This window comes from Nicotiana sylvestris, chromosome 7 (assembly GCF_000393655.2).
Source record: "Nicotiana sylvestris chromosome 7, ASM39365v2, whole genome shotgun sequence".
NCBI lineage: Eukaryota > Viridiplantae > Streptophyta > Magnoliopsida > Solanales > Solanaceae > Nicotiana > Nicotiana sylvestris.
Window position 1 is genome coordinate 80,091,717 of NC_091063.1, and position 72,089 is coordinate 80,163,805.

The window sequence follows — 72,089 nt, forward strand, 5'->3', positions numbered from 1 at the left end:
AAATCGGAAGCTGATAGTGTTAAATGGTGTGCATAATTTACACTTTTTTATTTTATGTTTAATTGTATTAAATTATAGTAGCCTAGTCGATGACAAATAAACCTGCATGATGCAACAAAATGCTTTTGCATGATACCCTTTGGCATATTTTATATTTAGCAAGTAATATACTCTTTAGGATAGCAGCATACATTTAATATTGGAAAATATTTGTCATATTATTAGTATACTATTTAGTATCCTGGTATACCATTGATTTAGGTTTATGCTATAAAATAACATACTATTTAGTATTCCAGTATACTATTTAATCATGAGATTCTCATATTTTTTGTATATTACACATTAGTTATACCATAAATACTGTTAAATCATGGTATTCTTATATTTTTGATATAATATATATTGGTATCTCATGATTAGTGTTAAATCATGGTATGCTTTGTTTGAGTATACTAAATGATATACCTAATATTATTGGTATACTATATATTGGCATACTATAATTACAGTTGAATCATAGTATTCTCATATTCTTGGTATACTGTATATTCTACTATAATTAGTGTTGAATCATGGTATATTTTGTTTGAGTATGTAAAATAGTATAACTAATATTCTTGATATATTACACATGGGTATACCATGATTAGTTGATTACTGTTGAATCATGTTATTCTTATATCTACACATTTGATATACTATGATTAGTGTAGTATACCAAATTCTAGGATTTACCGATTTAACTATAAAAAACAAAACAAAAAATGAGAAGAGACAAAAAAAATTAGTATAAAAAAACCTAATTTTTTTAGAAAATTGAAAATATTCATCTACAAATATAAAATAAAAAAATCAAAAATAATAAAATTCAAAAAGGCTGATACGATATATCTCTGTAATTATAACGAATAATAACTATGAAAAAGGCACTAATACTAATTTTAAAAGTCAGTTATTTATCTAGAAAGAACAGAAATAAACAGGTGATAGAAAGCGACAATAGTTTTCGCTAAAGAATTTTACTTACCAAAATAATAGAAAAACTAAAATAATAATAATAATAATAATAAGGAGAAAAAGTGACAAATATTATGGATGAAGAGATTTTACTAAAAATAAAATTAAGAAAAATAAAGAATATCGAAAAAATAAAAAATCGAGACAAAAAAAGTAAAAAAGAGTGAGAGAATATTAATAGATAGAACAAAAACGAATAAAAATAAAAGAAATAATAATTACTAAAAAAAGGCTAAAAAGAGTGCTGAATTTTATTATAAAGAAAAAATAAAATGAAATAATAATAATAATAATATAGAACAAAATTAAAAAAAAAAAAAGTGAAAAAGTAACAAAGATTTTGGACGAGGAGGTTTTACTAAAAGGAACAAAATGAAAAAAATGAAAAATACATTTACAAGACATAAAAATTTTAAGATAAGAAAAAAATAAAGTGAAAAAAATACGAGGTTGTCACTAGAAAGAACAAAAGTGAATAAAAAAAGAAAAAATAATTACAAAAAAAAACCTAAAAAAGAAGGCAATATTGTATTAGAAAAAAAAGCAAAAAAATAAAAGAAAGGCAAGAAGATAAATAAAATAAAGTTATAAAACAAAAAAAAAATAAGGAAAAGAAAGAAAAAAGGGAGGGCCTTTTTGGAGCTTAGACAGAAGAAGAAAGGTAGAAATGACACCAGATAGCCACTTTAAAGGGATGCTATTTAGGAATTAATCAGTGCGTCCTGAATTTCAGTTTTTCAGCTCAATTTTTCAGGACAAAAATATCATGAATTGTCATGAAGTTAAAATTTTTAATTTAAAATTTCAAGGCAAAACAAGTATTGGCTAATCTCTAAATAACGTCCATGAAAATGACTATCTGTGCACTTACCCCAGAAAAAAGGGGTATCTAGATAATAAAATTTTCAAAATAGGTATATTTTGTTATTTTTCTAAAAAAAAAACATTTTGGTCATAAAGTCTTTAAAAGGGTTCTTTAGTGCCTTTTTCTCTTTATTAGAGACCCCAAAAATGGCTACTGGTGAACTTCGGGGCGAAGTGCAGCAATAGTTACTTTTAAGCCCGTTATTTAAAATATATTTACAATTTATAACGTATTTAAAGATTAATCAATTCACCCAAACTTTAGGACTAAGTATCCTAAATTTTCAAATTCAGGGATTAGTGTCCTGAATTTTTGACATGCTAATTTGAAATTCAAGACTAAGTGTATTGAATTTCAGAACAACTAATTTAAAATTTAGGACATAATTTTTGAACTTTAGGACACACTCTCCTGAAGTTTGAATTTTGAGGTTTAAACTCTAGGATTCTGTGTCCTGCGGTTTAAGTGAAATTGGTTGATCTTTAAATACATTGTAAACAACATACTTAAAAGTGACTTTCTGGTGTCATTTCCACTGAACTTCACCGGTTCAAGATGAAAACTTGGTATTATATTGTCACGACCCAAAAATCCCTCCGACGGAGTCGTGATGCACCTAGTCTCTAAACTAGGTAAGCCTAACATAAACTGAAATAATATTGATATTTACTAACTTTAAATTAAATTACTCTGAACAAATTACAATTCCCAAAACCGGTGGTACAAGTCACAAGCCTTTCTAAGCGTAGTTATACAAAATAGATACATCACTGCTCTGAAACAAAAGGAACAAATGGAAATAATGAAGGTGACTCCAAGGCCTGCGAACGTTGTAGCAGGTTTACCTTGAGTCTCCACGACAACGACCTGCACAGCTACTACCGATCAAATACCTGGATCTGTACACAAAAATGTACAGAAGTGTAGTATGAGCACTCCACGGCGGTGCCCAGTAAGTATCAAGACTAACCTCGGTGGGGTAGTGACGAGGAACTGTCCAGACACCTACTAGTCAAATAAATTGAACAGGATTTGATAATAAACTATCAACCTAAAAATTACATAGTAATATCAACAGTAGGGAAAGAACAAACTACAATCCGTAGGAACAATAAAGAGAAATACGGATGGAAACAAAGATAACCAAATAATTTAACACCAACATAGCTGGGACACAGACGAGTAAAAATATACTTAAACAAGGAAGGTGATGTCAACTCAATAAATCATATCATTTCAGATGCACAATTCCCAGTCATCTCAAACTCGATGTCTCATATCTCAACCTTAATTGCCAAACTTTTAGCACACCCGACACCTTATGCCCACATATTTGTATCTCTCTTTACACAACAATGTTCTCATGTTACTCAGTACACATGGTCCATAATCAATGCAGTTAAGATGTTCAAAGAGTCTTGTTTACATAACATAAAGTAGAGTACAACTTCTAAGCTATTTAGGAACTCAACAAGAAAAGATGAAATTATTTTTAGAAATTATTTGAATAAAGAAAGTACCATTTTCAATTAAAATACAACATCAAAAGAATTATTACCTTTATCATGAGAGTTAAATAATTTAAAACTTAGTAGAAATTTCTTTTTAAGTAAAATACAACCTCAGACGGTTTAAGGGGATATAATTGAGAAACTATTTGAATTAAAGATGTAATAATTATTGAAGATTGAAGTATATATATATATACGGTGAGGTATTGAAAACACTATAGGTTCTAACACAAAGGATCACAACAATAAAGGAATTGAAACAGTTAAAACAATTGAATTGATAACAACAAACAAATAAAGCAGCAGAAAGTGCGCGACATCACCCTTCGTGCTTTTACTCTCGTTCTCACCATACGAATCAATATTCACTTTTATTCTTTCTTGTTGTGGCATGTAACCCGATTCCAATCATATAATATTGTTGCAGCGTGCAACCCGATCCAAATCATATAATGATGTTGCGGCGTGGAACCCGATCCAAATCATATAATATTGTTGCGGCATATAACCCGATCCAAATCATATAATATTGTTGAGGCGTGCAACCCGATCCAATATGATATTGTTGCGGCGTGCAATCTGATCCAATATGATATTGTTGCGGCGTGTAACCCGATCCCATATAATATTGTTGCGGCATGCAATCCGATCCCAATATACAAATCAACACCAATCACAAAAGAATCCCAAGCAATAACATCCCGACAAGGGAACAATAGAATAACAATAATATCCCGACAAGGGAAATAATATCGTAAGCAATAACATCCCGGCAAGGGAATCAACAAGTACATAATAAGGATCACTGAAAAACCAAGAAGTACGATAACCTCAACAAAACAACAAGACATAATAAGTACGTGATAACTACACCGGTAACCACAACAATTGGACATGTAACCTATTTGCACGAAGTCATAGAGGAACTCACAATCAAGAAGTATCAAAACAATAAGGAAGACAATCACTTCAATTAAGGCAATTAAGGGCCAATGTAACACGTACGAATTAAAGGAAAGCTAACAACATCATATGGAGCACATAAAAGCAATTTAAGCAATTATTAAACCCAATCATAACAGGATACTTTCCACATAATGAACATAAGGACCTAAGAACCCTAGAGCAAAATTCCCACAAATAAGTCCGAGCACACACTTGTCACCTCACATGCACAAACTACAATTAACATAGAAGACTCAAATCCTAAGGGTAAGTTCCCCACACAAGGTTAGGCAAGATACTTACCTCAATCCGGCCAATTCAATACTCAATTTAGCTTTCCTTTACCAATTCATCAATGCTCGGCTCAATCTAGCAAAAAACGACTTGAATACATCTAACAATGCAAGAGAAAATAATTCCAATTAACAAAACTATGATTCTTATACAATTTACAAAAAGTCAACTCTCCGGGCCCACACCTCAGAACCCAACAAAATTTACAAAAATCGAATACCCATTCTGATACGAGTTCACCCATACAAAAATATTCCAATTCCGATACCATTTGGTCCTTCAAATCATCATTTTACATTTTTGAAAGATTTCACAATTTTCCCAAATTCCATCCCAAATCACGAATCAAATAATGAATTCAATGATAGATTCATGTATTCACTTACCCCGATGAATTTCTTGACAAACCTTCGAAAAATCGTCAAGATCCGAGCTCTCTAGGTCAGAATATGAAATAAAACCTTAAACCTCATATTTATAGTGCACCTCCCAGATTTTCATCACTGCTGACCGCGGTCCATCACCGCTGACCGCGGTAAATCCACCGCTACCGCGGAGAATGTTGACTGCAGTGACATAATTTAGTATTTTGACCATAACTTTCTCTACAGATGTCCAAATTATGATTTCTTCACCTTTCTAGAAACTAGATACGGAGGGTTACAACTTTAGTTTTTGAATCATCTCAAAATTCCTTGTAGATCAAAAGATATAGGCTTCCGAAGTCAGACCAATGCACCTGCAGATTCTTCCTCACCGTGGACCGCGGACCATTTTCTGCTACCGCAAAAATTCCACTGCTGTAGCAAAATATCACTGTTGACCGCGGTCCTCTCATGATCCGTAACAACTTCCGAGTGCCGAAATATCCGAACTCGCTCAAAACTCACCTCGAAACTCATCCGAGGCCCCCGGAACCTTAACCAAATGTACTAACACATCCCATAACATCATACGAACTTAGCTCCACTTTCAAATAACTTCAAACATCGCTAAGACCACGAATTAGATGCCCAAATGCATGAATATCACTATGAACTTCAAGAACCTCTAGAATTGCAACCAAGCATCCGAACCATATCAAATCAACTCCAAACGATACCAAATTTTGCAGGCAAGTCCCAAATGACATAACAGAGCTGTTCCAACTTTCGAAATCGCATTCCGACCTCGATAACATAAAATTCAACTACGGGTCAAACCTCTCCATTTTTCAAACTTCAACTTTTCCAACTTTCACCAAAAATGCCTCAAATTACCCTACGGGCCTCCAAACCCAAATCCGAACACACGCCCAAGTCCAAAATCACCATACGAAGCTACTGACATCATCCAAAACTCATTCCGGATCCGTTTACTCAAAAGTCAAATTCCGGTCAAATTCTCTCCGCTTAAACTTCCAGGACTATATTCCTTTTTTCCAATTCGACTCCGATTCATCCGAAAACTGAATTCAACCCTGCACACAAGTCGATATATATAATGTGAAGCTGCTCTTGAACTCAAGCTGCCGAACCGGATGCAGTTGTTCAAAACGACTAATCGAGTCGTTACACTTATAACAACATATAATATGAATTGGCAAATTTTTAGCCTTATATTAGGTTTGACAAAGATAGCCCCAAACAATTGGTATTACATATCCAAATCCTAAAAAAACTATTCTCTTATATATTATCTCTCAAACAATTGGCCCCGAACCGTCTGCTTACCACCTTCTTCGCCACTCACTTCTCTTCTTGTTCACTGCTTCCCTCCTCATTTCTCTCCTTATATTTATTCTTCTATCTCCTCTTTCTCTCTCATAGTCTAGAAAAAATTCTTGAAAATTATGCAAAAAATCAGTAGGATGAAAAGGTAAGATTGATCTCACATAAGAGAAAATCAGAAGCAAAAACTAAAAGAGAAAAAATACATTTCAACTTTATTTTTCTTCTCTCTCTCTCTCTCTCTCTCTCTCTCTCTCTTGTTGGATTGAACAAGTGAATGTGATTGAAATTGATTGAAAATACCTAAACGAGGATATACAAAAAATTTGAGCAAGATTAGAAGTGATTTAGACTGGTTTCAGGTAAAAAAATCAGACCTAAAAATCCAACCGCGACATGTGTATATCACATTATATATCTTGTACGTCAGTGTATATCACACACACAATTTTAAGGACCTCTGTGTATAGCGTGTATACAACACAATTTTTTTATGGGCGCCCGTGTATATCACATTGAATATCGTATATATTACACAAATTTTCATGGATATACATAGATACACATGATATACATGAGATATCACTGATGTTCATAGAGATATACACGGGATACAATAGGGAATACACACGTGGAGTCGTTTTGAACTTGAGTTTTCAATCTGAAATGTGTTATACAAATAAGAAAAAATAAAACTTTAATATACTTTTTTTATATACATATTATTATTATGTTATACACCATGATATACAAATAATATAATTATTAATGTGTTATATATATATATATATATATATATATATATGGATGTTTTAAATAAAAACTAGAAAATAATTTAAAAATATTTGGGAGTTTTTTCGGATACTACTATGAGAGAAGAGAGATAAGATTTTAAATATTTCTTTTGCTATTTTTAAGGAAAATAATTTTGATGGGACTTATTTTTAGGAGTGGCCATTAGAAGAGAGAGAATAACTATAGGCTACCATATGCCAAATCCTAAAACGTTAGCTTTTTATGCCAATTGTTGGACTTAGTTGTCATGCCATGCAGGGAGAAATTCAAAATTAGCCAGATTTATATGTGGTCATTCAAAAATAGCTACAGTTTCAAAAGTAATCGAAATTTAGCCACTTTTCATGTAAAGATAAATCTGAATAAAATTACTGTTCAAAATTCGGAAAATACTTCAGCATAATATATTGGAAATCCAATATAATATACTGGAATTTCAGTATAAGTTCCAATATAATATACTGGAGTTCTAGTATAATATAATGGTCCAACATAAAATGGTGAAAGTTCATACAAGGGTGCTCCAATCTCCAGTATATTATGCTAGAACTTTCCGTATGTTGGAGTTCCAGCATAATATACTAGAAGTTCATACACAGGTATACCGATATTCAGTATATTATGCCGGAACTTTCCGTGTTATAGTAAAATAATGACTAGTTTTTAGTGACTTTGTAAATACTGGCTATTTTTAAATGACCAATCCAAAAACTGCTATTTTTAACAAATCCCCGTTCAAGATTATGAGTATGCCCAAAACACCATACACGACCGCCAATACTGAAAGATGGACTCGAAGCCCAGGAGCGTGTCGGGGGGCCTATGTCGACCACCAATCGAATCAATTGTCAGAGTAGCCGTTTATTGAATTCCAGCTACATAACAGTAAACCAGAAATAGAGCTTGCGGAAGAGAAATGGAGGCGGCGAGTTTCACTTCAACTTCACAGTTCTTAACAGCTAAATCTTCTTCTTCTTCTTCCTCTTCGTCGACAGCATCGTATTCGTCCTATTCCTCAACTTCTCAATCTCTTTGTTCCCTACGTTACAAGCCCAATGCTAAAGCTCTGAATTGCAAATCTTCCAGAAGCTTCTCAGTCCGCGCTTCTGCCGGCGGCGCCGATGATTCTGGTATTCTCTCACTTTCTCTTTCTAATATTGACAATTAAACAATGCGCAAAATCACATACGCTGTTAATTATATCTGGAATGATATTTTTCAATTCTATGCTGGCATCGTGACGCCCCTTGTTTTATAATCATATTTTGACTGTTAAGGTTGAGTGTTTTTTTTTTTTTTTTTTTTTTTTTTTTTTGCAGTGGTAACTCTACTTGACTATGGTGCTGGCAATGTGCGAAGTCTCAGGAATGCAATTAAATATCTCGGTTTTGACATCAAAGATGTACTCTCTTCACTTTTAATTTCCTGTTACTACTTTTGTGACTTTTAGTTATTTTGAAGTACTTAAATTAGGTCTATTTGTAGGAGATTAAGAGAAATACTATTAAAAAAAGAATGTATATATGGCACTAAATACTTCCATATGCACATCACTAACATAGTTCAGAGGTACTCTTATGTTCAACCTTAACTGTTTATACGTTGAGAATCTGAGGATAAGCATGCCCCTTAATAGCTGTGTAGTCAACCGATGAATCATGAAGTAACAAGGCATGAGGAGTGATTATATAGCCAAGGCATATGGGTAACAAAACCGATGCTATTGTACCCCTTATTTGTACACTTCCTAATTGTTGTATTTTTCTTTTCTTTTATTAATAAAAACTAGCCCTAGGCGATTGCCTAGCGGATTGCCAAAAAAAAAAAAAAAAAAAAAGAATCATGAAGTAATTCTTAGGCTTTATTTTTATTTTGAGGAGGTGTGGAAAGTTTTTTACAAGAGCAAGCCAGAGCCAGAAAGGAGAAATTATCCATGTATCTTGAGGTTTTGTTGCTCTTTTCTTACCTTTATTATTTCAATGTCTTCCAGGTCCAAACACCAGAAGACATTTTGAAAGCAAAACGGCTCATTTTTCCTGGAGTTGGTGCATTTGCTCCTGCTATGGATGTGCTTAATAAGAAGGGGTAAAATTCTCACACATAATCCATAGGGATGGAATTGTTTATATGTTCAGTTGTTTTCGTTGTAAATAAACAAGTAAATTATTTTATCAATAATTTTACCCATATGAGAACTTCATAACTTGAGCATGGTTATGGGATAATACAGTCTCTCGCTCCATATATGTGCAAAATATAAGTTGTTTATTTGCTCGAGAGTAATCAAACCAGTAAATACTTACTGCAAGACGTTTTCCTCAAAAAGGTACTAATAAAGGCACAAACAAAAATATTAGAACACCAATTAAAAATATATTGTACTAATCTATTTTGGTTAAAGCTTTTGCAAAGATAAGAACATGTTTATGGAAAGTTCGTCCCTCTTTTTTGGTAATTGGTTCTCGTGTTTTATTTTTCTCGCTCCATATAAATTAGGTTTTTTTCCCTTCTCTGAAAATTACGGGGAAGAATTGTTATGCAGAATGGCTGAAGCACTTTGTGCTTATATTGAGCAAGATCGCCCATTCCTAGGCATTTGTCTTGGGCTGCAACTACTTTTTGAGTCAAGTGAAGAAAATGGACCAGGTCAGCTACTAACATTGACCTCCTAAGTTTATCGGCTTTAGACATTTCATATCAACTAGTTCTAGTGAAGTCGCTTTTATCTAACTGTAAAAAGAAACCTCATGCAGTGAGATGCTTAACTTATGGACTATGAGTTTATTGTATATTTGTAGCTATAAGAATTTATCTATGGTAAAATGAAGTTGGGCCTTCCACCGGCTTTACATTGTTACCTTGTTGATGTTATACGTGAGTCCTTTGGTTTCACTTTTCCAGTTGCAAGTAAATTTGGATGTCAATTTCTATTGCATAATCTATCTTCCAAATTCATGTCATTGTTACGTCTCCATGGCAAGAGTATAGATTTGTTTGTTTGCCTGCAATTTCATACATTGTTTTAACAGATAGCTCCTTCATTCGAGGAACTGACTCTCCAACATGTTTATCAGTAAAGGGTCTTGGTTTGATTCCTGGAGTAGTTGGACGTTTTGACTCTTCTAAAGGGATCAGAGTACCTCATATTGGCTGGAATGCACTTGATATAGCAAAAGATACTCAGATATTGGATGACATTGGAAAGTCCCATGTCTATTTCGTACATTCTTATCGGGCAACGCCGGTACTACTTTTCATTGCATAAATATATATTGATGGTGACTCCATCCTCTTTTTTCTCAGTTGCTTTTTCATTTAGTAAATTGCCAAGCAACTTAATTCAGACATTTCTCCTATTTTAGTCAGATGATAATAGAGAATGGATATCATCAACTTGCAAGTATGGTGACAATTTCATAGCATCCATTCAGAGGGGAAATGTCCATGCAGTTCAGTTTCATCCCGAGAAGAGTGGTGGTATAGTGACCTCTTTATAACTTTTTTTATGTTGGATCAATCAAATTTTATGTTTTATCTGATGAATATTGCATAGAAGGCATGGAAGCGATCATAATGTAAGCACAACAAGCCAAATGTCATTGGAGAATTTGTTAAGGAGATAGCCGATTTTTTTAATCATTAATAGTATAGCCCTTTTTACCTTTTGCATGTTATTCAAAGATACTTTAATTTGTTTTTCTCATCTTTAAAGAGTTCAGAAATAACCCTTTTAAATTTTAGTCCATTATGCTTAATCACAATACATAATATGTAAATAAAAAACGTGCACACATACACACACATATATCCCCTTAAACCGTTTAGTTTTTTTTTTTCCTTTTAATCACTATCTCCTTTAACTGCTGGGTAATGTTTCCAGATGTTGGCCTTTCTGTATTGAGGAGGTTCTTGAATCCAAAATCTGGGAGAACACAGGTATTAATGATGCTTATGACTTAATGCGGTACTTTTCAAGTTAATTGTTCAAAGTATCTAACACATGAAAGCTTCATGCAAGACAGAAGCTAGTCCAAGGGAATGCCTCTAAACTTGCAAAGAGGGTAGGTCACATTCATCATGTAGTAATTTGATTCCCGGAAACTTTTATTTAATTATGTAACACTGAAGTTTGTAATTTTTCTGACTACTCAGGTTATTGCATGTCTTGATGTAAGGACTAATGATAAAGGTGATCTGGTTGTAACCAAAGGAGACCAATATGACGTTAGAGAGCACACAAAAGAAAATGAGGTCAGTATTCGTTATTCATTAGTTAACCATCAGCTGTTCAATGTTGGAGATGGTTTTCAAACAGTTGAGAGCGGACACTATAAATTATATACATTACATAAAAATCAGAGCCAACAAAATTTATTTAGAAAAGGAGATCGTTTACGTTATCAAAAAAAGAAAGAAAAGGAGATCGTCAAGAGATGTAAAAACTAAAAAGGATTACGAGGACAATTAAGTATCGTTATTATTTTGTAAAAAAAATAAAGGGTTGTTATTCTTCCGCTAATAAAAAGGAAAAGAATTTCTAGTTCTTATTTGTTTGTCTAGTCTATTGCCTCTGAGGTTAGAAAATGGAAGCTAAAAAGCTGTAAGTTTTTCGGCTAGCAGACCTGGTGGCATAGTGAGATAAAGGTTTATGCTCGTACTTGTAAGTTGTCTAAAGGAAAAGAAAAGGAACAACAGAAAATAATGACGAAGCATGTTAACTAGATGGTTTATCGCCTCTTAAGGTTCTTGGTGTCAGGTACTTGATCCACTTGGTTAATAAATTTAGATCAGTAATCTAACTATGTACTATATGGCTATTCTGGAATACTCTGGTTCTTTGACATCTAGAATTTATGGCTCTTATGCTGAAGCCATGTGGATTTCGTACTTGATTTTAATCTTCCAAAAATTGCTCCTTTATTTGAACATTGTCTTTCCTGAAGGTGAGGAACCTTGGCAAGCCAGTGGATCTTGCTGGACAGTATTACAAGGATGGAGCAGACGAGGTTTACCTTAGCATTACCTATCCCTGCCTCCATGTTACTCTATCCCGATGATAAACTAATCAGTTGTTTTCTCTGGTTTTAGGTTAGCTTTTTAAATATTACTGCTTTCCGAGACTTCCCCTTGGGCGATCTGCCAATGTTGCAGGTCTGTTCTGTACTCTTCTTTTAGTGTTATGTAGTTAAGTATTCTGAGTAATTATTAAAATCCTTCCCAATAAAGAGAAAGGTTATGATAATTTCTGCTCCTTGATTTGCCATTTAGGTATTGAGGCATGCATCAGAGAATGTTTTTGTGCCATTAACCGTTGGAGGAGGTATTAGAGACTTCAAAGATGGAAATGGAAGGTTTATGTTTTTCTCCATAATTCTCACTTTCTTTTCCTTACTGTATGGCTATTTGCTATCCTTTTCACGCATCACTATTCGTTTGCTTTGAATCTTCCAAATTGGTTCCCTAAAACTGAGTTGAGAAATTGAATAATGTTCTTTTTGGGAACATGGATAAGGATCAAAGTTCACTAGTTGATAGATGGACTTACTTCGCAGATACTACTCTAGTTTGGAAGTTGCATCAGAATATTTTCGTTCTGGAGCAGACAAAGTTTCTATTGGAAGTGATGCCGTTTATGCTGCGGAAGAATACTTAAAATCTGGAGTATGTGATACTCATTTGTATGAAAATTACTGCTTACTTTTCCGGAGAAAAAATGCTTGCTTCCTTATTTTCTTTTATATTAACGGTACTCTGTCCTTTTGTTTGGCTTACTTTCTTTGAAGGTGAAAACTGGAAAGAGCAGCCTAGAGCAGATCTCCCGAGTTTATGGAAATCAGGTTTGGTTTGAAGCCATGTATAACTTAATGCTATTTCTTCAGATAGTTATGTCCGCTACATATTTGTTGCGTCACTATCCTAGGTTAATATCTTAGTTTGGAACTACCAAGATTTGATTTTTAATGTGTAAACTACCTTTTTCTTCTCTCTTCACGGATGAAGAGTGACTAACATAGTAGTCTATAAGTGCTTTCCCTTGTCTGCTTGCTTGCATATATGAATAACATACTCATTATTTATTGGGCAAATTGGGCAAAAATGTTATTGAATTTTGTGGTTGTATTGTGATTTTTGTAGGCAGTAGTTGTAAGCATTGATCCTCGAAGGGTGTACGTGAAGGACCCCAAAGCTGTAGAATTCAGGACTGTCAAAGTGAGAAGCCCAGGTAAATGCATTCAGATATTCTCTTCCAAGGTAATTTAGTGATTGACCTTGCATCTGGTGTTTCCGCATAGAGAGAAAAATCTTTTAAAGAAAAGAGCCTGTGGGGTATACTAGCTTGGCATTTGTATATCCTTGTAATGTCGCATTACTTTATTCATGCATACCACTGTCTTATCAGACTCGTGCCGCCAGTGAGGAAGTAAAAACAGAATCTCCTGCTTCATGTCATCTCACACTCTCACTCGACCAAGATCAAATGGCGGCAAGATGACATGAAGCAAGAGATTCTCTCAAGAAGGGAATGTTAATTCGACTGAAGTGTGTCTACTGGTTTCAGGTCCAAATGGAGAAGAATATGCGTGGTACCAGTGCACGGTGAGCAGTGAATCTTTGTGCTAAATTGCAAACCGTTATTCTTGTAATATCATTCTCTTATTGGTGTTACATGGAACATCAAGATTGTTTTTCAGGGTTGATAATTTTTATGTTTTCACCTAAAGTTCACTTCAATTCTCTATTTCTAGGTGAGTGGTGGGAGAGAAGGTCGCCCTATTGGAGCTTATGAGCTTGCAAAAGCTGTTGAAGAATTGGGAGCTGGGGAGATACTTCTAAACTGCATTGATTGTGATGGTACGTTCTTCCTGAATTTGACGCATATTTATCCTACATTACAGTTCGTGTTAGAATGAGTCTGAAGATGGTCAATAGCGTAATTTGGTGTTTCTACTGTAACAGTTGCCAAGCAACAGTAGGATATGTCCTGTTTTAAGCCTTCGTTGGTCCAGAAATTTTTCCCATTTCACAAAATGGGAAAAGTTTTCTATATAGTATTCCCAATACTCACTTTTAGTGTATTAGAAGTTCAAATTTGTGAAAAGTTAAAGAAAGCTTCATTTTTGGACCCACTTATGTTATCTTACATTGTATTTAAAATATGGTAGGAGTACTTGCTATGTTAGGCTTCTTTTGTCTGTGTAATGGTTTTTATTTTTTCTCTTTTATGTACTAATACTTTGGTAGGATCAAGGTTAGCTATTTCTATCCTTTAATTAACTTGCCTGGTGTTGTGATCCATAGTACTTGTGAACGAAACTATACCAAACCTGCATAGTTGTTCACTCTTGATTTGTAGGGATGGCAATGGGGCGGTACGGGTGCGGGGCGGTGCGTTTTTAAACAATGATATGACTTCTTTCTTTGCCTTATCAGGACAGAATTTTCATTCACCCATTAGCTCTACTCCAAAGCTTGCTGTCCTGTGGTTTATCATTTCTTCTTAGGTTAATAGATTGGTCATACAACCCGAGGGTTCCTTTTTTGCAACAATCCATTTCATGTATTAGGGCAGTAATGCCTAATATTGCTCTTTTGATATATTTTCAGGTCAGGGAAAAGGATTTGATATAGACCTAATTAAGTTGATTTCAGATGCTGTAAGCATTCCTGTGATTGCAAGCAGTGGAGCTGGAACTGTTGAACACTTCTCAGAGGTCTTCACAGAAACAAATGCATCTGCTGCTCTCGCTGCTGGAATTTTCCATAGAAAGGAGGTTAGTTGAGACTATATTAAACGGAAACCTTCTTCTCTGCAACAACAAAAACAACATGCCCAATGAATTCCCACAAGTGGGGTCTGGGGAGGGTAAGATGTACGTAGCCGTCTGGATGGGCAGCGAGATTGTTTCCGATAGACTGTTGGCTAAAGAAAGTGTGAGAAAGCACGGGAGAAAATATTATGATATTATTGACACATGTTAAACACGATACAATGAGCTATATATATATATATATATACATAACATGTCCTACTCCTAATACATATGGGATTAGGGTTATTTTTCCTATTTACATAACTATATTCTAACACTCCCCCTCAAGCTGGTGCATATAAATCATATGTACCGAGCTTGTTACATATGTAGTTAATACGAGGACCAGTGAGGGACTTGGTGAAAATATCTGCAAGCTGATCATTCGACTTCACAAACTTTGTAGCAATATCTCCCGAGAGTATCTTTTCTCTGACAAAGTGATAGTCAATCTCAATGTGTTTAGTTCTCTCATGGAACACTGGATTTGACGCAATATGAAGAGCAGCTTGATTATCACACACAAGTCCCATCTGACTAATCTCACCAAATTTCAACTCCTTGAGCAACTGTTTGATACAAATTAGCTCACATGTCGCCATAGCCATCGCTCGATATTCTGCTTTTGCACTAGACCGAGCAACCACATTCTGTTTCTTGCTCTTCCAGGACACCAAATTTCCTTCTACTAAGACACAATATCCAGACGTAGAACGTCTATCAGAAGGTGATCCTGTCCAATCAGCATCTGAGTATCCAACGATCTGTCATGGCCTCGATCCTCAAACAATAAACCTTTGCCTGGAGCTGATTTTATATACCGAAGAATGCGAACAACTGCATCCCAATGACTATCACATGGAGAATCCATAAACTGACTCACAACACTCACAGAAAAGGAAATGTCAGGTCTTGTTACTGTAAGGTAATTTAATTTACCAACCAACCGTTTATATCTTGCAGGATCGCCAAGAGGCTCCCCCTGTCCTAGCAGAAGTTTAGAATTCGGATCCATCGGAGTGTCAACAGGTCTACAACCTGTCATTCCTGTCTCCTCAAGAATATCTAAGGCATACTTTCGTTGTGAGATCACAATACCTGAGCTAGACTGAGCGACCTCAATACCCAGAAAATACTTTAGTTTGCCCAGATCCTTAGTCTGAAAGTGTTGAAAGAGATGTTGCTTCAATTTAGTAATACCATCCTGGTCATTGCCGGTACTAACAATGTTGTCAACATAGACCACTAGATAAATACAGAGACTCGAAGTAGAATGCCGATAGAATACAGAGTGATCAGCTTCACTCCGAATCATGCCAAATTCCTGGATAATTGTGCTGAACTTACCAAACAGGCTCGAGGAGACTGCTTTAGACCATAAAGTGACCGACGCAAGCGACATACAAGGTCACGAGACTCCCCCTGAGCAACAAACCCAGGTGGTTGCTCCATATAAACTTTATCCTCAAGGTCACCGTGTAAAAAAGTATTCTTAATGTCCAGCTGGTAGAGGGGCCAATGGCGAACAACAGCCATGGATAGAAAAAGGCGGACTGATGCTATCTTAGCCACGGAAGAGAAGGTATCACTGTAATCAAGCCCAAATATTTGAGTATATCCCTTGGCAACAAGACGAGCCTTAAGACGATCAACCTTACCATCCGGACCAACCCTGACTGCATACACCCAACGACAACCAACAGTAGATTTACCTGAAGGAAGAGGGGCGAGCTCCCAAGTACCACTCGTATGTAAAACAGACATCTCGTCAATCATAGCCTATCGCCATCCCGGATGAGACAATGCTTCACCTGTAGACTTAGGGATGTAAAGAATGCTTTTTTACACGATGACCTTGAGGATGAAGTTTATATAGAGCAACCACCTGGGTTTGTTGCTCAGGGGGAGTCTCGTGGCCTTGTATGTCGCTTGCGCCGGTCACTTTATGGTCTAAAGCAGTCTCCTCGAGCCTTTTCCCAAACTAACTAACATGTCTGGAATTGACGGAACAAGGGCATCAACTTGGAATTAATAGATCGCCACAGGATACTACATAACTGAGCATCGACCTTTTCCTACAGTGTTTTGGCCTTTTCATCACCTTCGCTAGCCTTTTTTTTTAAATGATCTTGAACTCCTTGACCTTTACACCACAACTCGACAGACGAAGCCCAAGCTAAGTAGTTTGAACCCGAAAGCATCGACTCCCAAAGACATCGTTGGATTATCACCAAATAACAGAAAGAATCAACTGACAACTCGCTTAAACAGATGAAGGAAACACTGTTTTTGCCGGAAAATTACTGTAGCTGCCGGAAAAAATCAGTGTAGTCGCCGGAAAAACTCAAAGTGGTCGGAATTAAAAAATAAAAATATGGATAGGGTCGGAATTTGAGGGCGATCCAACTGCTCTGAAGGAACGAAGTAAAAAACTGCCCGGAAAGTGCTCCACGCGCCGGCGCGTGGAGTAGATCTCGCCGAAAAAAAAAACCTTCTGATCGGCGCGCGAGACGGCTGCCGGAGGAGGTGTTTATTGGGGTTTGGTCACCGGGGGTTGGGGGACCTTGGGGTGGTGTTGGTTTTTGCACAACACCGATGTAAATTGTTTTGACGAAAAACAGCCCTAAAAAGGTTGCCGGAATTGAAGCACGGTGACTTTCCCAGATATTTTCTCACTGCTGCTCTAATACCATGTGAGAAAGCACGGGAAAAAATATTATGATATTATTGACACATGTTAAACACGATACAATGAGCCCTATATATATATACATAACATGTCCTACTCCTAATACATATGAGATTAGAGTTATTTTTCCTATTTACATAACTATATTCTAGCAGAAAGGATGAAAAAGAAGTAATGTCAACATGTTGTAACAACAACATGATAAAAGAAAACCGAAGTAAAGGTAGTAACTAAATGGTAGGTAATAATAGCAATCTAAGAGTAGAAAGATATCAAATTAGCTCTAATGCTACCGAACAGAGTAAGACAAAGGGAAACGCTCCCCTACCTACTAATTTTCTATCCTAATTCTTGACCTCCACAACCTCCTATTAAGGTTCATGTCCTCGGTAAACTCCAGTTGTGCCATGCCCCGCTTAATCACCTCTCCCCAAGACTTCTTAGGCCTACCTTTACCCTTCCTCCTCCTAACATGTCCGACCCATCTCAAGCTCGCCTCCCGCATCTTATCTTCCACAGGGTTCGCTCCCACCTTCACCCGAATAACTTCATCCTAATCTTATCTAACCTGGTATGCCCGCACATCCATCTCAATATCCTTATTTCAGCTATTTTCATCTTCTGGACATGAGAGTTCTTAACCGGCCAACACTCTGTCTCATAAAATATAGTTGGTCTACTGCTTTGTAGAACTTATCACACAAGACACCAGAAGCGAGCATCCACTTTATCCACCCTGCTCCAATGCGGTGCGTGACATTCTCATCAATCTCCCTATAACCTTGTATTATTGACCCAAGATACTTGAAACTTCTTCTCCTTGGGATGCCTTGTGTCTCAAGCCTCACATCCATGTCCGCTTCCTGGATAGCGTTGTTGAACTTATCAAGTACTCCGTCTTGGTCCTGCTCAACTTAGAACCTTTAGACTTTAGAGTCTGTCTTCAAACCTCTAGCCGCTCGTTAACACCACTTCGAGTCTCGTCAATTAGAACTATATCATCTGCAAATAACATACACCATGACACCTCCCCTTTTATGTGCCGCGTCAAAGCGCCTATTGCCGAGGAAAATAAAAACGGGCTAAGGGATACAATCCCATCATAACTGGGAAGTGTTTTGAGTCTCCTCCCGCTGTCCTCACCCGTGTCTTAGCTCCATCATACATGTCCTTAATCACCCTAATGTAGGCCACATGCACACCTTTCGCCTCCAATTACCTCCATTTCGGGACTTTGTCATATGCTTTCTCCCGGTCACTGAACACCATATGCAAGTCCTTCATTGTCCTATAATGCTCCACCAATCTTCTCACCAGATAAATGGCTTCCGTAGTTGAACGACCCGGCATGAAACTGAACTGGTTCTTGGAAATAGACACTCCTCCTCACCCTTCCACCACCCTCTCCCAAACTTCATCGTATGGCTTAGTAGCTTGGTACCTCTATAATTGTTGCAATTCTGGACATCACCCTTGTTCTTGTACAACGGAATCATCGTACTCCACCTCCACTCTTCAAGCATCTTCGTCGTCCTGAAAATGACGTTAAACAACCTAGAGAGCCATTCCAAGCCTACCTTGCCTGTGCTTTTCCAGAATTCTACAGGGATTTAGTTTGGCCTGGTCGCTCTACCTCTTCTCATCCTACGCATCGCCCCTCGACCTCCCCCACCCTTATACAATACCCAAAATCTTGATGACTCATGGAGTGCTCCAAATCTCCCAGCACAATGTCCCTCTCTCCCCCTTCATGCAAGAGTTTATAGAAGTATGATTGCCATCTCCGCCTAATATGTGTCTCATTCATCAAAATTCTACCCTCCTCGTCTTTTATGCACTTCACTTGATCTTGATCACGGCCTTTCTTTCTCTCACTTTGGCCAGCTTGTACAACTTCTTATCCCCGCCTTTCTCCCCAATCTCTTCATACAAATGTCCAAATGTTGTAGTCTTAGCCGCAGTAACCGCTAACTTCGCCTCCTTCTATACCTTCTTATAACCCTCTTCTCCACTCATCTATGCTCTTTACTAGCTTCAAATACGCCACTTTTTTGGCTTCCACTTTTCCTTGGACCTTTCATTCCACCATCAATCCCCTATGTGGCCACCGGAGAAACCTTTCGAGACACCTAACACCTCTTTTGCAGCTTCTCTAATACAGTTCTCTGTCATGGTCCACATACAACTCGTGTCCCACTACTCCTCCAGGCCCCCATAGCTAGTAACTTCTCCCCTAACTCCTGAGCTTTATCCTTAGTCAAGGCAACCCACCTGATCCTCGGTAGACTAGACACAACCCTCTTCTTCTCTGCCTTTTAAGTTATTTTAATATTCAGTACCGGTGTTAGCTCGATAACAATGTTGATAGATTAAAGAAGTTAGATGAAAAAAACACATGAATCTTGGATAATCAATGAGAGGTGGATGCTAATGTTTCTGAAAGCCATGCACCTTCTCGAAGAAAGCAGATATCTTCTGTTTGAGCCTCACCTAAAGGGGCGTTTTTTATCTTCTAAAATGGATCTAAGAGATATCTGCCGCTTGTGAGCATCATTAACCTCACTTAAAAAGTGCTTTTTATTTCTTCCGGAAATGCATCTATTGCTTGTGTTAAAGGAAGCTGAATACAAAAAAAGTGATAAGCATTTAATGAAATGCCTATGCTTACACCTTAAAACATTGTAATTAGTGGAATCTCATTTATCAACTACTAAAATCTTTTAGGCTATCAAGCATCCGAGGAAAGATTGAGTGAAGTTGCATATTTTGCAGTACTTTTTAGTTTCAGCAATACACTTTGATAATATTTGTTTAGGTTGTGTCGCCAAAACCCTTTCATGTCCGCACTTAAGATAGTCTATGAAGTTACATCCAGACACCCTACCCCTGCTACGGAGTAATATACATACATGTAATATGGATCTCTGACTGACCTGGGCTGTATAATTTGTCTCCTGAATTTCAGGTTCCTATTCCATCCGTGAAAGAGCACCTGGTAAAGGAAGGCATAGAGGTTAGAATGTAACAAAATATTGCTCCTCAGCAACTCGATCTGTCAATCCTTATCGGTAGATGTCTATAAAATAATTTATTGTCTCTACAAGGAAAGCCTCTTTCAGTATCTTGCACTTTTCGAGTCTCATGCCAATTTTGAGCAGGTTATTATTTGTATAATTATCATTTTTGTAAACGTCTTAAACAAAACATCAGGTTTTACTTGAGCATGTCTGTGTGGGTGTTAGTCCAGAATGTCATGGCGGTTGATTGTGACTTAGAAGGCTTAGTGATTCAGAAGCTCTTGATTGCATCCTGGAAATGAGAGGCAATGTCATCGATCCAATTAATAGCTATAGCGAATAAAGTATCAACTAGAATAAATATACGTTTCTTAGGTACTGCCATACTGTCTTTTGATCTTGAGCCCTTGAGAATGAGTTTATTCCCCACAAAATGAATTTGTCTTAGATTATTAGGGAGCTGAAATGCAAAAGTAAAGGTCCAACTTTTACGTGTTAAAAGCGAGTTAGACAGATGTTCACTTGGGTAAGGAAATCAGAGGATATTGTCGCTTCAGGGGTTATTCCTTATTTCTTCTTTCACTGCCTTAGAATTATGCATTTAAAACCATAGCTAAGTTCGGACATTCATCAATCTTGATCCTCGTAAGTTGCAAGCCTAGAAGACAAGCGGGCTGTGCTATCAGCTATTTTCTATCTTTTGATGCATTAGAGCATATCAAGCGCTTAAATATTGAAGGCAAAATGATTGGTTAACCTGCAGGGAATTCATATTTATTGTATACCATCTTCCGTTTTCCTCCTACCATACAACCATAGAGGCGCAATTAATATAAGAGCACCATCAACCTTTTCTTTTTGTGAACAAGAGTAACAGTGCAAAGTATTAAAAGCGGGGCAATAGCCTCATGGCATGAAGAACATATGCAACAACGGATGAATTTTCAAATAGTGGGGCCAACTAAGGATGAATTTTCAAACGTGTATTAATTCCAATGCACAAGAAAATACTGAAGCCAAAAGAGCTGAAGGGCAGAAATGCAAAAAGTCCCAATTCAAATACAATTAAAGTTGGTATAATAATATATTCAAACAAGAAATAAGCATCCTTCAGCATCATGAAAAGCAAATGGATATTCTAAACCCACTATTATTTGTAGGGGTGGGGTCAAATTGGATATTATGATAATTTCGGTTTGGATTTCTTATTTTTGGATTGAAGATTCAATCCAAATAAGCTTGGATTGGATATTTAAAGTTCGGTTTCGGATTAATCGATTTGAATATTTCGAATTTTCAGTTTTGAGCCTATAAATTGGGTTTTCTTCTTCCTATAAAAATATTCATGTAAATTGGTAAGAATTGCACGGGGCATCCTATTTGGTCGCCCCATTTAACCTATATCTATTTTTTTAATTTTTTTTAATTTGTACTCACTTTTCTTCTTCTGCTGCTGCTTTTGGTGCTGCTATGAAACCTCAGTTCATGGGGTGATTGCCATAAATATGTTTATCAGATTATTTAAAAATAAATTATAAATAATTACGTAAGTTATAATGCTCCTCAACGCAAATTTATTGTCTACAACAGCCTAATAATAAGTCATACGACATTGATCAAGAAAATTGGTAATATTAGAATAAGATAAATAAATAATGTAAAATGGAATACATTATGTGCTGGGTCCCAAAATGGTATCAAGGCCTCAATTATGTCCTTTCTCGGCTTAACTTTCAAGAGCCCGACAAGACCGCCCAATGCTTTTATCACAATTTTCTGCTATCTTCCCCCAAATCATGCCACCACATATGTAGCTCCAAAGGGATCTCTTCACGGACTGAGAAAGGTTCATTTTGAGTTGTGCTCATCCTGCACATTTATTAGGGTGATTTTCATTAAAAGAAAATTATGACTCATTTTGACTCAAGAACAATGATCATTTGTTTTCAAAATTTTCACAAAAATATCCGGCTTTACCAATACGGCCTTTCAGCACTCCGAAAACGAAGATTTTAAGGTTGCGTTCGCTAACCGGCAAAAACCTTGAAAAATGAACAAAGGTGGCTATTCTTGCAAAAACGGCCTTCCGGCGCCCTTTTGGGGACACTCGACTATTTTAGACAAGAATGTCATCACCTTACTTATTTGCAATAAAATTAAAATTTTTGTTCTTTTTGGGCTATTTTTTGCAAAAAGGAAGTTGGACCCGATGGAGGTTGCCTACGTATCTCACATCCTGTGAGAATCAAACTGGTGTAGTTCGGGCAAATGAAACAAAACCAACTGTTTTTGAAAACAAGACTTTTTTTTTCATCTTTCTCAAAAATTCGGTAGAGTTTCAGTACCATTTGGACATTAATCTTTTAAAACAGGTAATTAGCTCCCTTAACCCTCACACTGCTATTTTTTTTTTCCAACTTTCTCCTATTATTCAGAAGTCGGTCAGCATGCAAATTCGAAGCAAATAAATGCACAAATAGCAAGTAAGATGCATCAGGATGGTCTTTTTCATTTTTGGTACACCTGCCCTAGACAGACCCAACCCCTGTGTTGAGTCTCCAAAGTCAAATACATGAGATACAAACAAATGTTCCTACTAGGGATCTGGTGTGAGGTCTTGTTATACTAGGTTTGAAAACCTGGGTTTGTTGTTCTAGACCCGGCTTATCCGAGCGGACGGCTCGAGCCGGGGGGGGGAGCAGCGTACCGGGAATATAGAAGCTTCACCAGCTTTGCAACTTGTCCGAACCTCGTTCTAAATTTGGGATATGACTCTAACGGAAGAGAAGTCACACGAAGTGTACCCTTCTCAAATTATTTAGAAGACTCAGAGAGAAGAAGGGTTTCGTAGCAGTTTATATACAGTTCACAGAATATCAAAGCGGTAAAAGCAACACTTAGCACATTAGGCCCAAACATGTAACAAAATCAGATAATAAATAAAGCCAAATATAACAATTCATCTAAGCTCGTGTTCTGAACCCTGAACCAAAGATTCTGGGTTCGATCCCCAGCAGAGTCGCCAGAGCTGTCACACCTCCTTTTTACCTGCACCCCCAGGAAGGGTATATAAGGGAGTTTTTCTAATTAAAGTGACAATCGAAACTGGATTATTTATTTATTAAATTCAGAGTCGCCACTTGGGATAATTTATGGTGTCAAAGGTCACCAGTTTGGAATCCCGAATCGAGGAAAAGATTGACTCTGTTTTAGAGTCGCGAACACAGAAATTCGGGTAAGGAATTCTGTTAACCCGGGAGAAGGTGTTAGGCAGTCCCGGGTTCCGTGGTTCTAGCACGGTCGCTCAACTGTTATAATTGGCTTATTATCTGATTTTAATACATGTTTTAACCTATGGTTCAACTTTAACTTTATAACCGCTTTAATTAATTATTAGGAAGATTCAACATTATTTAAAACATGCCTTGAACCACGTCACATGAAATACACCCGCCGTCCGCGACACATTTTATTTAACGTTGTTGAGATTTGGATTTGGGCCACATGAAATGCACACCCAAGTTTAAGGAAATTAATTTAAAATTACGCGCCTAAAGAAACTACGCTCTTTCAAATTTGCGAGGGCCATGAAAAATTTGCTAAATGGCACGCCTCGAATTCTAAGGATTTAAAAGAAATAATTAAATGAGGGCCATGCATTTTGAGGTTTTATTTCGCATGACACACCTCAAATTGTTCTATCAAAGTATTTCTAACTTAGTTTTCGAGGGCCATAAATTATAACTCATCTAATGGCTCGCCTCAGATTCATTTTAAGAAACTAGTTAATTAAGGAAAAGAAAGAACTAAAGGTACTCTAATTGCACTTACGTCAAAGCCCAAATAAATGAAAGAACTGCATTTTTGTTGAAACGAAACAAGTCCAAAAGGTAAAATAATGCATTTGCAAATACATTCAGGTTTGGGCTCAAATGAACCCAATTTTTTATAGAAGCAAGGGGCGCCCATGGCATGACACATGTGCCTGAAGTGGAACTTTTAACAATTGGGCCAGCACTAAGCCCAATGTTCAGAACCAAACAATGATACAAAACCACTTGGAATGTAAACCCAACAAGAATATATGAAACATGCTACTGGGCATGACATTTTACTTCTGCATTTCTAACTAATTGAATCCCAAAATAGACTGACCAAGCATTTTGAAATTCGGATACCAATTTTAATTTAAAACATGTTCATATGCCAACCAAAGTAAATTACTGCGTGCCTTGACCTTAAAAAGTAATCTCGACCATTTTCCCTTTTCTTTTCACATGTATTTCTTACACTATCTACTACTTAATAAACTTAAACTTAAACAAGCATCTTTTCAGTACTATCAGAACCCCCCAGAAAACTAGAATACAAATTACTTAGAGCTCAAAATCACATTCAAATTCTCAATCACATTGACTTGTTCCTTTAACACATGAAGACAGAAAGAAAAAGCTGAAAACAAATATGTAGTTACTGCATGGATATCTCAACATTAACTATCATTTTGAAGTAGCATCTTTAGTGGTTTCAACAGAATACTACAACCAATCGAGTCTACATATCAAAATACAATCCTTTATGCTGAGTTTGTTCAAAGGCCTAAACTTAATATCCAACAAAGAAAGACAACTATCATTTCACTTAACAAAAGCCTCATGCTCAGATTCTGAATACCACACTCCCCATGTGACCAACAGGACCAAAGCAAAGGTCAAATATATTTGACATACCTATATCAACCCACAACTCAAAACACAATTACCAAATGAACTTAATAGCTTTACATATACCTCCATGATAATAGATTAAATGGACATATAGACATATAACAAGCCTTTAATGAACATAAAACCAAAAACTCTAAAATAAAATGATATGAAACATGATATCATCTTTATTTCATTCCCACTTTAAATATGCCACTTGAGGTTTGATGAGTACCTGGTTACAACAAACAGAACAAATGAAATGAGCTGGGAAAAGGTCACAGCAACAGCAAAAAAACAACCCAGATTCAGTCAATGAAACAGTGAAATCAGCTCAAGAACAATCGATGGAACAGTAGAGGAATAACAAATGCAAAACCAACTTCAAACCAAAGCTCAAGCCATTTCTCAACCAGAAGTGTAGCTAGGATTTTTTTAGTGTTTTAGCTAATAAAGAGAAATCAAAAATACAAACGAGCTGAATTTTGATAGTTCTTCCATAAGGGAATACTGGAATTTCAGAGCCTCTAAAAAGATTCAGTCGTTTCAGCTTTTCAGGATTTTTTTTCTTCCACATCCCCCTTGAAACTCAAGTAATGATGCCTTTATAGGCAAGCTACTAGGGCAGCCTAGAGGAATCAGTTTTTGCACTTAAATCCTTTTAGAATTCTCATTTTTGCTTAGACACCTATAGTGTAAAGTTCAAATTTTCACACAAGCCCGCACCCCAGCTTCTAGGAAGCTTCCTTGGGCAGTTACATCAAGATTCCCTAAGCCAATTACCTAGAATACCCCTTAAACCCCTGCTTTTTACTTTCAAGCAACCAAACGGGCCATGGGTCAAATTGACCCAATGGTTTAAGCCCCAAATGAACAGGCTAGAATTGAACCTAAGGCCCGAAAAAAACCCATTTAGCTAAACCGATGAGAACATAAAAGAGAAACAATTAATTGACTTTAAATATCAAAATCTAACTAAGCAATTGATTTGCCGGAGCTAAGTTACCAAATTAACAAAAATCTAACTTAAGCTAATTATCAGAAAATGTCATAAAAAACGGAGAACAACAATTAAGAACTTAAAAAGAAAACTGAAAATCCAACGGAACAAAAATGAACCCCAAGTTAATCTAAAGGGAAAGACTAGGTTCGAAACTCTTGAACAATTTCAGATGGAGGACAGGCCACTCAAACAGACGTAGAAGAAAAGAAGAAGAACAAGAGATGAAATGAACGATAACAGACATAAAATGAAAGAAAACTCACCAAGTAAAACTCGAAACCAACACTGGAACCCTCGATTTAACGAAATTGATGCTAACCACTTGTTCTTTGTCAAGAACAAATGAACAACATCGATTTTGCGTTGAATCAAGCTTCGAAACGTGAAAATCGAAATCATAGGCTGATGCATGCCGCAGAATTGAGGGTAAAGCGATTCGGGGTTTTAGGGTTCATCGCTTCGAATCAAGATTCGATGGAATCTAGGGTGATTCGAAGGAAACAAAGTAGAGATTGGGGAAAAGGGGGTTGTGAGGGTTCTATGGTGTTAAGATGAGGGTGATTGGAGTGGTTTGCAATGGCGCCACCGGCGTAGGGTTTCAATGCGGCGTTTCTAGGGTTTCAGAGTTCAGAGACAAGGATGGGAGGAAGAAGGTCTGAGGGGGGTAGGGATAGGTTTGGAAAGTTTTATACGGGGAAGGGGTCGAGTTCCGGTCCATTGGATCGAATGAGATCAATGGTTGAGATGAAGTAATTCCGAAGTGGCGTCGTTTGGGAAAGTGGGGCTGGACCGGGTATTGGCTGGGTTCGGGCTAGATCGAGACGGGTCTTTTTGGGCTGTAGGCGGGTTTGGGGCGTGGGTCTGTGTGTAGTTGGGCTGGGGTGAGGGAATTCATATTGGGCTTGGACAAATTAAAACAAGACAACCCAACTTTCTAACTTTTCAATTCCCATTTCTTTTTTTTCAAAATAATTCTTTTTTTTTTCAAAATTAAATTAAAATCTAAATTAAATCCTAGAACCTAATTAACCTGAAAAACACTAATTAAACCAAAATAAAAATTATCACAATTAAGTAAAAACAAATTAAAAGAGGACTACTCAAAATCAGAATTAAAATTAAAGAGTGCAAATTAAACTATTTTTGTGATTTTCCTTTTTTTTTTATAAAATAACTAATTACTAATTAGTTCTTAAAAATGCAAAGTTAAATACTAAATGCACATGCAACATTTTTTTTGTATTTTTCATTAATTAAATAAAAAACGTGCATAGACAAATGCAAACAATTGACAGAAAATGCCACAAAAATCGACAAAATTGCAAATAATGAGAAAAATTATTTTGTTTTGAATTTGTGGGAGTAATTCATATAGGGCAAAATCACGTGCTCACAACCCTCTCTGTCTCTCGGTGGGAAGTATGATAAGATCATGACGAGCCAAGTTGATGAATCTGGTCTCATACTGGGTAACAGTCATAGAACCCTGCGGGAAACGCTCAAACTGCCTCCGATAGGTCTCTCTCTGAGTAATGTGAAGAAACTTCTCCATAAATAGCTGAGTAAACTGCTCCCAAGTCAAAGATGGTGATCCGGCTGGTCTAGCCAAACAATAGTCTCTCTACCAAGTCTTAGCGGATCCCGACAAGAGAAAGGTAGTAAAATCGACCCCATTGGTCTCTACTATCCCTATGTTCCTGAGAACCTCATTACAACTGTCTAGATAATCTTGGGGATCCTCAGAAGATGCACCACTAAAAGTAGTAGTGAAGAGCTTGGTGAACCTGTCTAATCTCCACAAAGCATCGACAGACATAGCTGCTCCATCACCGGTCTGAGCTACCACGCCCGGTTGAACTGCTCCAACTAGCTGAGCTGCTGGAGTCTAAAACTAGGGAGCCATCTGCTCCGGAGCGTGACTAGCAGGAGTCTGGGCTCCTCCTCCGCCTGAGAGACGGCTGGTGCTACAGGAAGCAAGTCTGCCTAGGTGACACTCTCCATAAGGCCCACTAGACGGACTAGAGCATCCTGGAGTACCGGGGTAACAATAAACCCCTCTAGGACCTGAGCTAGGCCCACCGAAACTGTTTGGGCCAAAACCTCATCATCAAAGTCAACCCGAGATTCCACCGCTGGTGCTGCTGCTCTAGGCTGAGCTCTGCCCCTACCTCGGCCTCTAGCATGGCCTCAGCCTCGCCCTCTGCCCCTCATGGGAGTTGCTGCTGGGGGCTCGGGCTGCTGATCGTTGGATAAGGAAGCGCGTGTTCTCGCCATCTCGAAAGAACAGAGTAGAAATTCAATTAGCATTGAGAAACCAAACTATATGACAAGAAAGAATAAATGTGAAGTTTTTCCTAACTCTATAACCTCTAGGGGATAAATACAGACGTCTCCGTACCGATCCCTCAGACTCTACTAAGCTTGTCCGTGAATTGTGAGACCTATGTAACCTAGAGCTCTGATACCAACTTGTCACGACCCGTATTTCTCACCCTTGGGGGTCGTGATGGCGCCTACTCGTAGAAGCTAGGAAAGCCGCGAAATAAAGAATCACTAACTCCTTCATTTTTAGCCCTTTTTAACAATCTGAATTAACATGCAATCAACATTGAAATATTAACGATAAATAAAAATCAAGCAGAAGACTTAATCTGATAAAATAGCTAAAACCAGAAAGACAATGCCAACATACGTCTCTACCCGAAATCCGATGTCACAATATCACGGACTGTCTATGAATACTACAAGCAAATGTTTGAAAAGAAAGTACAATCTGTCTCGGAAACAATTGAAAATAGAATACATAATAAGATAGACGAGAACTCCGGGCCTGCGGACGCCTGCAGGTCTACCTCGGGATCTCTAGCTGTACTGCAGGCACCTAGTCCCCATATGCTATGGTCCAAGAGCTGCTCCAGGATCTGCACATAGTGTAGATTATAGTATTAGCACAACCGACCCCATGTGCTGGTAAGTGTCTAGCCTAACCTCGGTGAAGTAGTGACGAGGCTAGGACTAGATTACCAAATAAACCTGCGCAGTTATATAATATACAACGGAAAATAAAACAGGATTAAACAAGTAAAGACGGGAGGGGGGTACATGTTACGTGGGTATATCAATATCAACCGTAAATCAATAGTAAAGGCATAAGGACAACTTGGAATTCACACAAAACAATAAGGAACTTGTATCCAATCCACAAACACTTTGTATCATCAATTGTTGCGGCGCGCAACCCGATCCCAACTTATAACAACACTGTTGCGGCGTGCAACCCGATCTGGTTATATTATTATTGCGGCATGCAACCCGATCCAATTATATCATTTTGCGGTGTGCAACCCGATCCACATATAATATTGTTGCGGCGTGCAACCCGATCCAAATATATTATTGTTGCGGTGTGAAACCGATCCAATTATATCATTGTTGCGGCGTGCAACCCGATCCACATATAATATTATTGCGGTGCGCAACCAGATCCACATATACAATCAACAACAATCACAACAAAAGTCCCGGCAAGGGATTAATAAAGAACTACACTGTCCTGGCAAAGGAATCAACAGCTATAACCAGACTTGTTTCAACATCTAACTACCTCCACTAACACCAATACTCAGTCATAAGTAATTTCCACGAGAATAATCGCCCCCGGGCCCACATGGTCAAAACCCAAGGTTCAAACCAAAACCCGATTACCCATTCCCCCACTAACCCAAATATGTAATTTGTTTTGAAATCGGACCTCAAATCGAGGTCCAAATCCCCAATTTTTGAAAAACTTAGATTCTACCCAAAACACCCAATTTCCCCATGAAAACAATTGATATTGAGTTGAAATCATGTTAGAAGATGTTAATGATTGAAGAAAACAAGTTAAAATTGACTTAAAATCGATTTGGAGGAAGTGTTGTTCTTGAAAAATCGCCCTAGGGAGTTTATGTTTTGAAAAGATGTGAAAAATGATTGATTTTCGGCTAAGTATAAAAATTGCAGGTTGCAGGTATGAGAATTGTGACCAGGGTTCGCAATTGCGAACCCTTAAGAAAATTGAACCTTTCGCATTTGCGAAACATATGTCACATTTGCGATACACTCAGCATTCCAGCCATCATTGCATTTGCGGGAGGCTGTTCGCAAATGCAAAATCGCATTTGCGAGAATACAGTCGCATTTACGACTCAGGCTGCCAGGTCCGCTCTTCGCATTTGTGAAGGTTTGCGAGCTCGCATTTGCAAGTGCGAAGCCTGCAGACCTGATCACACCAGCTGAGAATCTGCAATTTCTCAAGTCCAAAATCCATCTTGTGGCTTATCCAAAACTCACTCGAGCCCTTGGGGATCCAAACCAAACATGCACACCAACCTAAAAATATCATACAGACTCGCTCGTTCATTCAAATCACTAAAATAACACCAACAACTATGAATTTAGCTTCAAAATCATGAAATTTTCTTAAGAAATTTAAATTTCTAATTTTCTCAAAAAATGATCCGATTCACATCGTTGCAAGTCTGTTTCTTATCTAATTTCACAGACTTATCTTAAACCACATATAAGACCGGTACCGGGCGCCAGAACCAAAATACGGGCCCGATACCATCAAGTTTTAATCACATTTCATTTCCAAAACTCATGAAAAATTTCAGAAAATAGTTTTCTTTAAAAATTTATTTCTCGGGCTTGGGACCTCGGAATTCGATTCCGGGCATACGCCCAAGTCTCATATTTTCCTACGGACCCTCCAGACCGTCAAATCAGAGGTCCGAATCCATTTACCCAAAATGTTGATCGAAGTCAACTTAATTCATTTTATAGTCAAAATTTATCATTTTCACAAATTTTCACATATTGGCTTTCCGGCTACGCGCCCAGACTGCGCATGCAAATCGAGATGAGATAGAAAGAGGTCTTTAAGGCCTCGAGATGCAGAATTCATTTTAAAAATAAGTTACAACCTTTTGGGTCATCACATCAACCAGTAGGCCTATTAGATAATTCTTCTCTACAACATATCCCACTAGATTATTCTCCAACATTACACGTGCCAACTACACCAACTCAATACACCTTTCCCATGCAAACTTTACCTGGTTTAGCAGTCCTACACACCCTACCACATACTAATCATGTGCCACTTTCTCCACCCGACAAACCAACTAACAAAGATCATGATTACCTTCTCGACCAACCCACCAAAAATTCCTCTAGCACCATATCTCCTCTAATGGGATTATCTCAAGTAGCCTATCCTTTGCCTCCATCCTCTTCTATTAATTCCCACCTCAGCTACACATAAGCCCAACAACAACGCCTTTTAATAATACTATACTTTCTAATTCCCATAATATTATACAGTCCACACACAACTCCCTTACTCTGTTATATCATGCCTTCCCAATTTCAATTTTACCAGAGACGTCGGCACTCCTCCAGAATATCTCTAACACCCACTCAACCCTAGAATATACATAATCTCGACATGAACCCCCCAATCCCAAACATGAATCCTCTATAGAGGATTTTCATCGCGCAAACTCCACATGCAACCTCTGACCCCTAGCCGTGGCTCGAATTGGCGTTACAAAATCAAGCCCCGACCTTCACAATAGAGGTCAATCATTAGGAGGTCATGATTCTCCTTCCAACCCGTCAGACCTTACCCAGATAGTGACGGAGGGCATGCGGTTATCCATGGACCTCTACAGTCAATACAATTTGTCCCTCACTACCAACACGACCACTCATGCCAACCTCTATCTCCCACAGCCTCTCAACCTCTATTTCTACCCAACTCTGTGGAGTCCATACCTACTACATTGAATAAAAGAAAAAGAAAGAGGAGTGATTGACTCACATACTACATTGAATAAAAGGAAGAGGAGTGATGGATGGAAGAAAAAAACTTCAGATTTTTCAAGATTGGGCTGCTAGAATTTGCACATTGATTAACCAATCAAATTGGTTTGGTTGGTGAAAATGTGCCTATAAATAGCAGGCTTCATTTCCCCTTTAAACACACCAAAATAAAGAGAGAAGCAACATATAGTTAGTGAGAGTAATCCACAGATTATTGTCTGTGAGATAATTAGTGAGTGGTAGTAATATTGTAGTGAAGTGTGTTAAATAAAGAGTGTTATTTCTTTCAAAGTTGTAGTAGTTTCTTGACACTACTAAGTTGCAATATTATAGTGATATTATTGCTCCACTCGGGTATTGTATTTTACCCCGCTAAAAATTTGGTGTCATTGTTACTCTCTTGTGTTATTATTATTTGATGTGGATATTATTCCTGTGCGAGATTATTTTTTATCCCAACAACGTGGTATCAGAGCCATGACAAATAATGGTCCGCTATCTTTTCAGTACCCCCGTCTGACAAAAGATAATTATGAGAAATGGTGTCTACATATGAAAGCCATCCTTGGCTCTCAGGATGTATGGGAAATCGTATTCAGAGGGTATGCAAAACCCGATAATGAGGAAGCTCTGCCCCAAAATGAAAAAGAGGTCTTGGAAAAGACAAGGAAGAAGGATCAACAAGCCCTCACTCTCATCCACCAATGTTTGGATGATGCCATGTTTGAGAAGGTGGCAGATGCTACCACCTCAAAGGAAGCTTGGGAGATTTTACAAAATTCTCTTCAAGGAGTTGACAAGGTGAAAAAGGTAAAACTTCAAACTCTAAGGGCTGATTTTGAAGTATTAAAAATGAAAGAATCCGAATGCATCTCGGATTATTTTTCAAAAGTGAAGGTTGTTGTAAATCAACTAAGAAGATACGGGGAGGACATAGAAGATGTCCGTGTGGTAGAAAAGATCCTTCGCACTTTAACACCTAAATTTGATTTTGTGGTGTGTGCTATTGAGGAGTCTAAAGATTTAGACTCTATGATGGTGGAGCAATTGGAAGGTTCTTTACAGGCCCATGAAGAAAAGATCAAAAGGAGACAAGAAGTGCCATTGGAGCAACTTCTTAAAACTCATGCATCCTTCAAGGATTATGGAGGTGAAACAAGCTATTGAGGAAACGGACGAGGACTAGGCCGAGGTTGAGGAGGTCATGGAAGAGGAAGAAGTAAGGGTAACAACTTCAACAATGAAGTTAAAATCCACCAAACATTCAGAGGTCGTGGTCGTGGACAAAGAGGAGGAAGAGGACGTGGATACTACCAAGAAAATAATGGACAAAGGTATGACAAATCAAAAATTGAATGTTATAATTGTCATAAATTTGGCCATTACTCTTGGGAATGTCGTAGCAATGTTGAAGAAAAGGCTAACCTTGTTGACGACAAGAAAGAAGAAAATGAGTCAACGTTGTTGATAACACTCAAGGAAGAAGACAGAGATAATTGCAGCTCGTGGTATTTGGACAATGGAGCAAGCAATCATATGTGTGGATGCAAAGAGAAGTTTGTGGAGATCAATAAAACAGTGAGAGGTAATGTGTCCTTTGGAGATACCTCAAAGGTTCAAATCGAAGGGATAGGTACGATTCTGATCTCCTGTAAAGATGGTAGTCACAAGTTAATTCAAGATGTTTATTATGTGCCAAAATTAAAAAGTAATATTTTAAGTTTGGGCCAACTTCTTGAAAAGGAATATGACATCCACATGAAAAATATGCATCTTTGGCTTAGAGATTCAAGTGGAATTCTAATTGCTAAAGTGCATATGGCAAAGAATAGATTGTTTTCTCTGAATCTTAAAACAATTGATGCAAAGTGTTTGAAGGCTAATGTGCAAGATGAATCATGGTGTTGGCACATGCGATTTGGGCACTTAATTTTTGAAGCGCTCAAATCAATTGGAGAAAAGAACATGGTGCATGGGATACCATCAATTAACCATCCCAATCAATTGTGTGAAGCTTGTCTTCTTAGAAAACATGCAAGGAGGAGTTTTCCAAAGGAGGCCATGTCAAGATTAACCAAGCCACTCCAGCTTGTCCACACTGATGTGTGTGGACCAATCAATCCATCTTCTTTTGGTAAAAGAAAATACTTTCTGCTTTTCATTGATGACTTCAGTAGAAAGACTTGGGTTTATTTCTTAAACCAAAAATCTGAAGCTTTTGCTGTTTTTAAAAATTTCATACTTGTGGAGAAAGAAAGTGGCTATGAAATTAAAGCTCTAAGGTCCGATAGAGGAGGCGAATTCACCTCAAACGAATTTAATGACTTCTGTCAACTTTATGGAATTCGTCGCCCTCTAACGGTACCTTATTCACCTCAACAAAATGGTGTTGCAGAGAGAAAGAATTGAACGGTTCTTAATATGGCTAGATGTATGTTGAAAGCTAAAAGTATGCCTAAGGAATTTTGGGCTGAAGCTGTTTCTTGTGCAGTTTATTTGAATAACAGGTCTCCAACAAGAAATGTTAGAGATCAAACCCCTCAAGAAGCATGGAGTGGAAGAAATCCAAGTGTCAAGCACTTGAGAATCTTTGGGAGCATAGCCTATGCTCATGTGCCACATCAAGGGAGAGCAAAGCTTGACGATCGAAGTGTCAAGCATGTGTTTGTTGGCTATGATACGAGTTCAAAAGGCTACAAGCTATACAACCCAAGCAGCGGCAAGGTGGTGGTAAGTCATGATGTTGAATTTGATGAAGAATTGGCATGGAATTGGGAAGCTGAAGAAGAAACTTCATATGATTTTCTTCCATACTTTGGTGATGAAGAAGAACCAGAAACCGTGGAACCTGTGCAGGACACAACTCCACCTCCTTCTCCAACAAATGTTGCATCTCCCTCTTCTCAAGAAGGTTCAAATGAACAGCCGCAAAGGACAAGGAGCATCAAGAGCTCTATGAGGACACATAAGAAGTTACTAATTTTGATTTTTTTATGTTGTCTCTTTACTGACAGTGAACCAATGAACTTTGATGAAGCTGTTACAAACAAAATGTGGAGACAAGCCATGGAGGAGGAGATTGAGTAAATAGAGAAGAACAACACTTGGGAGTTAACAACTCTTCCCAAGGGTCATCGAGTAATTGGAGTGAAATGGGTATACAAAATAAAGAAGAATGTTGATGGAGATGTGGAGAAATACAAGGCACGACTTGTGGCTAAAGGCTACAAGCAAAGGCAAGGCATTGACTATGAAGAAATCTATGCACCTGTTGCCCGCATGGAGACGATTCGTTTGCTGATCTCTTTGGCGGCGCAAATGAAGTGGAAAATTCATCAACTAGATGTCAAGTCAACATTCTTGAATGGCTATCTTGAAGAAGAAGTCTATGTTGAACAACCATTGGGCTTCGTGGTCAAAAACCATGAAGATAAAGTGTTGCGGTTGAAGAAAGCTTTATATGGATTAAAGCAAGCCCCACGAGCATGGAATAGTTGCATCGACAAGTATTTTCAAGACAATGGGTTTACTCGTTGTCTCCATGAATATGCTCTTTACCTTAAAGTTCATACTAATGGAGATATCTTGCTTGTTTGTCTTTATGTTGATGATCTTATTTTCACGGGTAATAACCCAAGTTTGTTTGAAGCTTTCAAGAAAGATATGTCCCGTGAGTTCGAGATGACAGATGTAGGGCTCATATCATACTACTTGGGCCTAGAAGTGAAATAGATGGAGGATGGAATTTTTATCTCTCAAGAAAGCTATACAAAGGAGATATTGAAGAAGTTCAACATGCTCGATTGCAACCCCGTGAACATACCAATGGAAAGTGGGACAAAATTGTCCAAGTTTGATGAAGGAGAAAAAATGGATCCCACATTCTTCAAAAGTCTTGTGGGAAGTTTGAGGTACTTGACTTGTACCAGGCCAGATATACTCTTTGCAGTTGGAGTAGTTAGCCGGTTCATGGAGGCTCCTACCTCTACTCACTTGAAGGTCACTAGAAGAATTCTTCGCTACCTAAAAGGTACGATTGACTTTGGGCTATTTTATTCTTCTTCTAGTGATTTCAGTCTTATGAGATTTTGTGATAGTGATTATGCGGGAGATATTGATGATAGAAAAAGTACAATTGGTTTTGTATTTTTCTTGGGTGATTCTGTTATTTCTTGGAGTTCAAAGAAACAGTCCATTGTTACTCTCTCGACTTGTGAAGCCGAATATATAGCAGCAACACCATGTACCTATCATGTTATTTGGCTAAGAAGATTATTGAAGGAGCTCAATTTGCCACAAATGGAAGCTACAAAGATTTGTATTGATAACAAATCAGCATAGGCACTCGCAAAGAATCCAGTGTATCATGATCGAAGCAAGCATATAGATACAATGTATCATTTCATCAGAGAGTACATTTCCAAAAAGGAAGTCAAGCTCAAATATGTGAAGTCTCATGATCAAGTTGCATATATCTTCACAAAGGCTCTCAAGTTTGAAGATTTTCAAAGATTGAGATCAAGACTTGGAATGAAGAAGAAAAATCAAAATTAAGGGAGAGATTTGTGGAGTCCATACCTACTACATTGAATAAAAGAAAAAGAAAGAGGAGTGATTGACTCACCTACTACATTGAATAAAAGGAAGAGGAGTGATGGATGGAAGAAAAAAACTTCAGATTTTTCAAGATTGGGATGCTAGAATTTGCACATTGATTAACCAATCAAATTGGTTTGGTTGGTGAAAATGTGCCTATAAATAGCAGGCTTCATTTCTCCTTTAAACACACCAAAATAAAGAGAGAAGCAACATATAGTTAGTGAGAGTAATCCACAGATTATTGTCTGTGAGATAATTAGTGAGTGGTAGTAATATTGTAGTGAAGTGTGTTAAATAAAGAGTGTTATTTCTTTCAAAGTTGTAGTAGTTTCTTAACACTACTAAGTTGCAATATTATAGTGATAATATTGCTCCACTCGGGTATTGTATTTTACTCCGCTAAAATATTTGATATCATTGTTACTCTCTTGTGTTTTTATTATTTGCTGTGGATATTATTCCTGTGCGAGATTAGTTTTTATCCCAACAAACTCACCTCCAATTCCTCCAACTCCATGGATACAACCTTATGTCCTAGACCTATTGCCCCTGGACACACTCACCATCTCCTATCAGCCCACACGACCTCTTCTCTCCACCCAGCAACCTCAACCCTACTCCAGACCCACATCATCCCAATCCCAATGAACCAGAAGACCCCGACCCATAAAAACTGCTGCAATAATTCACCAATACTGAGAAACAAGAACGGAGGTAATATATATCCGAGAAATCCAAGTCTATGTCCTCAAAGATCAGTATGCAAAAAATCTGTTTCTCATATGTCCTCCAAATCTACGTCGTTGCTCAATAATTCTACGTCCAACTACCAACCCGGAGGTGGGAAAATATGCAGTGGCTCTGATCCCAACGCTGCATATAGAGGAGCCACCATACCCCCTTCTCCCTAATATGAATTTCATCATTTGGAACTGTCTTCTCACCCACACTACTTTCGTAGAAACTTCCGTTATCTGTTAGATTACTATCGCCCAGCCCTAGTAGTGCTTTTAGAAACCCATCTCATAGATTATGCTGCTATTAGGGATGATTTTAGTTTTACTAACATGGCTTAAGTGCCTGCTGAGAGGAACTCTGGAGGCATTATTGTTCTTTGGCTTAGTGACTTACTTACTATTGACGAAGTAGCTATGACACACCAAGAAATACATTGCATGGTCCAGGTACTGTCTCTTCCTACTAAGTGGTTAATTACTGCAATATATGCTAGTACTGTTTATACTGATAGATGTCTACTATGGAAAAATCTCAAATGTATTTATGATACTTATAAAGGCTCTTGGCCCATAGGAGGTGTTTTTAATGAAATCATACATGCAACTGAAAAATTCGTTGGTAATGGGCTATGTATCTCTAGATCTAATAATTTTTTAATTGCATAAACTATTGTGGCCTCTGTGATTTAGGCTTTAAAGGGAGTAAATATACGTGGACCAATAAACGCTCGAAAGGCCATACAATATTAGAAAGTCTAGATCGATTGTTTGCTAATTATGACTTTCTATGGAAACATTTTACGGGATTATTTACTACGGAATTCATTTCTTCCCACAATACCTTCTCCAAAGACCCTCACCATTTTCTTACATCAAAAGTATGTTGTTCTCTTAATAAACCACTAGAGGATAGGGAAATTATTTATGTAATACTCTCCTTTCAGGCACTTAAGGCACCAGGGCCGGATGACCTCTGCCTTTACTTCTACCAACACTATTTGCATGAAACTCAACGACCTGTCCCTGAGAATATTAATTCAACTTACCGATGCCTTATTCCCAAATTTAAGATTGCGACAACAACCCACCAATTTTGTCCTATTAGTTTTTGTAAAATAATTTATAAAATTATCACCAAAATTATTGTCAATCGCATCAAGCCGTTTATGGACACACTAGTACATCCCACTCTAACTAGCTTTCAAGAACACAAAAGCGCATCGGATAATGCTATCATTGTCTAGGAGATAGTCAATAAATTTCGCACAATGAGAGGTGAAAATTCTAACATGTTAATCAAACTTGATCTTGAAAAGGCTTTTGACCGTCTCGAATGGTCTTTCATAAAATATACTCTTACGTACTTTAATTTTCCCGCACCCATAGTACGCTTAATTATGTCTTGTGTTTCCACCTCATCAATCTCTATTTTGATCAACGGTACACCCACAACTATTTTTAAACCTTCCAGATGTCGCCAATGAGATCCTCTATTACCATACTTATTCATCCTTTGTATGAAAATGCTATCTAGAAGCATTCATGTTGCTCTAGATTACAATTACTGGAACCCTATCACTTTATCTCCAACAGCTCCTCCAATCTCACATCTTTTTTTTTTTGCGGATGACATTATCCTTACTTTACGCTCTACTTCCACTTCCTGCACTAATTATCAACACTCTTCGCCATTTCTCCAATAACTGGCCCCAACACCTTAGAAGCTCAATACTCCAGTCTTTCAACATGTTGGAAGGCAAATCATTTAGAAAATATCTAGTTTTTCCCATTTTTCTAAAGAAGCCAGCAAAAAGGGACTTCCAATTTATCCTGGATAATTTTAAACTTTGTTTAGCTGGTTGGAAAACCATCTTTCTAACTCTGGCGGGCTTTACCACCCTCATTAAAAGTACTTTAAAAGCTCTAGCAAATCACGTCATGCAATACATTAAGCTCCTCCCTATATCATTAAGCATCTTGAGCGCTACCAACAAAATTTCCTCTGGGTACTACTGAATACAAAAAAAGATTACACCTTATTAAATGGGATATAGTCACTACCCCAAAATTTCAAGGGTGTTCAGGTATTCAAAAATTGTCCGTTAAAAATAATGCTCTACATGCATCACTTCGTGGCAACTATTTCATTTTCCCACTAATTTATGGGCCTCCATCCTCATTTCTAAATACTGCAATCTAGAGCTAGATGATCAATCCATCCTTCATTTATCTGGTGTAACTTCACTCAAAGCTGGCTTAATTATCAAACAAAAGCCCTTTTGAAAATTTACAATTGAGATTTTGTGAATTTTTGGCACGACTCCTGGTTTGCACCAAATACAGCACTAAGATCCCTTATTTGCGGGCCCATCACTCATCTTGAAAGTTCACTATCCGTTCCAAATTTCATTATCAACAAACACTGGAACCTTTCCAACCTATCTTTTGATCTTCCGTCTCATATCACTAATCAAATTTGCAGTATTTACCTACCTTAATATTTTGTCACCAATGATAAACTGTCCTGGGCCCTTACTAACAATTGCCTTTTTACCGTTAAATCCTTCTACCTTGAAAACAAGATAAAAAATCCACTTTCACATGGATTTGGAAGTTGCATATTCCTCCCAAAATTGCGCATTTCCTATTGTTATTTAGTCATGAACGCCTACCCACAAAAGCTTATCTGTATAAGCTTAGCATTACCCTAGATAATTTATGCCATATTTGTCACCAGGAGGAGACCATCCAACACATCTTTCTTCAATGTACCAATGCCACATCCCTTTGGTCACAACTTAATATTTTACATGAGTTAGAATGAAGTTTTAGCCACCACACTCCTTGGAGACGATTCTACTCCATTACCCAACTCACTTACATTCTACTCCATTACCCAACTCACTACCCTTCTATATTTACCATTCTGTCTGTGGCATTTATGGTTAACTCGTAATTCCAACTCCTTTCACAATTTACACTATCTCCATAATCCTCAAACTATTATCAATAGAGCATTGGAATTTTCTGCCTTACCTCTTCTATACCAAGGCATACCCCCAAAATCCCGATGTACATGAAATGACAACCACCATAGTATAGGGTCTTTTAGTTACACACAAATGGGGCCTCAGACCAACAGATCCAATGATTTTGGCGGAATTTTTCGTAACTCTGACAGAACTTGGTTACTAGGATTTGTTAGGCACTCCTTTTCAGGCTCAAGCTATGACAGGGAATTATTAGCCTTTTAAGAGGATTGCAACTGGTTGTTCAATACAAGTTCCAACCATTGGAAATTAAAGTGGATGCCACGGTTGTATTGTCTTTAATTTATAACGAGCACACCCACTTATCTCCCATCCTTACTAATTGCAGGTACTTGCTCAACACGATGCATGATCCTCCTATCAAGCATGTTTACAAGGAGCAAAACATGGTCGCTGACCAACTAGCAAAATATGGGACTACCCTAGTAGATACTACAATGCTGCTTTTGCACTCACCAACATCTGTTGCAATGGATGCATACCAAGCGGACCTACAAGGAGTAACTGCTAAATACCTTGTCAATGCTTGTTTTATGATCACTATACTAATTCCACAAATGTATATCCATCACAAGCACTGACGATTATTGGGCGTTGTTTGATCCTCTTATGGAAACTCCTAGTATCTCACTAGAGATCCCACTGTAGTGTTATGTATTAACAATGAAACTTTGGCCAATAGTAGGCCTACTGCATTTGTCTCCTTGTAATAGTGTCATGACCCAAAATTTAGCTAACCGTAATGGTACCTAACCCAACCCGCTAGGTAAGTCAGTTAACAATAAACCCGTTCAAATGATATTTATTAAGGGAAGAAATGCTAATACAACTGAACTATTATACAAAATATTCCCAAGGACTGACAGTACAAATCATGAGCTTCTAAGATTTAGAGTTTACAAAGCTAGTATGAAATAAATACATCATCTGTCCGAATGTACATAAAAAGATTTTCACAAGTCTAAAGCTACCATGAACAAGAGGCAGCTGTAACCAGGATGCAGGTACATCTTCAATGCTAGATTCCGTCATACACAACAACATCGATATCCAAAATCTGCACGCAAGGTGCATAAGTATATTATGAGTACAATCGACCCCATGTATTCAATAAGTAACAACCTAACCTTAGGTTGAAAGTAGTGACGAGCTGGGACAAAGGTCGGAGTCCGAAACCAATAACTAGTAATAGTTCATAACAATATAATAAAAGTAGCACAAGTAAGAACTCTAAGATAAAAATGCTCATCTCGTTCACAGTTTCGAAAAAATAGTCATCTGCTTTCAAGATAAAACTCAAGACTTTGCAAAAATCACCAACAATATGAGTAAGTCTGAATCTGTAGTTTTTCTTTCCAAAACTTTTCCACAGGTAAATGTTTCATTATCAAATGGCATGAGGAAAGTACATTTCTAGGCCTACATGTATATGAGAAGTCATGAATGATGTGATACCGTACAACATGAGGAAAATGCATCCCTATGCGTGTATATCAAGTGTGTATGTCAAATTCAGTACAACATAGTGAACAACCATATGCATACTCTCAGTGTATCAATCCACTCATTCCTCCAAGTCACTCAGTCCTCACAGCCACTCAGTCCTCATAGTCACTCAATCCTCCCAATCGCTTCGCACTCGCACTCAATAGGTACATGCACTCACTATGAGTGTGCAGAATTCGGAGGGGCTCCTTCAGCCCAAGCGCTATAATAAGCCAATCATGTTATAAATCAAAATAACATGTTGTCGCATGTAGCCTGCTCCATAAATATCACTCACAAATAGGCCCTCGGCCTCACTCGATCATCAATCTCTCCAGTCTCTTGGGCTCACATTGTCATGAAAGATCAGCCCAAAAATAATGATGTGATGTATCAATCAATGGTAATAGAGACTGAGATATGATATGTAGATGAATGCGTATGACTGAGTATGTAATTTCAATATAAACAAATAACTCAACATCAGAAATGACCCCAGTGGGTCCCAACAGGATAAAGATATAGCCTAGACATGATTACTAACATGGATCACAGCTTAATTACTCTAGCATATAGAGATTTCATGGATACAAATAAGATTAGGTGACTATATAGTACCATAGAAATAACCGAGTCATAATTCACACAGTACACGCCCACACGCCTGTCACCTAGCATGTGCGTCACTGCAACGCAAAATACATATAACGTATATTTGGGGTTCATACCCTCAACACCAAGTTTAAAAGTGTTACTTACCTCAAACAAGCGAAATTCAATACCGAGCAAGCCAAACGATGCTCCAAAAATGCCATTCCACGTGTATTGATCTCCGAACGGCTCGAAACTAGTCAAAAGCAACTCAAATACGTCAAATAAATCCTAAGGAAACAATTCCTATTCATAAAGGTTGAATCTTTACTCAAAAGCCCAAAATAACCAAAAAGTCCAACCCGAGCACACACCTCGAAACTTGACAAAACTTATAAAATACGATAACCCATTGTATTGAGAGTCTAACCATACTAGCTTCACCCAAAATCTGACTCCAAATCGGTGTTCAAAACACAAAAACTCACTTTATGAAATTTTAGGCTAAAACCCAATTTTCTCTTTAAAATCTTAAACCAAATGCCAAAAATGAGTATAGATTCATGAAATATAATCAAAATCGAGTTAAAAATGCTTAACCCAATTTGTGGGGTGAAATTCCTCTCCAAAGTCGCCCAAAACCGAGCTCCAAGCCTCATAAATGAGAAAAATAAAACCAACCCTCGAAAATATAGCTTCTGCCTAGCGATTTTCGCATTTGCGAACAAAGGGCCGCTTATGCAGCGTCGCTTTTGCGAAAAAATTTCCGCTTCTGCGGAAAACACTGGAGGTCTACTCTTCTACACCTGCGCAACAGACAACGCTTCTACACAAGCGCAGGTGCGAGACAAAACACGTTTCTGCGCACCTACCCGCTTCTGTGATCATAGTTTCCGCTTCTGCGCACACATAGGTGCGACTTTTTCACCACATCTGCGATGATCCCCCAACCAAGCCTTATTTCGCTTCTGCGCCCAATTGTCCACATCAGCAGACTCGCATCTGCGTCCATTCTTCTACAGATGCGGAAACACAAGAACCAGCAGCCTTAGCCAAATGCAACATGCGACGAAATGGTACGAACCTCGTCCGAAACCCACCTAAGCCCCTCGGGACCCCGTCCAAATATACCAACAAATCCCATAAAATAACAAGGACCTACTTGAGGCCTCAAATCACACATAACAATATCAAAACGACGAATCGCACCTCAAATCAAACTTAAATGAACTTTGAACTTGAAATCTCCAAAACTCACGTCGAAACATATCAAATCAACCCGGAATGAACCCAAATTTTGCACACAAGTCCCAAATGACATAGCAAAGATATTCCAATTCCCAAAACCACAATTCGGATCCGATATTATCAAAGTCAACTCTCCATCAAACTTATAAACTTTCCAAACCTTCAAATTTCCATCTTTCGCTAGTTAGCGCTGAAACCTTTTAGAAGTATCCAAATGCAAATCCGGCCATACGCCCAGGTTCAAAATCACCATCCAAAACTAACGGAACCATCAAAAATCCGATCTAGGGTCAAATACTCAGAAGTCAAACTTGGTCAACTCTTCCAACTTAAAGCTTCAAACATGTAATTCATTCTTCCAAACTAATTTCGAAACACCTGAAAACCAAAATCGCCGATTCACACAAGTCATAATACATCATATGAAGCTAGTCAAGACTTCAAACCACCAAGTGAAGTGAAAATTCTCAAAAAAATAGGTTGGGTCGTTACATTCTCCCCCACTTAAACATACCTTCGTCCTCGATCGTGCTCAAAGTCGTTCCAAAGCCATCAAATCACCGTGTAACCTATCCATGCACATACCAGGGGGTGATCCCACGTCACCCTAATCCATATAAGCCTGATGACACAACATAACTGAAGATCTTTAATTCAACCTTAGCCCATAAGCCTTGGAACCCAATTTCCAACATCTGGAATTCCTTACAAGACCCGGATCTCGCATCTACACACTGTATAAGTCTGAAAAAATGTATCAAGTCATATCCATAACAAGATATAATCACATGATATACCACATATCTCAGACGCTCACGACAATAACTTTTGACCACAATAGCTGCTCAAAATACACCCGACACCGGTATCAAACCTCATATCAAACAAAACCTCGTTCTAAAACCTTCGTACACTGCTGATGATGAAATAAACATGTAGTAACTCATAACCACTCATTAGATCAATAAGTCACGGAGCCCCCTCGCGTCCGACAAGAACCAAAGCCAAATCCTAAATTGACTTTCGATATTATTCCTCCATACATACTGTAATCAAATCCGATAGTACCCATTATAGGTCCAATGACCTTATCTCATCAAACAAAACCATCCTATTGACATGCCCCACCAATACACCCTAAAGCCACAAACCGTGCAATCCATACGCCAATAAGCAACAATTCAAATGTACTCAATCATGGAAAATGACTCAAGTGAGAGAACTGTCTTGCAAGCTCAACAAGTACCACCACAACGCAATGCTATGAACCCATCACACATAGTTGGACCAAGACACACGAATCTGACACAAAGGATCATATCTCAACATAATTCTATTGCAATGCGTGACCCCATCCAAACATTAGTCCATATGAAATACCTCAAGCCACCATGCCCAAAATCCACAACCACGCGCAATTCGACATCAAGTACCCAAGGTGAATGACCATAACTACGGAGGAACAAATAATACAATACCACAGTCCGGAAAGAACATAACCAAATGCGCAATCAATCATTCAACACCCTAATACCCATCGTACTCAAATTCCGCTATGAGGCCCAAATAGGACCGCACCGTGTGTGCATATAACCAACAAATCACAACCCTTCGTAGCATATAGGAGTAACACATAGATCATATCAGAACACGAATAAGCTCAACTCTAACCGAATGACACACTCCTCAGCTCTAACAGTTATGAGTCCACAAATCTGACCCAATGTAGAATACACATCCTCTTCGAGCCTATCAATGGGCCCCCAAATCAACTCCGATCATCCCCAAATGGATAAATAGCCCTCCAAAAGTCCACAATGATCTAACAATAACACTTACCACCATCTAGCTAACCTTGACCACAACTTCACCGTCCCCAACCCCGAAACAATCTGCTTCTGAGAGCTCCTAGTCTCCAAATCCATAAAACACCTGAATCACCATAGCCGACCCCAACTCCATCACTCGAATGACTAACAAGTCTCTCATACATAATCATCCCACGAGTAATTCTTCCAAAATTCTTCCGTGCCATATAGCAAAATCTGAACATCAATAGTTGATCCACCAAGCGAGTATCGTAATACCAATGAAGTATCCATAAGCCAAAACACAATGCGTCTTCTGAAATGCACACCATTCTCAAGCAATACCAAGTAGTAATAGAATTCACTAAACATTTGAAATCATCAATATTGTTCAGAATTCATGACCTTCCCTCCAAAACTGACTTGTGACCTTGCACATGCAAATCTTGATCCCACACAACACACCACATCTATCATGCCATCCTATGAAAAGAACGAGAATCTCATAATCAACTCTGATTCACAAGAAAACTACATACTCAATTAGCCAAGAACCTTTCATTTGATCTCATCTAGGAGAAAATCACAATATGCAACATATTCCTCACACCGGAAGGAAATATACACCTCTAATCGTGGTAGAAACCATTGAGAACACTTGAAATACATTCACACATAATCCACCTAGCAGAACGAAATCCCTCTAACTCAACCAAGACACGTAGGCTGCCAAAACCTAAGAGCATTGCCACGAAACACCTATAGAGACTCACCACATCATAAGTACCCCAAAGAACTAATTGTATCTATTACCGTGTTGATCCTACCTACTACCAAACTATCCTATTTCTCCGAGTTCCTTCCGAATCGCTCTCAAGCTGACATTTTCCTTGTTAGAATACCACTATCCTTACCCAAAGCTCACAACAAGAGATCCTAGCATAAAACTACACCTCTGTAAGGCCCCTAAGCCACTGTATTTCCTCTTAAGCACCCCAAATGTACCACAACCGAGATACCTACTCTGAAGAGACCTTCTGTGAATCTAAAGCCATTTCTTCCACCTTTATGATACGAAATAAAAAATCCATAATGATATAGAAATACTGCAAGTCTCGACACCATCCAATGTAAATCTCAGATCCTAGCCATATACAAATCTAGAAAAATTCACAATTGGTATATAAAAATATTGAATTCATTAAAACTTTCTCGAGAGTCATCCATTTTGCTCAAATCTCAATTGCACCGCCCAAATGGGCCGAACTGCCTATGCTCAATTAGCACAACAACACCCCGAAAAAATAATCCTGCCTTAACACAATCAAGCAATTCATATACCATGCAAACTACATCCGTCACGAATAACAACTCAAGTCATTCCATGATTTTCATATACCCATAAATTGTAACATAACCCGTATCTAGAAATTCCTTTACTCGAGTCATCCTCGATCTCAATCTTTGTAAGTCATATCTGATTCACAAACATGCCTCAAACCAAAACCAGCACAACACATAACCATGCAATCAAATCATCGATAGTAGACTCCCCTAATTGGCTCAAAGCCATAGGACAAAACACTTGATAACTCATAATACCCATGCTCTATTACTGCCATAATCCCACACCGAAATTTACTAAATCCCTCATAAGCTTATGTAACACAAACCCTCTAATACCCCAAATCATCTTCAAACCTCGCATTTATTCTCGTGATGGTCAGGTCAACTATTACAACTAATTCCAACTTAAATCACACAAGTATAACCCACTGGTAGAAAAAAGAGCCTCCACACAAGATCATAATTCACACATCCGTAGATTACCTCACAGGTTATAACCCACATGCTTAGCCCCAAACTTACATCTCTTTATACCCTTTCACAACCACAACTACTATGCAATCACTTAATCTTCCCGGGTCTGAACTAATCAACAAGACATGAAAATCTACTTCGTTCCACAAATGAAATAACAAGAATGAATCCCTAAAAAACCTTCATAACTCAAGACCGTATGACACATCCACAGAAATCGAGCATATGATGGTCCTTCTTACATCTCACGCAAACTCTTCTCTTCACATTCAATCTATCAGAACACATCCTGTAGTCACATTATACTCATCATATAGCCATATAACCACTCATCGAGCCACAAATTCCACTCATAAGGACATTACCGGACATATAAGTCAAAAATCACGTGCTCACATAATCGAAATTCTCATGCTCAAGATACAATCAGAACCCGACCTCAAGTCCTCTAGACTTTCCCACTATCAACACATTGAAATCACATCTTGCACCTCATCCATTGAATCATAAGCCAGCAATGTACAGCTGATACCGAGCGCTCATATGCGCATACGAGTGAGTGGAAGGAATTCAAATAGATACACTTCAAGCTGAATCAATGTCGCACGATAAGGAAAGAAATGTGGGAAGTTTATCCTAAATGTTTTGTAGCCTCTCGAAGATAGGTATGGAAGTCATCATACCGATTTGCGAGACTTTACAAGACACTTTCTCATGACTCGTAGAACTTATGAACCTAGATATTTGATACCAACTTGTCATGATCCAAAATTCAACTAGGTGTGATGGCACCTAACCCAACCCGCTAAGTAAGCCAGTTAACTATAAACTAGTTCAAATGATATTTATTAAGGGAAGAAATGATAATACAACTGAACTATTATACAAAGAATTACCAAGGACTGGTAGTACAAATCACGAGCTTCTAAGATTTAGAGTTTACAAAACTAGTATGAAATAAATACATCATCTGTCTAAATGTACATAAACAGATTTTCATAAGTCTAAAGCTACCATGAACAAGAGGCAAATGTAACTAGGACGCAGGTACATCTTCAATACTAGCTTCCGTCATACACAACAACATCAACATCAACATAAAAAATATGCATGCAAAGTGCAGAAGTGTAATGTGAGTACAACTGACTCCATGTACTCAATAAGTAACAAAGCTAACCTTAGGTTGAAAGTAGTGACAAGCTGGGACGAAGGTTGGAATTCGATACCAATAACCAATAATAGTTCATAACAATATAATGAAAGTAGCACAAGTAAGAACTCTACGGTACAAATGCTCATCTCGTTCATAGTTCCGGAAAAATAGTCATTTGCTTTTCAAGATAAAACTCAAGACTTTGCCAAAATCACCAAAAATATGAGTAAGTCTGAAATTGTGATTTTTCATTCCAAAACTTTTCCATAGGTAAATGTTTCATTATCAAATGGCATGAGAAAGTACATTTTTATGCCTACATATATATGAGAAGTCATGAATGACGTGATACCATACAATATGAGAAAAATGCATCTCTATGCGTGTATGTCAAGTGTGTATATCGAATGCGATACAACATAGTGAACAACCATATGCATACGCTCAGAGTATCGATCCACTCATTCCTCCCAGTCACTCAGTACTCCCAATCACTCAGTCCTCACAGTCACTCAATCCTCCCATTTGCTCGACAGTGCACTCATACTCAATAGATACTTGCGCTCGCTGTGGGTGTGCAGACTGCTGAGGGGCTCCTTCAGCCCAAGTACTATAATAAGCCAATCATGGCATAAATCAAAATAACATGTTGCGACATGCAACTCGCTCCCATAAATATTACTAACAAATAGGCCCTCGGCCTCACTCAATTATCAATCTCTCTAGTCTCTCGGGCTCATAATGTCATGAAAGATCAGCCCAAAAATAATGATGTGATGTATCAATCAATGGTAACAGAGACTGGATATGATATGTAGATGAATGCATATGACTGAGTATATAATTTCAATATAAACATATAACTCAACAGCAAAAATGATCCCAGTGGGTCCCAACAAGATAAACATATAGCCTAGACATTATTTCTAACAAGTATCACAACTCAATTACTCTAGCACGTACTGTGATAGGCACCACCATGACCAGGGTGGTTTGGGGTCGTGACAAGCTGGTATCATAACCTAGGTTACATAGGTCTCACGGGTCATGAGCCGATTTAGTAGAGTATAGCAGATCGGTATGGAGACGTCTATACTTATCCTCGGGAGGCTGCAGAACCTTTAGGAAAAACTTCATATTCTTAAACTTTCTGTCGTGCGAATCTGTTGATTCTGGTACTAAACTTCTGTTATTATATTCTCTCACAGATGGTGAGGACACATCTATTGGTCAGGATGGACAACCACCAGTACCACCAGTTGGGTCCACTAGAGGCCGAGGTCACGATCGAGGCCATAGTAGGGGCAAGGGTGTAGCCCACATAGTAGCTAGGGCAACACCTGCAAATCCACCAGCCGCCCCAGTTCATGATCAGGTCCTAGTTGCAGACGCTCCAGCAGGACCAGCTCAGGCACCGACTGTGCCGATTGTTATTCCAGGCCTTCAGGAGGCCCTAGCCTAGATTCTATCAGTATGCACTAGCCTGACTTAGGCGGTCTCAGTTACTACGGCCACAACTACTTTTCAGGCCGGGGGAGGCACCCAGACTCCCGCCGCTCGCACACCCAAGTAGGTTGTGCAGGGACTTCAGACACCGGGGGCACCTCCAGCCTAGTCAATTATGCCTGCTCAGGATTATGTGGTACCAGTTATGCCTGGCGACGAGCAGCGTCGATTGGAGAGGTTTGGTAGACTTCAGCCTCCGACCATCAGTAGTGTAGATGGCGAGGATGCCCAGGGTTTGTTGGACAAGTCTCAGAGGATGCTTCGGATTGCGGGTATTTTGGAGACCAATGGGGTCTCGTTCACTACTTTCCAGTTTTCAGGGGCTGTCTTTACTTGGTGGGAGGCTTATGAGAGGCGTAAGCCTATTGATGCAGCACCCCTTACCTGGCAGTAGTATATGCCACAGTCTTGTAGAGAGGAGCTGTGCAGGTAGTTCAAGCAGTTACGTCGGGATGATATGGCTGTGACGCAGTATGAGATGAGATTTTCAGATCTAGTTCGTCATGCCGTTTGGTTGGTTCCTACGGATAGAGAGAGGATCAGGAGGTTTGTGGATGGCCTCACATATTAGCTTCAGATTTTCATGACCAGATAGAGGGTGTCAGGTGCTACCTTTGAGCAGGTTATTGATATTGCTCGAGAGATTGAGCCAGTTTGCCGCCAGGAGCGAGATGAGAGGGAGGCCAAGAGGTCTTCGGGATCCGGTAGTTTTGGTGGTGCTCCTTCGAGAGGCCAGTTTCAGCACGGTAGAGGCCGTCCATTCAGACATGCTTAGTCGGCTCGCCCAATTCATCATTGGGCATCATCGGGCCATGGTTCTCACAGTTCTCATTAGTTCCATTAATCACTTAGTGCCTTCCAGCCCAGAGTTCGTCCCGTGCTCCATCAATTCAGGGCTCTTCCGTACTAGGTTCTTTTGCTAGTCATCTCGGTGCTAGGGGTTCCCTTCTGTCCCCGTCTCCAGCACCAGGGAGTTGTTATGAGTGTGGAGAGTTTGGGCATATGAGGAGGCAGTGTCCTCTCTTCTTGGGGGTCCATCCCAGCAGAGAAGTCATCCCTCGACTTCAGCTCCAGTTACTTCACCACCCGCCCAGGCAGCTAGGGGTGGGGGTCAGTCAGCTAGGGGTAGCCCTAGAGGGTGAGGTCAATCCGGTGGTGGTCAGGCCCGTTTCTATGCATTCCCAGCCAAACCAGATGCTATTGCTTTAGATGCCGTGATTACAGGTATTGTCTCAGTTTGCCACAGAGATGCCTCTGTGTTATTTGTTCTTGGTTCCTCTTTTTCATATGTGTCATCATATTTTGCTCATTATTTGGATGCGCCCCATGAGTCTCTTGTTTCATCTGTTCGTGTATCTACTCCGGTGGGCAATACTATTGTTGTGGACCACATATATCGGTCGTGTGTGGTGACTATTGAGGGTATGGAGATGCGAGTGGACATTTTGTTGCTTTGTATGGTGGACTTGATGTGATATTGGGCATGGATTGGTTATCTTCGTGTCGTGCTATTTTGGATTGTCATACTAAGACAATGACGTTGACTATCCCGGGTGTGCCACAAATTAAGTAGCGAGGTTCGACTGATTTTGTCCCTAGTAGGGTGATATCATTTTTTAAGGCCCAGCGAATGGTTGGGAAATGTTGTCTTTCATACTTAGCCTTTGTGAGGGATGTTAGTACAGAGACTCCTAGTATCTATTCTGTTCTAGTAGTGAGGCATTTTCCTGATGTATTTCCTGCAGACCTGCAGGGCATGCCACCGAACATGAATATTGACTTTGGTATTGATTTGGTGCTAGGCACTCAGCCTATTTCTATTCCATCATATTGTATGGCACTGGCGGAGTTGAAGGAGTTAAAGGAGCAGCTTCAAGAACTTCTTGATAAGGGGTTTATTCGGCCTAGTGTGTTGCCTTGGGGTGCACCTGTTCTATTTGTGAAGAAGAAGGATGGCACGATGAGGATGTGCATTGATTATAGAAAGTTGAACAAAGTCACAATCAAGAACAAGTATCCTTTGCACCGTATTGATGATTTATTTCGACCAGCTTCAGGGAGCGAGAGTATTCTCCAAGATTGATCTCTGGTCAGGGTATCGCCAGTTGAAGATCAGGGACTTGGATATTCATAAGACGGCTTTCAGGACCTAATATGGTCATTAAGAGTTCCTTGTGCTGTCTTTTGGGCTGACCAATGCCCCAGCAGCGTTCATGCATTTGATGAACAACATGTTTCGGCATTATCTCGGCTAATTTGTGATTGTTTTCATTGATGATATTCTGATGTACTCGCATAGTCAGAAGGAGCACGCTGAGCATTTGAGAGTTATATTGCAGCGGTTGAGGGAGGAGAAACTTTATGCAAAGTTCTCCAAGTGTGAGTTTTGGTTCAGTTTAGTGGCTTTCTTGGGGCACGTGGTGTCCAGTGAGGGTATTCAAGTTGATCCAAAGAAGATAGAGGCAGTTCAGAGTTGGTCCAGACCGTCATCAGCCATAGAGATTCACAACTTTCTTGGTTTTGTGGGTTATTACCGTTGGTTCGTTCAGGGATTTTCATCTATTACATCACCCTTGACCAAATTGACCCAAAAGTGTGCTTCATTCAGGTGGTCGGACGAGTGTGAGGTGAGCTTTAAGAAGCTCAAGACTGCCTTGACCACAACTCCAGTGTTAGTTTTGCCATCAGCTTCAGGTTTCTATACAGTATATTATGATGCTTCTCGAGTTGGTATTGGATGTGTGTTGATTCAGGAGGGTAGAGTGATTGCTTATGCTTCTCGTTAGTTGAAGCCCCATGATAAGAACTACCCTGTTCATGATTTGGAGTTGGCTGCCATTGTTCACGCGTTGAAGATTTGGAGGCATTATCTCTATGGTGTGTCTTGTGAGGTGTTTACTGATCATCGTAGCCTCCAACACTTGTTCAAGCAGAAGGCTCTCAATTTGATGCAGCGGAGATGGTTGGAGCTGCTAAAGGACTATAATATCACTATCTCGTACCATCCGAGGAAGGCCAATGTAGTGGCCGATGCCTTGAGTAGGAAGGCGGTGAATATGGGCAGTTTGGCATATATTCCTATTAGGGAGAGACCTCTTGCAGTTGATGTTCAAGCTTTGGCTAATCGATTTGTGAGGTTGGATATTTCGGAGCCCAGTCGGGTCTTAGCTTGTGTGGTTTCTCGGTCTTCCTAGTTTGATCTCATCAGAGAGTGCCAGTACAATGATCCTCATTTGCTTGTCCTCAAGGACAGAGTTCAGCACGTCGATGCCGGAGATGTGACTATTGGTAATGACAAAGTATTGAAGATGTATGGCCGGATATGTGTGCCCAATATGGATGGGCTTCGGGATTTGATTCTAGAGGAGGCTCATAGCTCGCGGTATTCCATTCATTCGGGTGCCGCGAAGATGTATCAGGATTTGAGAGAACACTATCGGTGGAGGAGAATGAAGAAGGATATTATGGGGTTTGTAGCTCAGTGTCTCAATTATCAGCAGGTGAAATATGAGCATCAAAGACCGGGTGGATTGCTTCAGCATTTAGATATTCCAGAGTTGAAGTATGAGCGGATCACCATGGATTTTGTAGTTGGACTCTCACGGACTTTGAGTAAGTTCAATGCTATTTGGGTGATTGTGGATCGACTGACCAAGTCTGTGCACTTCATTCATGTGTGTACTATGTATTCTTCGGAGTGGTTAGCGGGGATTTATATCCAAGATATTGTTCGCCTGCATGGGGTTCCAGTTTCCATCATTTCAGATAGAGGTACTCAATTCACATCTCAGTTTTGGAGAGCCGTGCAAAGAGAGTTGGGTACTTAGGTTGAGTTGAGCATAATTTTTCACTCTCAGACGGGCGGGTAGTCCGAGCGCACTATTCCGATATTAGAGGACATATTGCGCGCTTATGTCATTGATTTTGGGGGTTCATGGGATTAGTTTCTACCACTTGCAGAGTTTGCATATAACAACAATTATCACTCGAGTATTCAGATGGCTCCATATGAGGCTTTATATGGGAGACAGTGTAGATTTCTAGTAGGATGATTTGAGCCAGGCGAAGCTAGGCTTTTGGGCACAGACTTAGTGCAGGATGCTTTGGACAAGGAGAGAGTGATTCAGGAGGGGCTTCGTACAACGCAGTCAAGACAAAAGAGTTATGCTGACAAGAAGGTTCGAGATGTGACTTATATGGTTAGGGAGAAGGTTCTATTGAAGGTTTCCCCCATAAAGGGTGTTATGAGATTTGGGAAGAAGGTTAAATTGAGTCCTCGGTTCATTAGGCCTTTTGAGGTGCTTCAGAGGATTAGGGAAGTGGCTTATGAGCTTGCTTTGCCAACCAGCTTGTCGAGTGTATATCCGGTATTTCATGTTTCTATGCTCTGAAGTATATTGGGGATCCGTCTCATGTTTTGGATTTTAGCACGGTTCAGTTAGATGGTGAGTATTATATATATTTATGGATCGGGCTGCATGCATTTATATATATGGATCGGGCTTCACGCTGCATCGATATGTTGGATCGGGCTACGCTCTGCAACAATATAGCGCTTGGGCTGCAGGAGCCCCTCTGGAGTCTGTACATCCCCAATGAGCGTAGTCGACTATATATATTTACGGATCGGGTTGCACGCCGCAACAATTATTATTATGAGATATCTATTGAGTGGGAGTGCTGAGTGTGAGTACTGATTGACGAGAGTTGAGTTACGAGTGACAGAGAGGCTTGCCCGGGGGGGCTATATTTATGAGTGATACTTTTCCCGAGGGGCCTGTTTAAGAAATTAATGTTTTCACTCTTCTTTTATACTGAGCCTCTAGTGAAAATGTTGAACAAATATTTTAAATAACTTTCAATAAAACTGGAGTTTTTACGAGATGTTCGAAAATTGAACTACGGATTTGACTTGGTTATTTCTATTGAGATTCAATGTTAGACTATGTACATGATTTTAAATGCTCGTCACTGCACTCAGCCTTTATTTACTTTGGTTACTTACTGAGTTAGCGTACTCACGTTACTCCGTGCACCTTGTGTGCAAATCCAGGTGCCAGAGCCTCCAAGTGAGAGTTGATCTTTACCTTCAGAGTATTTTCCGGAGATTGCAAGATAGTTGCACGGCGTCCGCAACCCTGCCTTTCTCCTTCCTATCCTTAGTATTTTATATTTCAGTCTTATCTTGTATTTAGTAGATAGTATTGGATTGTATTTAGTGGCTCATGACTAGTGACACTAGGATCGGGCTGTGTTGATGTATTTACATACTTGTTTTCCGCATACTTTTGATATATTAAAAATGGAAGGTTTGATATTTTATCTGATTAGAAAAATGAATTTACAAAAGACCCGCATGTTGTTAGCGTTGATTCGGCTAACCTAGTACTGTGATAGGCGTCATCACGATCGGAGTGGTCTGGGGTCGTGACATTTTCTTTCCATATTTAGTTTTTCTATCTCTTAAAAGAAAGGGCAACATATTTACCATAATTGAGTTTTTCTTTTCTTAGATGGAAATTATAAATCTCTCATATTTGGCTATTCCCTTTTTCTTGTAGGAAAAAATTTGAATTTCTATAAATTAAGGATCATTCCTTCTCATTTAGTAGCATCCATAATGTAGATACAAGGGGTTTGAGAGTCTTTTTTAGGGGGAGAACTTTTCGGGATAAGTGTTAGTATGTCATTTGTGTTTGCCACTACGTGAGGTTGTTCTCTCAATATTTTGTACTCTCTTTAATATACTGAATTGTTCATCTCCAAAAGGAAAAAAGTAGTTCATCTCCATTTGTAGATGTAGGTCAATTGATCAAATCACGTTAAATCTTTGTGTTTTTTTTGGTATACTTTTCTCTTATTGTATGATTTATCGTTGTTCAAGATTTGCTTTAACTAGATTCTCATGACACCTGCTTATTTCGATCACAATAGCTGGTATCAGAGCCAAGGTTTGGTGGGACTATGGAGATGGCAGAGTGTGGCGTGAGGGACCGGATTAGTGCCTTTTCCCCTTTACGGGTTTACGACCTTTACCCCTAGCTTTGAAAACGCATACGCAACCTTTGGGCTTCGGTGACTATGAATACTCAGATCATGTGGGTTGCATACAATTAATCTCAAAATTAGCCCATAAATGATTATGGGTCATATGGAACTTAGTTCAAGGGAAGATTGTTGGGTGTGTGTGAACATAGTCCCACATAGAAAGTAGAAAGAAAAAAGATTCTACTTATAGGAGTTGGATACTCTTAATGATGTGAGACTTTTTGGAAAAAGCCGTGCGGACTTGGCCCAAAGTAAACAATATCACACCTTGTTAAGAGCATCTTTAGGCCGTTTTATCCAAACATATAAATATTTTTGGCCAAGCAACCGAATGAATAACTTTTTTAGAAAATTTTAAGGTTTTGTCAATACTGAAAAGAGTTCACTGCCTACTTCTCTTCTTCGTTTTCTTCTTCTCTTACTATCCACACTAGCGAGCAACCAATCATGGAACTCACAACATATCTGTACTTTATTTATAGGAGTTAGAATTAAAGTTTTGAATGGTGGAATTCAATTTTAAGGACATAAATTCAAGAACATGTTTATAGTTTTAGTCATCAAAATTACAAGTAAACTACATCAAATTGCTCACTACTACTTTAGCTTTTTTCTTATTCTTTAGTGGTCCGAAGTTAGAATCACAACAATTTAACATCAAGACACAAGCTTGAAGTTTGAATTGAAGAACAAACTATACAGTTTGAACTTCAAGACATAGTTTTCCTGATGTTTGAGTTTAAAAACTCGAACTTTAGGACACTAAATTTGAAATCCCAAAGTTTGAAGTTGAAAAAAGAAAAAGTAAATTTAAAAACATAATATGCTAAGTTTTAAATTTAAAAATTGAACTTCATGACGCTAAACTAAAATCCAAAAGTTTGAATTGAAAAAACTAAACTTAAGGAAATAATTTGTAGTTTTTGAACTAAAAATTTAAACTCAAGGACAACTTATGCTAAAGTTTTGAACTAAAAAAACTAAACTTTAGGATACAATATCTTGAAGTTTGAGAAAGCAAATAAAAAAAAGTAATATATGTCCGTTTTTAAATTGTGGCTAAACATAAAATAATTTACGAAAGCTGGTTAAAACTTAAATAGGCGGACCTTGAAGTGGCCATCTGGTCCCAGTTCTACATCTTAAAACGGGGGCAAGAACTTACACACTACTCGAGGGGAGAAATTCAAAAATAGCCAGATTTACAATTGGTAGTTCAAAAATAGCCCAATTTTAAAAGTAATCGAAATTTAGCCACTTTTCATGTAAAGATAAATTTGAGCGAAAACACTGTTCAAAACACGGAAAATACGTCAGTATATTATACTGGAGTTCCAGCATAAGTATGCTTGAAATCCAGCATATTATACTGAAGTTCTAGGATAAGTATGCTGGAACTCCAGCATAATATACTGGAGTTCCAGCAAGTATAATTGTCCAGTATAATATATTGGAGACTGGAATACCGGTGCTCCAGTATATTATACTGGAGTCAGCAAAGTATAACGGTCCAGCATAATATGCTGGAGTTCATACACAGGAGCACCGAACTCCAGTATATTATACCGGTCTCTGTTGCAGCAAAATAGTGGCTATTTTTTATTGACTTCGTAAATGCTGGCTATTTTTAAATGACCAGTCTGAAAATTAACTATACTGTACTATTTTTACCTACCCGAGTGTACATATTTCTTTAGAATACAATACATTATTTGGATTTAAGAGAAGGTAAAAAGAGAAAGGGATTAATGGATTATGAGTTCATTTGACTTGGCTGATTGAAAGTGGACAAGAATCAAATATTGAAAATTTTAAGTGCTAAAACTGGATTTTTAAATAAGCAATTATGTTTTGATATAAGTTCTAAGATTTATAAAAAGCAGGTTAATAACTTTTTTATAAAGTGACTAAAATATTCGCAAAGTTATTTATAAAAATATAAATTAAGAAGTACTTAAATGTGATGACCCTAAAGGTCATCTCTTGTTTAGAAGTCAAAAGTGTGTTCCTAAGCCTTAAAAACCTTTTTTTGTCTCACCTCGATTTGCGTGCATAGTCTGGACGCACTTCTGGAAAGCTTTTAGGTGAAATATAAGAAAATTTATAAATTTGGCTTTTAAAATTGGTTAAAGTTGACTTTGGTCAACATTCTTGGTAAACGGACCCGGACCCGTGATCGAACTGTCCCGTAGGGTCCATAGTAAAATATGGGACTCGAGCGTATGTCTGGAATCAAATTTCAAGATCCCAAGCCCTAGAAACCTTTTTTTAAAGAAAATTGTTTGCTGGAAAATATAAAGGCTTTTAGAAGTGAAATGATGCATTTTCTTGAAGGTATCGGGCCCGTATCTTGATTCCGGAGCCCGGTACAAGTTTAAAATAATAATTAAGTTGAATCTGTAAAATTTGTAAGAATCGGAATTGGTTTGGCATAAAACGGACCTATAGTTGAGAAAATAGAATTTTTAATGTTCTTGGGTAATTTCATGAATTTGAGGTTTAATTCATAGTTGTTGATATTATTTTGATAATTTGATCGCACGAGCAAGTTCATATGATGTTTTTAGACTTGCGTGCATGATTGGTTTGGAGCAAGTTAATTTTTGGGAATTTGGACCTAAATTTGAGGTCCGATTTCAAAACTAATTACATATTTGAGTTCGTGAGTGAATGGGTGATCGGGTTTTGGTTCGAACTTCGGGTTTTGACTAAGCGGGCCGAGGTTGATTTTTGACTTTTTGGGGAAATCAATGGGAAATCTATTTTCATGCATTAGAATTGGTTTATTTAGCATATATTAATGTTATTAAGTAAATTGTGACTAGATACAAGCGAATTGGAAGTGGAACCAAGAGATAAAGCGGTAGTTGAGGCTTAATCTTGTCCGTGGAATCGAGGTAAGTGTTTGGCCTAACCTTTGCTTGAGGGAGTATTAATTGTGGTCTATTTGCTATGTGTTTGTATCGAGTACGACGTATAGGTGTGGTGACGAGTATCTATACGTTGGTGTCAAGCATGCCCGTGAGTCTTATATCATGATTTTGTGAATCTATTATGTACCAATCACGCTCAATTGATGATTAGTAATATTGACAAAGTTTTTGAAAGTTTCTTGATAGTTGACAATGGTTGAGTATTGACTCAAGTTGAATTTTATATTGTAAAGCAATTGTTGAAACAAAATTGGTTATAGTTGAATCCCTTACCGGGATGATTTTATTGATATTGTTGATTCCTTTGTCGGGATGATTTTGTTGATATTGTTGATTCCTTTGCCGGAACTTATTGTTTCTATTGTTTGAGTGAGGAAGGGTGTAAAGCACGAAGGGTGATTCCGTGCATGCTATTGTGAATGAGTGTAATGCACGAAGGGTGATGCCGTGCCGATATTATGAGTGTTAATGCACGAAGGGTGATGTCGTGCCATGATTTGAGAGTTAATGCACGAAGGGTGATGTCGTGCGTATATTGTGAGGTATAATGCACGAAGGGTGATGCCGTGCCATTTCTGTTGTTTCATATGGTGAGGATGAGAGTAAAAACACGAAGGGTGATGCCGTGCACGTGTTCATTATCTTGTTGATTTAAATACGATGATTCATTATGCTCCGTTATTAATGCTTCTTACTGGCTTATTATTAGAATCTGTTTTTCCCCGCAACATGTCCCCTTCCCACTTTATTCTGTTGATTCTTGTTATTATGATTCTATATGTATATGATTTAACTGCACAGGTTTATTTGATAGTCGTGTCCTAGCCTCGTCACTACTTCGCCGAGGTTAGGCTCAACACTTACTCAGTATATGGGGTCGATTATACTGATACTACACTCTGCACTATTTTGTGCAGATTTCGATATCCGACCCGGTGAGTAGTTGAGGTAGCTGCCTTCAGTGCAGGGAGACCAAGGTAGATTTGCTGGCGTCAGCAGAGCCTGAAGTCCCCCTTCCCTGTTTTAGCTTTCTATTGTCTCTTTCCTTTTCCGAGAACAATTGTACTTTTCCTTTCAGACCAGTATTTCTAATGGAAATCTTAGACGTTCGTGATATTGTGACACCAGATTCATGGGTAGACTTGTATTGGCTTATTTGATTATGTTATAACTCTTCCGCATTTATCAACTGTTTAACTTTAGTTTCTGTTTATAACTGTTTGGGATTGATTGTTACTGTGTAGAACCCTAACAATTGGCTTGCCTAACTTTCACAAGTAGGCGCCATCATGACTCCCGAGGGTGGAAAATTCGAATCGTGACATTAAAAGACAATTGATGAAGATTGAATTTAACGGTATTTTCGAGTTTTATTTTACGAAAGTGTTTTAGGTATTACATTAAATATAAAAGACAAGATGTGAGCACCTAATTTTTGATCCATTTTGATTTTCACTCATTTTTAGTAGTTAATTAATTTTAAGTTTAAAATTAATATTTTAATTTTATATAACCTTTATATAGGTTTAATTTAGATAAATTGAAAACAAAAATAATCACAGTTTTACATATTAGTTGTGTTCTCGTTCTCAAAAGAAAGAAAAGATTCCAAAAATATGTTTTTAAAGGGTCTACTCTATCCTTTTCAAGTTAAGGATTTTAATAAATTAATTTTGAGTAGTTAACATTTATATCTTTCTATATTAATCAATTAGGAGTAGTATTTTGTCTCGTATCCTAGCTTGCTACTATTATTATTAATATAAGTATCTTTTCTTTTAAAAAAAGTAGGAGCAGTATTTATTTTATTAACTAAAAATAAAGAAAGAAAAGAAAATCAACAAAAAAAAAAGGAGAGCCAATGAAGAATTTTCAAATTCCAAAAATTCCATCTTATCTCCATAAAAAATTCCCACAATTTAAGGGAACTACACTGTACACAATGAAACAAAAAAGGGATAAAAAAGGGTAATTGGAATCAAAAGAATTTGGAGATAGAGAAAATGGACGGGATCACTTTTTTTAGGAGAGGACATTTTTCTTTCTCTTTCTTTTAATACACGACACATACACACAAAAGGAGAACGCGCGAAAGGGGTGTGAGCACCTAATTTTTGACCTTATTTAGATTTTTTAAATCACTTTTAATATTTAAATAATTTTTAAGTTTAATCTTGGTATTTTATATTTTTATAGTTTTTATTTGATAAAATTGGAAATCACAAAAAAAAAAAAAACAAGAAGATTTAATTTGGACTAGTTCTATAGTCTTGCTTTGTTCAAATGTCCAAGTCATGGGCCAAACCTGAGCCCAATAGCCAAAAACCCATCAGATTTCCCCCTTACAAAACCCTAAAATTATCTCTCTTTCTCAAACAATAAAACGAAAAAGGGACCTAACCTAATTCTAATGAACTGCAGACACCCCTCCCCCCACTTCCCATAAACAAATTTCAACCATCTCTTTCTCTCCAAATTAAACCAGCAACACACACACCAAAAAGAGAAAAGAAAGAACGGCCTCTCCCCAATTTCAATTCCCTTAATTCGACCACCCCTCCCCCTATAACTTCCCTTAAACTTCAACCCCTCATTTCCCTCAAAAAAGATTCGAGCAGCGAAAATGGCTGAAGAACGAACATAGCCTCACCCCCATCTCCCTTGACAAGCTTCAGCCGTCCCTCTGATTTTCTTGTTTACCACCCAAAATGGCTATGAAAATCACCTCCGAACCCAGATGAATAGCAATCCTAAACCTCCAATAAAGCATTGAAATTTTCAGCTGGAGTTAAAACGGAGTTCGAGATATCCTTTCGAGTTCGCGACGAAGTTTCCGGTACAGTCTTCGGTTGACAATGTCATTCGCGTTCAGTCTAGTCGGCATATTTTTCTCTCGTCTTCTCTGTAAGCCACCAACTGGAGGTCCTATTGATATATTCATAAATATATACTGTTGTCTTGTGAAATCTTTGTCATTGAAGTGTGCCATCCTTCTATTTGTTGAGTTTTCTTATTGTTTTTTTTGTATAATTAAAAATTATTGCCATGTTTTTATATCATTCTCTTTTTCAAGTTACATGTTAAAAATATTAGTTTAAAAAGTATGGTACGTAATCTGCTTAAGTTATTTTGGGTCTGTGATGATGATTTAGATGAATTAATTTCCATTTTGTTGTCCGTGCTTTGTAAAATAACATGCTGAGAAGGAGAACTTTGAAAGAAGAACAAATTTGCGAGCCTATGTTGATTTATATCGATAATGACTAAAATGGACGGTATAATAAGTTGTTGGCCCAATTCACTATAGTTGGCTCATTCTTTGTAAATACACTTAGTTGTCCTGCTTCAGCTGACAAATAAATACCAATTACCTCCATATCTTGGCCTATTAGTTTAACGATTGAAACCACCTTTTCCACAACAAATTTTCATAACTCATGACCCACACATTTGAATCTCAAATTAGCTTAGGACAATAATTCAAGAACATTCTTAGTTGCTTTAGGCGTGATTAATAAATAAATCATCCTGACTATGAGTACGATTCCCGTGGCATGGTCACGATATGTAAATTCCAATTCGAGTGTACGTTTCACGTGACTCGACCATAACTTCGAACAATAATAACAAATTAAACATGTTGTAAATTGTGGGTGCATTTCACGTGATGCAATACACAATGTGTACAAAAACAATAAGTGTGCGATATCACAACTTATTTAAATAAATTCCATAAATATTAAAAGCGGTTAAAAAATTTAAAAAGGCACAATACGTTTTAAACATGTATTATATCAGATAATTAGGCCAATTATTAATAATTGAGCGACCGTGCTAAAATCACAAAACTCGGGAGTGCCTCACACCTTCTCCCCGATTAACAGAAATTCCTTACTCGGTCTTCTAGTTTTAGCAGACTTTAAACATAGTCAAATTTTCTCAATTTGGGATTTAAAATAAATTGGTGACTTGGAATACCATAAATTATTCCAAGTGGCGACTCTGAATCAATAAATAATCTCATTTCTAATAATGTCACTTTAAGTGGAAAAACTCGTTATCCCTCGGGAAAAAGGAGGTGTGACAGCTCTGGTGACTCTGCTAGGGACCGAACCCAGAATCTCTGGTTCAGTGTTCAGAATTCGAGCTTAGAATAACTGTTATACTTGGCTTTTGTGATTGTCTGATGTTACATATTAGAGCCTAATATGCTAAATGCTACTTTTTACCGCTTTGATATTGTTTGAACTATATATAAAGTTGTTACCAAATCCTTCTTCTCTTTGAGTCTTTTAAATCTTCTAGGGAGCGTGCGCTTCGCGTGACTTCTTTTCTGTTGGATTCATACCCCAAATTTTAGAACGAGGTTCGGACAAGTTGCAAAGCCGACAAAGTTTTTGTATTTCTGGTACGCTGTCCCCTTGGCTTGAGTTGTCCGCTCGGGTAAGCCAAGAGTCTAGAATAACACACCTAGGTTTTTAAACTTAAAATGACATAGCCTCATGCCGGATCCCTAGTAGGTACGTTTGTTTGCATCACTTGCATTTGTCTTTGGGGACTCAACACATGGGTTGAGTCTATCTAGGACAGGTGCACCCAAAAATTAAAAGACTATCCTGATGCATCTTATGTGCTACATGCGCATTTATTTGTTTTAGTTTGCCTGTTGACTGACTTCTATAATAGGGAAAGAAAATCAATAAAAGAAAAACAAAAGGAAAAAAAAAAACAAAACAAGAGTGAGAGGTAGGTATCTGAAAAATTCCAAAGCTCTGCCAAAAGTTTGAAAAAAATGAAAATAAGCCAATGTTTTCAAAAAGTCATGTTTCCTCTGTTTCGTCAAAACTGACCGAATTACGTGGGTCTGATTCTCACCGGATGTAAGATATGTTGGCAAACCTCATCAGTTCTAGCCTATAGTTTTCAAAAAATTCAAAAATATTTGCCTTTACTTCCTTCTTTAGAAAAGTCTTTCTTTGAGAATTCAATTTTTAAAAATCCAAAATTATTTTCTTTTAATTTATTGTAAAAATCCAAAAATATTTTCATTCTTCTTCAGAAGTTTTTCTTTCGAAAAATTGAAAAGAAAATTCAAGATTCAAAAATATTTTCGTTTTCTTTAGAAGCTTTTCTTTCATAAATTCAAAATAAAAGTCCGAAAATTCAAAAATATTTCCTTTCTTCTTTATAAATTCCCCAAAAAAATCGAAGTTCAAGAAAAAAATATTTTCTTTCTTCTTTAGAAGTTTTTCTATTCAAAAATTCTTTAAAAAACAAATCAAAATCCAAAAAAATAAATAAAATTCTTTCTTCTTTATATGTCTTTCTTTAGAAAAAAGAGAGAAGAAATTCAAAATCCAAAATGTGAGTTAGTTTGTTATAGTTTGTTAATTTTATTCCTAATCTTCCCGAACTACGCAAGATCTGATTTATGTTCCCACATGATACGTAGGCAACCCACATCAGGTTCGATCGAATGATTTTGAAAAAAAGAGGAAGAAAGAATGATAATAATAAGGACCGTCTGAGTCCATTCTAACATGTTCTTTGTTTTGAATGATAAAGAAAGTTTGAGGTGGTCGGTTTGTGGTAAGCTGACAACACAAGATCCAAGGGAGAAATGATATCTGATATCGAAGCTGTTACGAGTGCTCAAGAGACTCAGGGTCAGAGGGTTCAACAAAAGTCTACTGTGTTTGAGGAAAATAGAGTACTAAAGTAGCAAATGATTGAAATGTGTCACGCATGGGCCAATGGCCAAGGACCACCTTTATCTATTCATGGTTTCCCAGAGTTCACATCCATCTCAACTACTACCATTCCGGTCTTATTGTCTGATCAATCCTCTCCACATGGGTTTAGCTTTATCCCAACTGTACGACTATAGTTGAACTTCTGTTGCACGCTCCCAAAGTGTGCCATTGACAACCAATTAGACAACCACTACTGTTATGCCTGTCTTCACCATCCCATAGTTGACAGTGGTACAAAGGAAAACTCATGAGTCATAATTTGCTACCCAGCAAGAACAATACCACTCGTACCTATTTGATCTTCCTACAAAGATTGGGAATCCTGCCCGAAATATGGAACAGGAAGAAATGAACCAAAGAATGAAAAGCTTAGAACAACAGTTGAAAAACATGCAAGGGTTGGCAGGTCAGAAGAGTATTGCCTTCAAGGATCTATGTATGTTCCCCGATGTTTTTTTGCCACTTGGTTTTAAGACTCCCAAATTTGAAAAGTATGGACATGGAGACCTTATAGCCCACCTGAAAATGTATTGCAATCAACTAAGAGGTGCAGGAGGAAAGGAAGAATTACTGATGGATTATTTTGGGGAAAGCCTTATAGGAGTAGCCTCCGATTAGTTTATGGATCAAGACACATCTTGCTGATATGTCTAAGATGACATGGCCCAGGCCTTTGTCAAACAGTTCCAATACAACATCGACATCGCCCCAAACCGCAATCCCCTTTCAAACATGAAAAAGAAACCAACTGAAAGTTTCAGGGAATATTCCATTAAATGGAGAGAGCAAGCGGCTAGAGTTAAGCCACCCATGGATGACCACAAGCTAATCATTGTCTTCCTTCAGGCTCAAGAGCCAGATTATTTTGAAAACATGATGTCCGCAGTGGGCAAATCCTTCTCGGAAGCAATCTAAATTGGGGAAATGTTTGAGAATGGCCTTAAGTGTAACGACCCGACCGGTTGTTTTGAGCTCTAGCGCGCCGTTCAGCAGTTTGAGGCCATGGGTAGCTTCATTTCAGGTATTACGACTTGTACGCGTGGTCGGAATTGAATTTTAGGAAATTCGGAGTTGATTTGGAAAGAGAATTCTCATTTCGGAAGCTTTAAGTTGAAAGAATTAACTAGGACCGGAATTTTGAGTAAACGACCTCGGAATTGGGATTCGAAGGTTCTAGCAGGTTCGTATGATGATTTCAGACTTGGGCGTATGTTCGGACCGGGTTTTGGAAGACCCGAGAACGTTTTGGCCCCTATTGTGGAAGTTAGCATTTTGGAAGAAATTTCATAAGTTTGGGTTGAGGTGCATTTTAGTGTTATCGATGTCCATTTGGGATTCTGAGTCTCGGAGTAGCTCCGTATGGTGATTCTGGTGTTGGAAGCGGGATCAAAAGTGAATTCGGAGGTATGTGGGTCATTTTGGAGTCATTTAGCTAAACATAGAAATTTGAAGGTTTTTGAGAAGTTTGACCGGAAGTGGACTTTTTGATATCGGGGTCGGAATCCGATTCCGAAAGTGAGAGAAGGTCTGTAATGTCGAATATGACTTATGTGCAAAATTTGAAGTCAATCGGACGTGATTTGATAGGTTTAAACATTGAAAGTGGAAATTTGAGATTCTAAAGTTCATAAAGCTCAGATTGGAGGTCGATTCATGATTTTAGCGTTGTTTGATATGATTTGAGGTCTCGAACAAGTTCTTAATGTGTTTTGGGACTGGTTGGTATGATTGGTTGGGGTCCCGGGGGCCTCGGGTGGATTTCGGTGGTTAACGGATCGAATTGGAACTTGAAGGATGAGCTGAAGGGGTCTGGTTGCTGGTGTAACCTCTTCTGCGGAGGGTTCACCGCAGAAGCGGCCCACAGAAGCGAGAAAAGGAACTGCAGAAGCGGTTAGAAGTGAAGGAGTCAGAGGCCGCAGGTGCAAAGGAATTCCCGCACCTACGTGATCGCAGATGCGGTCGGTGCGGCGCAGAAGCGTGCTGGGGAAGCTGGAGGAGGACCACATAAGCGGTATTGGAACCGCACCTACGGAACCGCAAAAGCGGTCAAGTGACCGCAGGTGCGGAAAGGGCTGGAGGTAGTGAGTGTTTTCAAAATCGGGATTTGGCCATTTTTCTCATTTTCCTCTTCGGGTTGGACGATTTTGGAGCTTTTGGAAGAGAGATTTTCTTCATCTATGTCAAGGTAAGTTGTTCCCACTCATTAGACGTTAAATACATGGTTTTGTTTCGGATTTGACCATGAAAATTAGTAGAAACTTGGGGTTTGAGGAAAAACCTAGAAAATTGATATTTTGGATTTTTGACCGCGATTTTGGGTATGAAATTGAGAGTAAATTATATATTTGAGTTCGTGAGGCTATGTGTAAACTTTATCTTCGAAAAATTTCAGAATCGGGCACGTGGGCCCGAGGGCAATTTTGTCAACTTTTCAATCGGGGTTAGGAATTGTTATAAATTGGATTTTAATGAGCAATTGAACATATATTAATGGATTTGCATTGGCTAGTTTTGGACCATTGTGCATCGATTCGAGTCTTCGGAAGAGCATGGAAATGCCGGTTATGGATCTTCGGAGCGAGGTGAGTCTCCTTTCTAGCCTTGTAAGAGGGAATTGTCCCCATAGGTAAAATAATTGGTTATGTTCTCCTATTTGTGGGGGCTACGTACGCACGAGGTGACGAGAGTCCGTGCATAGCTACTAATATGTGTAAGTCCGGGTAGTCTAGGACCCAAAAACATGCTATACTTGGAATATCTGTAACCTTGTTAGCAGTTGAATTGCTTAAATCCTATCGAATTGTTAAATGAATTTCTAAAAGGATTAAACTTCATTTTCTTAAATCATTAAAAGAGGATTGTCTTTTATTTGGATAAATGTTCCCCGATAAATTCTTAATTGACTATTTGAGCATGTATTCTATGTGTACTTGCGTCGCATGTATGATTCGTGAGCAGGGTGATTGTTTATTTAAAATTGACCGCGTCACATGTGTGATTCACGAGCAGGGTAATAGATGCATCTATGGTTCGCGCCGTTCGACCCTCGGCAGTGCACACTTTACATTTCTGTTGGATCGGGCCGTACGACCTCAACATGATTTGCGCATGCTTGTATTGCTTGTCTTGAAACTTATTAAAGTTGTTATTGCCTCTTCCCGTCTTAAGAATATATGTTTAAATGATGAAGAGAAATTTGGAAATTTCCTATAAAAGAAAGAATTGTCTACTTGCTTCAACGTATTGAATTACAATCATGTTTATAAAAATCCACGATTTAATATATTATTGATATAATATTATTGGGCCACTAGCAAGTGTCGAAGTCGGCCTCTCGTCTCTACTTCTTCGAGATTACACGGGATACTCATTGGGTACACGTTATTTTTCGTACTCATACTACACTTCTGTGCATTTTTGTTGTACAAGCACATGCATATCTAATGTCCTAGTGGGCATAGCAGCATGGTTGATCGGAGACTTAGGTGAGCTACATTTTCCGAGACAACCTGCAACCAGCAAGTCTCTTTTAGAGTACTGTGTTTATTTTCTATTCCAACATTGTATTCCGGATGGTTGTTGTATTACATTATTTCTTAGAAACTGCGCATGCACTTGTGACACCGGGTTCTGGGATGTCTATGGGTTTATTCAGAATTTTTTAAAAGTTGTTGAATGTTTCATTATTTATTCAGTGGAATTTACTATGTATTGTTTAGACGTATAAAAGAAGTGATTTCGGAAATAAAAACGAGAATTTAATTAAGTATTTTGGTTGGCTTGCCTGATAGCAGTGTCCGGCGCCATAACGACCCTTAGTGGATTTTGGGTCGTGACATTAAAACATGCATAATTATAAGTCAAGCAGTTCTCAAAGCCGCAACTCAGGCTGTCCAAATTAAATCTGATAATTTTAGTGACACTAATGAGAAGGATGAAGAAACCATGATGACATCAGAGTCGAGAAGAGGTCATAAGAGAGCATCTTAAAGGTATGACCAGCCTCGTCTGGTTTCTGATGATTACCCTTAGCACTACTATCCACCTCAGAACCCACAATACTTTGTTGCTCCACCTTAGTATGTTGTCCAGCCACTAAAACACCCCAGAAGGCGAGCACGAGCATCACAAAATCTCTACCAGCCTCTATAAAATTTTCAAATGCCCTATAACCCATATCCAAGTCGAGGTTATAAAGGGGAACAAAGGTTGAAAGATAATTTTATACCAATAGGAGAGTCCTATGCATACTTGTTTGAGAAATTAAAGTATTATGACAAAATTGCACATATTCCTCCAAAATATGTGGACCTACGTGCAAGAAGCTTTGATACTTCTAAAAGGTGTGAATACTATTCCAATGCTCAAGGGCACAATGTTGAATGCTGTCGGGATTTGAAAAGAGAAATAGAAAGGATGATCCAGGAAAAACTGATTGAAAGTGGAGAAGACCCTGTGATTCTAATGAGCAATTTTATTGATAAATGTCAAACTTAGCAATTGAAAAGTCATTTCCTCTTTAATAAGAAGGAATCTTGATAGCTTGTTTTGATATTTTTCTATTATATGGGTTATTTCATATTTGTGATCCAGATTTTATATGTCTTATTGAGTCAAACCCTTCCATCCCTCTATTATATGGGTTATCCTCATTTGCTTATCCTTAAGGACAGAGTTCAGTACGATGATGCCAGAGATGTGACTATTGGTGATGATGGGGTGTTGATGATGCATGGCCAGATATGTGTGGCCAATGTAGATCGGCTTCGGGAGTTGATTTTGGAGGAGGCACATAGCTCGCGCTGTTCCATTCATCCGGATGCCGTGAAGATGTATCAGGATCTGAGACAGCATTATTGGTGGAGGAGAATGAAGAAGGACATTATGGGTAGCTCGGTGTCTCAATTGTCAGTAGGTGAAATATGAGCATCAGAGACCGGGTGGCTTGCTTCAGCAAATGGACATTACAGAGTGGAAGTGGGAGCGGATCACCATGGACTTTGTAGTTGGGCTCCTACGGACTTTGAAAAAGTTTGTTTCTATTTGGGTGATTGTGGATCGGCTGACCAAGTTTGCGCACTTCATTCCTGTGTGTACTACCTATTCTTCAGAGTGGTTGGAAAAAATTGATATCCGAGAGATTGTTCATTTGCATGGTGTCCCATTTTCCATTATTTCATATAGGGGAACTCAGTTTACTTATCAGTTTTGGAGGTCTGTGCAGCGAGAGTTGGGTACTCAGGCTGAGTTGAGCCCAACTTTTCACCCTCAGACGGACGGGTAGTCCGAGCATACTATTCAGATATTGAAGGGCATGTTGCGCGCTTGTGTCATTGATTTTGAAGGGTCATGGGATCAGTTTCTACTGCTCTCGGAGTGTGCATATAACAACAGTTACCAGTCGATATTTAGATGGCTCCATATGAGGCTTTTTATGGGAGACGATGTAGATCTCCGGTTGGTTGGCTTGAGCCGGGTGAGGCTAGGCTATTAGGTACAGACTTGGTGCAGGTGAAGGTGATTCAGGAGAGGCTTAGTACAACGCAGTCGAGACAAAAGAGTTATGCTGATAGGAAGGTTCAGGATGTGTCCTACATGGTTGGTGATAATGTTTTGTTGAAGGTTTCACCCATGAAGGGTGTTATGAGATTTGGGAAGAAGGGTAAATTGAGTCCTCGGTTCATTGGGCCTTTTGAGGTGCTTCAGAGGATTGGGGAGGTGGCTTATGAGCTTGCTTTGCCACCCAGCTTATCGAGTGTGCATCCGGTATTTCATATTTCTATGCTCCGGAAGTATATTGGCAATCCATCTCATGTTTTGGATTTTAGCATGGTTCAAATAGATGATGATTTGACTTATGATGTGGAGCCAGTAGCTATTTTGGAGCGTAAGGTTCGAAAGTTGAGGTCAAAGGATATAGCTTCAGTAAAAGTGCAGTGGAGAGGTCAGCCCGTGAATTAGGCTACTGGGAGACCGAGAGGGAGATATGGAGTAGATATCCTCACCTATTTGAGGCTTCAGGTATGTTTCTTGACCCATTCGAGGATGAACGTTTGTTTAAGAGGGCAAGGCTGTAACGACCCATCCGGTCATTTCATGTTTTACCGCTCTGTTTCCCCTATTTTTTCTCTTTATTGTCTTGTTCAACTGTATTATGTGTTATCGGGTTGGTTGGCTCGGGGTCGGAAAGGTTTTGGTAAGGTTTGAGACACTTAGTCTCTTTTGAGTGAGCTTAAGTTGGAAAAAGTCAACCGGATGTTGACTTATGTGAAAAAGGCTCGGATGTGAATTTCGATGGTTCAGATAGCTTCGGGAGGTGATTTAGGACTTAGGAGCATGATCGGAATGTGATTTTGAGGTCCGGAGTAGATTTAGGCCTGAATTGGCGAAATTGAAATTTTGGCGTTTTCCGATTGATAGGTGGAATTTTGATATAGGGGTCGGAATGGAATTCTGGAAGGTGGAGTAGGTCCATTGTTTCATTTGTGACATGTGTGCAAAATTTCAGGTCAATCTGACGAGGTTTGATAAACGTTTTGATCAAAAGCGGAATTTTGAAGTTTTTGGAATTTTTAGGCTTAAATCCGATGTAATTTTGGTGTTTTGATGTTGTTTTGAGCGTTCTGAGGGTTGGAACAAGTTCGAATGAGGTTATGGGATATGTTGGCATATTTGGTTGAGGTCCTGAGAGCCTCGGGATGGATTCGGATGGGACCGCAGGCGTGACAGCGCAGATGCGTAGAAAGGACAGCAGATGCGGCAAAGACGTGAAGGGCAGGAGCCGCAGATGCGGAGAGCTGAGCGCACCTATGATGGCGCAGGTGCGGGTATTTGACCGCAGATGCAGTTTTGGGCGGATAAGTGAATTCCGTAGGTGCAACCTATGGACCGCAAGTGCGTGTTTAAGGCCGCAGGTGTGGTATTCTTGGGCCAGAAAGTATATAAACACTATTTCACAATTTTCAGCCTTTCTTCACCATTTTAAATTGATTTTGGAGTTTTTTGGGGGATTTTGAAGTGGGAATGGGAGGGAACTTCATTGAGGTAAGATTTTTGAGCATAAAACTAGTTACTATGGTGTTATTTCATTGATTAGGCTTGAAATTTATGGAAATTTGTGGGTAAAT

The 72,089-nt window shown here is 38.4% G+C and overlaps 2 protein-coding genes across 2 annotated transcripts; both read left to right on the forward strand.

The window, feature by feature from the left end:
- Positions 1-7,933: 7,933 nt before the first annotated feature.
- Positions 7,934-20,863, forward strand: LOC104224117 (imidazole glycerol phosphate synthase hisHF, chloroplastic). The gene is made up of 19 exons (XM_009775701.2): positions 7,934-8,269; positions 8,459-8,541; positions 9,130-9,224; positions 9,682-9,785; positions 10,214-10,383; positions 10,502-10,616; positions 11,020-11,075; positions 11,162-11,200; positions 11,292-11,390; positions 12,083-12,145; positions 12,228-12,290; positions 12,408-12,490; positions 12,692-12,800; positions 12,923-12,976; positions 13,275-13,362; positions 13,699-13,736; positions 13,886-13,991; positions 14,745-14,911; positions 20,605-20,863. Exons 1-19 carry the CDS (start codon positions 8,056-8,058, stop codon positions 20,662-20,664), a joined length of 1,806 nt encoding a protein of 601 aa, XP_009774003.2. The 5' UTR covers positions 7,934-8,055; the 3' UTR covers positions 20,665-20,863.
- Positions 20,864-35,962: 15,099 nt separating this feature from the next.
- LOC138873366 (secreted RxLR effector protein 161-like) lies at positions 35,963-36,571 on the forward strand. The gene has a single exon (XM_070151832.1). The coding sequence runs from the start codon at positions 35,963-35,965 to the stop codon at positions 36,569-36,571; it is 609 nt and encodes a 202-aa protein (XP_070007933.1).
- The last annotated feature ends 35,518 nt before the right edge of the window (positions 36,572-72,089 follow it).

Coding starts and splice junctions, on each gene's coding strand:
- LOC104224117 (XM_009775701.2), top strand. CDS start 8,056: ATGGAGGCGGCGAGTTTCACTTCAACTTCACAGTTCTTAACAGCTAAA. Junction 11,201..11,291: donor CCTCTAAACTTGCAAAGAGG/GTAGGTCACATT, acceptor CTGACTACTCAG/GTTATTGCATGTCTTGATGT. Junction 12,491..12,691: donor TTCAAAGATGGAAATGGAAG/GTTTATGTTTTT, acceptor CTTACTTCGCAG/ATACTACTCTAGTTTGGAAG.
- LOC138873366 (XM_070151832.1), top strand. CDS start 35,963: ATGGAGGATGGAATTTTTATCTCTCAAGAAAGCTATACAAAGGAGATA.